Raw genomic sequence first — 69,714 nt, 5'->3', positions numbered from 1 at the left:
GCTAGGCTGAACAAGCCAAGCTCTTCCAGTCTCCTTTCATAAGACAGGCCTTTCATTCCCCTGATCATACTAGTAGCTCAATGTTCTGGAAGGGCACGAGATGCCACTGGACAAATTTAACTCTGCATTAATGCTGTTTTTGTCAGTGAATTTCTAACAGTGTCAATAATGAGCACCATGCAAGATCTACTAAAGAAAAAATAAAGAACACTCTGCATCCCCTTCTTCACAGCTGCTAGGTGAGTATGGGACATGGGGAGACAGTACGCAATGTGATATGCTTATTTTACCAGTTCAGGGCCAGGAGGCCTGGACTAGCTTCCTTATTCCATCAGCCCCACCTGTGGAATAATTAGCACCTTCCCAGCCTAACTGGGGTCAGGTGACAGCCTGATAAAACACCTGGGCCTTTTAAAAGCACAGAGAAAAATCAGATTGAGGGAAGAATAGCAAGGACTGAGCTGGGTTCCTGTGGAAAGCCCTGAAGTAGGGTCTAGAACAAGCAGGAAACTCCAGGGAAGTAGCCAAGTAGTCAGCATTCAATTCCAAAACAAAGAGACTTAAAGGGAACGATGACATTCTGGGGTGTATTCCGTGCCCTATAACCTTAGGTGCCTCACAATGCTTTGCTGGTGTAGCTTCCAGCTTGTATCGCTCTCAAACAGCCTGCCAGCAAGCAGATCGCACCCTGAGCATCTGTGTCTAGCCACAGCCCTGATCCAGCAGCTCTGACCCCAGCAGCCTGTCAGCACACACCGGTCACATTCTGGCTTCCACCAGCCTTGGTTACTACTTATAGAGGGACCCCAACACACTCCTAGCTCTGGATCTTTCCCCCAAAATGTGTGTTTAGCACTGTCCAGTCTAGACCCCAGGTCAGATATATTAGGTCTGTTGGCCCGCAAAGGGAATCAAGATAGAACAACTTGCCATTTTAAATGGAGTTACCCACACAGTTCACAATGCTGAGTTAGTTTTGATTAAAGCATAAAACAAGTTTATTTAACTACAAAGAGAGAGGTTTTAAGTGAGCACAAGTAATGAGGCATTGAAGTCAGAAATGGTTACAAGAAAAACAAAGAAAAGGCTTTCTAAACTTAACAACCTAAACTTGATTCAAGATGAAGTCCCTTACCACATGTTCCAGTAATATTCCTGACCAAGCTCTCAGGCCAGAATCTGTTCCCAATGTCCAACAACTGGTTGTGGTTTTTTTGGTCCCCTAAGGTGAAAGAGAGAGACAAGGAGAGAAAATTTGGGATGTTTTTGCCACTCACTTTTATAGTTCAGTCACCCTTTGAAATGCATTTTCCTAAGAGTGACCCCTAGAAAAAGTTCTCTCCAGCTGAGAGCAAGGAGACATGGAGTCTGGTGGAGAAGAGGTGTTGTATTGTTGTTTGCTAAGATCACATCTCTTTGTTCCTGACCCCTTTCCTTGTCAAAGAATAGCCACTGGATAGACCAGGGATCGGCAACCTTTGGCACATGGCCCACCAGGGAAAGCCGCTGGCGGGCTGGGCCGGGCCGGGCCGGTTTGTTTTCCTGCAGCGTCCTCAGGTTTGGCCGATTGCAGCTCCCACTGGCCGCAGTTTGCCGTCCCCAGCCAGTGGGGGCTGCGGGAAGCAGCGTGGGCCGAGGGATGAGCTGGCCACCCTTCCCACAGCCCCCATTGGCTGGGGACGGCGAACCGCGGCCAGTGGGAGCGGCGATCGGCCGAACCTGCCGACGCTGCAGGTAAACAAACTGGCTCGGCCCACCAGCGGCTTTCCCTGGTGGGCTGCATGCCAAAGGTTGCCAATCCCTGGGATAGACAATGGTCCACCAGCTTTGATAACACCTGACTGGACTTGTCCTTGGTCTTTGAGAAACAGGTTCGCCTACTTCCTAGACCTGTCTGGTAAACACACGTCAGTCATGGTTTCAGCTTATGTTCATAATTTCACATATAATGTTGTTAGATACATTTCACCATGATGTAACTGACCAGCAAGTTATTAGTTTTCAAACGATACCTCCCAAGGCATACTTTGTACAAAGATTATGACAGTAGCATGGTGAATACAGGGGTACATTCCATCATAGGAGCCCAGAAGGTGGGCTGTAGAGGAGCCCAAGTGGGATGAATGAACTCTTTGTGGGGTTACACTTTGTTATTCCAGAGGGAGGGAAGTTTTAATTATTGACCTAGCTGGAAGGCTAAACCACAGGTGGATGTAGCTTCCTGAGTCAATAGGTGCAACGTTAGAGGTCAGGTTAGGACCCAAGAACTGGAACCCAGGTGTACAGAGCTTGGGGCAGCTGATATCCCCACAGTGCTATTAGGAAAGCCCAGGGAGCACTGTGGAGAATAGGTGCCACAGGAAGTACCTGCCAAGAGACCCAGAGTGACAGTATCCTGCAGCCCTCTGATTGGCCAAGTGCCCCTACTTAACCCCAGGGGTTGCCCCAGGAAGTTGTCTGGGCAGCTGCACAGACTTCCCAGCCTGACTTCAACCTCGATTCTAGCCCAGTACCGTCTCTGCTCTTTGACCCCAGCCTGACTCCGACTCTTGTTTGTGGGACCTGGCCTGGCGATTCCTTCTACTCTGGCCCAGTGACTCTTGTCCCCAGTGGGCAGACCTTAGCCTAGCAGTGACTACTAGACAAAACTGCCCTTTCAGTCAGAACAGGCCCAGGCCTGTGGGATTGCTGCCCTCGCTGCAGTGATGAGGGGGATTTGCCCTGTGCACAGCTGGGGGTAGGGCCTGTGCCTGGTGCTGCCTCTCCCTGAGCTCTAGCCCTGCTGCCAATGGAAGGGGTCCCTCTGGTCCCACTCCAACCTACTGGCTCTCAGCCTAGCGGGCCACCAGCTGTGATGATGCCAGCGATGGTGATTGTGGGATCTGGGCCTGGTTCCATTGCTTCCCATGCTATCGATGGTAGGTGCCAAACCTGAGCAGTGCTGTGACCCTGTGCGCGAGGTTCCAGTGCCACTCACTCAAATTTGGCCCAGATGCCCCTCTATCATGACAGAGGGACAACTGGGCCAAACCTGAGATGGGGGCCCTGTGCAAGTGCACACTGGTTAATCGGGGTCTGATTTCGTGGGTGCAATTGTACCCACGGACCTACACTAACAATATCCCTGGCCATGGCATCAGCCCCAGCCTGTGTGCAGAAGGCTGAGGGGACTGAGGTGAGGCATGCCTGCAGTGATGGGTTTCTCCAGCTGGGGGCTGCAAGGCAGGCACGTGCTATGGCAAGGGGAGGCCGGGGAAAGCACAGGGGAGTTAATGGCCCCCAGGGCAGCTCCAGGAGCAGCCTCGAAAGAAGGAGGGATGATTATAGTGACCAGAGGCCTGGGCCAGTGCCACTGACTACAGGGGAACGAAGCAGCACCTCATTGCTAGCGACAAGGAGCAGAGGAGATAAATGACCTATCAATGGAAGCCTCTGGCAGGTGAACAAGCCCACAGCCTTGCACCTTTGCACATTACAAAGGTAACTAGATGCTTCCACACATCTGTGTCCTGCCTTGTCTGCAGAGACCAGGTGTGTCTTGCTGCTGCTGGGCCGGAAGCTAACAGCCTCAGGCAGTAGGCAATATGACAGTCTCAGAGACAGAGAATGGAGCTCAGCAGCTGCCCTTCTCCCCCTGCAAAGAATTCCTCTGCAAATTAATCCCCTTCCTACTTGGCACAGGAAACCGTAAGGCGCGCGCGCGCACACACACACCCACACCCCCACCCCTACCTTGCTGGGCTCTTGTAATTGGCTGGCTGGTCAATGGGGGGCTGTGACATGCCACTGGAAAGTTTCACAAGACTTATTGTGAGGCTCCCCCCCAGCCCAGGTGGAGGGTCCTGTTGTACAAATGACTGTAGTAATAGTGTAACAGCAGAGAGGAGTGGCTGCATTCCACAGTTCAGTGTGCACAGACCTTCTATCCATTCACCTGCAGTGTTCCTCATTCAGCCTTGGCCTGTTTGTCCCCAAACAGCTCTTCCTCCTTGAGCTGTCTCTGATAAATAATGAATGGTGCAGTCATGTTGTAGCAGGGTTGGTCCCAGGATATTAGAGAGACAAGGTGGGGGAGGTGATATCTTCTATTGGACCAAATTCTGTTGGTGAGAGAACACACTTTGGAGCTTACACAGAGCTCTTCTTCCGGTCTGGGAAATGGAGCAGCTCCCGTTTAAGTTTCATTCTAGGTGAGAGTAACCTGAAGACTGAGGGCAGAGCATTGTGAGGTTGTATCTCACATACTGTGGAGGGCTGTTTAACCCCATCCAGGGCAATGGGGGGCCACACTTTAAGCATACGCCATATCCCAGCTCTCATCTTCCTTGTGCCTGAGGGTTGGGCGCGTGCTGCCTGAGCAGAGTTCTTACTTCTACTCCGCAAAGGGTCTTTGTAGCAGTGGCGCTGTGGAACTCGGTGCTTTTCTGGGTCCCCTGTGCTCGGTGTGCGGATGGAGATCTGACAACCAGCCCTGCAAACTCAACTTGGGGTCTGTGGGCCTGATTCACCGTGAGGCCCATGCAGAGCCGGTTACTGAGTCAGCCTGCATATCCCTCACTCTGAGGTTGCTGGGGCCCTGTCACAGTTTGGCTGGGTGCCTGACCCCCTCTCAGCTACCCTGTGACAGCCCCCTTCACTCTAGTCCCAGTTAGGTCAGCCTGGCTGCAGTGGTCATTCCTTGGGGCCCTCACTGGCTTTGTTTTGTAATCCGCTATTCCATGTAGTGTCAAACAGTAGCATCCTCTGCTCTCCTGGTGTTACCCAAATACTGCCCTGGCTGCTTGGTCATCACTGTCCACCTCCCATCCCCAGATTAGAACCAGTTCCCTCATGCAAGATGTAAACACCAGAGCCCATCACAAAGAATAAGCCACCTCTCTTTCAGGCCAGCTGCGGAGACCAACTATGGGAGAGGTTTGGTGGTGCCCGGCTGGGGAAAACCCAGAGTCTGATTTTCAGAGATGCAGCGCCCACAGCTCCTGTTGATGACAGTAGGCACTCAGGTTTCAGAGTAGCAGCCGTGTTAGTCTGTATTCGCAAAAAGAAAAGGAGTATTTGTGGCACCTTAGAGACTAACAAATTTATTTGAGCATAAGCTTTCGTGAGCTACAGCTCACTTCATCCACTGAATGCATCCGATGAAGTGAGCTGTAGCTCATGAAAGCTTATGCTCAAATAAATTTGTTAGTCTCTAAGGTGCCACAAGTGCTCCTTTTCTAGTAGCCACTCAGCATCTCTGAAATCATTGCCCAATATGCAAGCTCATTAGCACTAGCATGTCACAGGGAAAAGCTACTTTCCCCTGAACTATCAAGATTTCAGAGGAAAATCTGCCAATCGGTGGCTGAAAGTTAACCAAGCAATTCTTTAAAGAATGAGGGCTGCTGCTGCTTTGTTAAAAAGAGAGACCAGCTAATTAGTACAGTTTTTTTTTCAGGCCAGAAAGGGAAACCTGCCCATCCCGTGACAGGCACCCTGGCACGACTCCACAGCTGCTGAGCACATGTCACTGCTGCAGAGGAAGCTCGCAGCGCCATGGCTCTGGTGAGCCCATAGAGCAGTGAGGCACGTCTATTACTGCTGTAGATGAAGCTTGCAGCAGAATGGTTTCAGTGCTATCAGAGAGCCACCAACCACTTCTGCAGAGGAAACTTGCAATGCTGTGGTGTATAAAACATACTGTAAAATCTGCCTGTATTTTTAGCAATGACCATTCAAAAGCTTTGGAAGCATCTTATCTAGCCTGTGAAAGCAGGTTTTGCCGACTAATGACATGACGTCAGCAATGTTGGGAGAAAAGGCGACAATAATTTGACCTCCTTACTTTATCAATAATGGGGCTTCTCGCAGAACAAAAGAACATTAGAAAACATCAAACCATTCAAGGCTAGAACAAAATGTAGCCACTTCATCGCTCTGCCGTTAGATGAGTGCAGAATGTTTCTCAGTGGTTGACGTATGTAAGGTGTGAATGTGACAGTGCAGTCGATTTCTTACCGGGGAATCTTTAGCCACTTGAATCTCTGCAGATGTTTACATCTTTGAAAACAGTCTGTTGAGAAGTGTGGTGTTGACTGGGGGCATGCTGTGCTGGAGCCCCTGACAGCCATTGCTTGAGTGCAAGGGATACTCTGCATTGGTTGCCATCAAAACCAAATAAAGATACAGGCCAACCACACCTAAGATTCAAACTGTTGTCAGTCATTTCAACATATCCTCTGCAAAACAGCCTCAAATATTCCATTCAAAAACATGGCAAACTACTACACCACACACCAGGGCCGGCCCACAACATTTTGGCACCTGAGGTGGGGAGTTCAGATGATGCCCCCATACCCCCTCACTTGGGCCAAAACTTTGAAACGCCTGAACAGCAAATGTAACTTTTCTTGTCTGCACAGTAAACACTGGCATTTTTATCTGTTTGAATAATCAAAGTGGTGCTTTCCGTTTCTTTCTTGGTTGGAAAGATTTCAACTGCTTCCTGAAGGTCCACCGGCTGGGCCAGCTCATGTTCTATTAAGATGGTTACAAGGCCGACTAGCCTCTTCTGTGTCATTGTGGTGCGTAGATGTGTTTTTATTAACTTCAGCTTGGAGAAGCTGCGTTCTCCACTGGCAACTGTTACAAGAAGTGTTAGAAGTAGGTGCAGAGCAACAAAAGCATTTTGGAAAGAGGGTGGTCATCTTATTTGAGCACATATATTCTAGAACAGCCTTTGGAGTTGATCCTGCTGAAATGTATCTTGAAAGGGCTTTCAGTTCATCACCTAAATCACTCGCATCAATATCACGCATGTCATCGTGTGTCAACACTGTCTCTAGTGCCCTGCATTGCTGCTGTAGGTCTTCTTCAGGTATAGTGAAGAGTTTTGGAATATCATACAACATCCCAAATATACTGCTGTGTTCCTTGAGCTGCATGAAACGTTCTTCAGCTGACTGTATTGCACAATCTAGCACCTGGTTAAAGAATTCAACTTTGAATTGTTGTTTGGGGTCTCTTATGGGATTATCCCGTGTCTCGTAATCAAAAAGTCTTCTTCTTCGGTGACTCTTGTATTCTTGAATGGGTGGGGAAAATAGCTTCAGTGTGAAGTTCCTCTGCCAACTTCTGTGCACTCTTCAGAACGTTTTGAAATCCCTCATCTGACCGGTAAGACTGTAGCTATGACTTTGCTTTGTCCAGTTACATAGATACTAAGGTCAGAAGGGACCATTCTGATCATCTAGTCTGACCTCCTGCACAATGCCATAGAATCTCACCCACCCACTCCTGCGAAAAACCTCACCTATGTCTGAGCTATTGAAGTCCTCAAATCGTGGTTTAAATAAATACAGTTAAAAACCCACTGGATGATCAGGAGAGGATAAAGTCTCCAAATAAACCACATTTGCACTATCTGATCTTTTATACTTATTTCTTCAGTGCATTGGCATTGAGAGGATCCATTTACAAATTTTTTTTTTTTATCTAAATGCTGAGAGTGGGCTCACCTATCACAGCAGGTGAAAAGAATGTATGGAAAATTGTTCCATTGCTCCAGATATATCAAGGTCAACACCTTGGAGTCTCTTGCTTACAACATTTATTTCAAACAGTATGTCATGCCACAACACTAAGCCACACAGAAATTTGAAGTTAAGTACGTTTCTTGTGATTCCATTTCCCTCTGTCACTGTTCTCCCACAAACAGTTCCTGTCATAGCAGTATCCTCCATAATGGCAACTATGGCATTATTTATCTTCCCAATTTGGTGTTTGATAGGCTTTATCGCCTCCCTTCGACTTTCCCATCGTGTGGCACTCAGTGGTTTCAGTGTCAGAGTGGATGTTCCCAGATGTTGCTTCAAAATTTGCCATCAATGAGTTGATTCAGAGCAAAATACATAGATGCTTTGAATTACATTAAAAAAATTCAGCAGCCTCACTAGAAGCTGATGCTGCATCTCTGATCACCAAGTTCAATGAATGAGAATTGCATGGGACAAAAAAAGCTCGAGGGTTTAATTTTCGGATCCGTGTCTGCACTCCTCTGTTCTTTCCTCTCATGTTGGCACCATTATCGTAGCCCTGACCTCTCACGTCCGCTATTGCAATTCCCGTATCTTCCAGCTTTTTAAGAAGCACATTTGTCATACCAGCTCCTGTAGTATCACCAATGTCAATACATTCTAGAAAATGCTCTCTGACAGTCACCATTGCAGGGACATTTTCACTAGGTTCTTTTGTTGTTACACAACGCACCATTAAAGTAATTTGTTCCATATGGCTGAGGTCAGGCGTGCAGTCCAGAATAACAGAGTAATATCTTGCAGAATTCAGATCTGTCGCAATCTTCTGTTTGACTTTTGCTGCCAGTAACTGTATGATCTCATTTTGAATTGATTTTCCAAGGTAGTGGTGTGTGTACATTTCTTGGGTGGTGATTCTTCTTAGATGCTCCTGGAGCATAGCATCAAACTCAGCCATCAGCTCCACAGTTTTAAGGACATTTCCATGGTTTGGCACATACAGCTGATCTGCAGTGCCACGCAGTGCTAGGTTTTGGGTAGCAAGCATTCTCACAATGACAATGAGCCTTTTCAGAACATTTTGCCAGTAAAGAGACTCTGATGCAAACTTCTCTTGATGCTGATCATCTATGGTGGCCTTTAACCTTAGTCTCATCTCAAGTTCTTTCCACCTATGGAATACTCTCTGGTGATTTGCTGCCTTCTCATGGCACGCCAGATTTCTAGCCAGATTTTTCCAGTTCTTTGTTCCTGTAGAACCCAATGTGGCTGGAACGTTAGACTGGCAGAGTTTGCGACAAAAACAATAGGCAGCATTCTGGGTTTTTGAGTACATAAGCCTCAGCCTCTCCACTTTGTCACCATTGGGGATTTCACACCAGTAATGTGTTGGATGGAAACTTCTATTTTCATTGTCTTTGGGGAACATGAAGTTTTTTCACTTGCTGTGGCCCATGCACTACAAGGAAGTCCCTCAGGCTACTGCTCAAGTGGGTCCACAATCCTGGATCATCTAGACTTAAGAAACTACAGTCAGCAGCAGCTGTTTCTTGTACCTCCACCACACTCTTCTCTGATCTACACTTTTCTTCAGGAATATGCATGGTTACTTCCATTTGAGATGGAGATATGGATGCTGCAGTAGCTGCCAGTTCACTTGCACTCTGACTAACTGGAAGATCAGGCATCTCCTCACGACTCACGTCCTCACTGGGGCCGGAAGGCTCATCGTGAACATTTGTGTCTATGTATCTCGGGAGAGCTCCTTCCTGCTTAGATGAAAGAAAAGCTTCCTTTTCTTTCTTTCTTTTTCTGAATGCTGCCCCAGAAGGGCGTTTTTCTTCTTTCACTCATGACGGCTGTTCTGTGCCAGCTATAGTGGCTTTCAACACTCAGCTGAAAGGGACAAATAAGCAGGCTGGTAGCAGGGCCTGAGTGAGGGAAGATATCAGCATCGTAAGGTCCTAACTGCCTCCTACTACTTCAGCTGACTGCCTGTTCTCCTCAAGTGGGTTCAGGGAATCAGCAGGACACAGGAAGTTCCCTGAGAAGCTGGGGTTAATCAGTCCAGGCTCCTGGGGTTGCTAGAGGGGTACATAAGAGGCTCCTCCTCCTCTCTCCCTGCAGCTCCTGCTGCTTTCTGTTATTCCCTCTCCCCTTTTCTCCTGCCTGCCTGTTCTGTCTCCTGTGCCCTCCTCCCTCCAGCACAGCTCTCCCCCCTCTCTGTGCATCTCGAGCAGAGAGGATGCAGATGCACCAGCAGCAGACCCCATTTTCTACACTCTGGGTCCTAGTGGCACCCCCGCACCGCCCACAGTCTGGCACCTGAGGCAGCCGCCTCAGTTCACCTCATGGTAAGGCCAACCCTGCCACACACAGTTTTCTCCTGTTATTGTTTATCAGCATCACCAGCTATTGTAATCCATGGAGTCATTAATGAGAAGCTGCTGCAAGGCATGGTGTCTGTGACAGGAGTATGCCACTTACTGCTCGGATAGAGCCTCCTCCTGGCCGTTCTGGGGACTAACTCACCAGATTGACTCCCCTTCCCACAGTTGTACGCCATCTCTCTCACTTGGTCTGCAGCCCTCCGTCGGGCCACAAGCTTCTGCTGCCTCAGCCCTCCAGTCAGATCACTACTCAGCGGCTGATGGGGGAACCCAGGCCTGCCCTCTAGGTTTCAGCTTAGGGACCCTCTAACCTGCAGTCAAGGTCTGTTCCCTTCTAGACCTTACCATTTTCTCTGAGCCCTCTCCAGGTTTGCCAGCCTCCTAACTCCCCCTCCCCAGGGCATAACGAAGGAGTACTTGTCCTGTAACCTCCAAACACACCTCCCTTCTCCTAAGGAGTGACTGCAGCCTTTCCCATCAGCCCCCTTCTACCACCCATGTCCTATTCTTATAAACCCAACCCAGCTCATTCCTCTCCAGCTGGGCTGCCTCCTTCAGTCAGGGGATTGCTTAGCCTCCTGATTCCTGTCAGCTGTGGCCTGCTGGGTTAATTACCCCCCACCCTCTCTTATCAATCTGCCTTAACCCTTTCAGGGCAAGTACGGGGTGAACACCCCATCACAGCATCTCTCAGCCATTTCTCGGTAAACTCTTGAACAAACGGGGAAGTCTGTTGAAGCATGTGGAACATCCAAAATGAAAAGAAATGGGAAAAGTGAGCATGTTCAGAGACCCTTTTACATTGGCTTGAGAAGGCAAGAAACAAGGTGTACCCTGGCACCTCCACAGAGGGATGGGAAGATGCTAACTCATGCTAGCAAGTCATCGCTCTTGCACCAAATTGATCACTTTAAGCAGTGACGGCTGTATTTGAAAATCTAAATGCCGCATTATTACCACTTCAGATGTGATTGGTCACAGCATGGTGATGAGCTGTGAGCACATATTAAAATGACACAGTAATAAACAGGTGGTGGTGTCTGCAAACCTTTTCTTTTTCAGAACTGGTCGAGGGGCTCACGGCAGCTGGAGCCGCTGTGTGCAGGGAAGCATCATACATCACGCTGGCAAGAAAGGTCTTCAGCAAAGCCTCTTGCCATTGCTCAGGTTTGATGTATGAAACAATTAAAAAAGTAGAAAAATAGATCCAAATACGTACTTTCCCCGGTGAAGGCGATGCTGCCTGGTCTGAGGTCACGAAGTGTAAGGTCAGGCCGCAGGGACTGACAGTGCGTTTGTAAAAGTGATTCTAGCCACCGAGGTGTGAGTCTTACCTGTGCCCCTGCAGCAGGATCATGGGCACTCGCAACGTGGCACTGCAGTTGGATGGGCTTTTCGTTCCCCCTGACCTCAGCCAGCTGTGGTATGGTTCACGCCTCATTGCACAGGAAGAGGTACTGTGATTCACAGGAAGGGGTACTGTGGGGCAACACTTCCTTTTCCTGAAAACAGTAAACTGGCAGAGAGGTGGCAGCTTCTGTTAAATTTCTGCTGCTCCCCCTGATCAGTGGAGTGAATTGGACCTAATCAAGGAGCAAAGAGAACCCAGGAATTTCCCTGACCAGCATCCCAGCAAAAGAGTGTCATCCACTGTAGGTCTTGTCACACTGCTAAGCTGTCTGGCACATCACAGGAGCAATAACCTCTTTGAAAGGCCAAGGGTAGCAAGCCGGAGGAGAGAGCTGTCCTTTCTTTCTCTCCTCCAAAGGGTCCTGTTCCCAGACACAAGAGGAGATAAAGCACTTTGCGAAGTCAGCAGCTGGCACTCACAAAGACTGCCTGAAAGCTATAGAGACCTGGGTCCTGATTCTCAGCTCCTCTCTCCCGGCACCAAGCTTTAAGCCACCTCTGGGCATGTGCTCCCCATATCCCAGGGGCACTCGGGGTTTAACCTGGATTCAGTGTAAGTTAGAGCAGCCTTAGGGCCACTTAAATTTCTGCCTTGGTCTAGGAGCCTTGGGTAGCTGTGAATATTTGAAGTGCAGTGCACCCTGGCTATGCCCCCTTCCCTCTTCTTCCCCAGCCCCAGATATGCCCTCTATGCTGGGGCCTGGTATGTGGCCTAGCAAGCTAGCAAACAGGAGCAGCTAACGGGAGTTTTGCAAGGGAGTTCAGAGGGAAAGTCTGAGAGGGGGCTATCTGTAAACTTAAAGCCAAAACCACCCGCTGATTAAAAAAAACAACAACAAAGGAATGAGCTTCAGGAGTAAGAAGAGAATGCAGACAGAAGTCCAGCAACAGAGTGGGGGCTTTCCAGTTTATTGCACTGAATGCAGCATGTATGATTACCTGCCCTATGGGTGGGTGGCGTATGTGTGCATTCAGTGCAAGGAGCTTCTGGCCTGCAGAGACCATAGCAGGGGCTTTGGAGACCAGAGTGGCTGAACTGGAGGAGCTAAGGGAGACAGAGAGGTACATAGATGAGACTTTCCAGGACACAGTAGAATGGTTCCACTCCAGGTCTGGCAGCCTCTGTGCTGTTGAGAAGGATTAAAGTCTCAGGGAAGGAGAGCATCCAACTGGAGCAGAGGGAAATGATCCCATAGTTGGGACCCTCCTTCCAGATGATGTTGTGGTATCCTCTCACAATGAGGGTACCTCTCCGGAGGAGGGAACTCCAGTTATTAGGAAGAGACGGGTATTAGTAATGGGCAATTTGATCATTAGAAACATAGATAGCTAGGTTTGTGGTGACTGGGAGAATCACATGGTGACCTGCCTGCCTGGTGTGAAGGTCGTGGCTCTCTCGAGACATCTAGATAGACTTACGTGTAGTACTGGGGAGGAGCCGGTGGTCATGGTACATGTAGGTACCAATGACATACGGAAGGATAGGAGAGAGGTACTGGAAGCCAAATTTAGGCTGCTAGGTAAGAGATTGAAGTCCAGGACCTCCATGGTAGCATTCTCTGAAATGCTTCCAGTTCCACATGCAGGGCCAGTTAGGACAGCCAGAACTGCAGGGTCTCAATGTGTGGGTGAGATGAGTAGGGGTTTAGATTTATTAGGAACTGGGGAAACTTTTGGGAAAGGGGGAGCCTGTATAGGAAGGATGGGCTCCACCTAAACCAAAATGGAACCAGATTGCTGGCACTTAACATTAAAAAGGTCATAGAACAGTTTTTAAACTAAGGGCTGGGGGAAGCCGACAGGTGCGGTGGTGCACGTGGTACGGTCAGAGACATCCCTTAGGGCAGGATCTACTAATGGAGACTCTCTATGTCCTAATAAGCAGGACAGGATGGAAGATAATAAAATTCGGGTAGGATCTGATTGGAAACAGTCAAATGAAAAAAGTCCCATTCAATTACACCATGTAATGGCAGACAGCTAAAAAGTGACAAGTTTTTAAAGTGTTTATATACCAGTGCTAGAAGTCTAAATAATATGATGGGTGACCTACAGTGCCTCGTATTGAATGAGGAGATTGATATAATAGGCATCTCAGAAACTTGGTGGAATGAGAATAATCAATGGGACACAGTAATATCAGGGTACAAAATATATCGGAAGGACAGAACAGGTTGTGCTGGTGGGTGAGTGGCACTATATGTGAAAGAAAGCGTAGAATCAAATAAAGTAAAACTCTTAAGTGAACCAAACTGTACCACAGAATCTCTATGGTTAGTAATTTCATGCTCTAATAATAGGGAGTAGGGATATACTACCGACCACCTGACCAGGATGATAATGGTGACTGTGAAATGCTCTGAGAGATTAGAGAGGTTATTAAAATAAAAAACTCAATAATAATGCGGGATTTCAACTATCCCCATACTGACTGGGTACATGTCACCTCAGGATGGGATGCAGAGATAAAGTTTCTTGACACCTTAAATGACTGCTTCTTGGAGCAGCTAGTCATGGAACCCACAAGAGGAGAGGCAATTCTTGATTTAGTCCTATGTGGAGCACTGGATCTGGTTCAAGAGGTGAATATAGCTGGACCGCTTGATAATAGTGACCACAATATAATTAAATTTAACATCCCTGTGGTGGGGAAAACACCACAGTAGCCCAACACTGTAGCATTTCATTTCAGAAAGGGGAACTATACAAAAATGAGGAAGTTAGTTAAACAGAAATTAAAAGGTACAGCACAAAAAGTGAAATCCCTGCAAGCTGCAGGGAAACTTTTTAAAGACCCAATAATAGAAGCACAACTTAAATATATACCCCCATATTAAAAAACATAGTAAGGGAACCAAAAAAATGCCACTGTAGCTAAACAACAAAGTAAAAGAAGCAGTGAGAGGCAAAAAGTCATCCTTTAAAAAGTGGAAGTTAAATCCTAGTGAGGAAAATAGAAAGGAGCATAAATTCTGGCAAATGAAGTGTAAAAAATATAATTAGGAAGGCCAAAAAATAATTTGAAGAACAGCTAGCCGAAAACTCAAAAAGTAAGAGCAAAACATTTTTTTTAAGTCCATCAGAAGCAGGAAGCTGCTAAACAACCAGTGGGGCCACTGGACGATCGAGGTGCTAAAGGAGCACTCAAGGCCAATAAGTCCATGGCTGAGAAACTACTTGAATTCTTTGCATCAGCCTTCATGGCTGAGGATGTGAGGGAGGTTCCCAAACCTGAGCCATTCTTTTTAGGTGACAAATCTGAGGAACTGTCCCAAATTGAGGTGTCATTAGAAGAGGTTTTGGAACAAATTGATAAACTAAACAGTGATAAGGCACCAGGACGATGGAATTCACCCAAGAGTTCTGAAGGAATCATAGAATATCAGGGTTGGAAGAGGTCATCTAGTCCAACTCCCCGCTCAAAGTGGGATAATCCCCCACTTTTTGCCCCAGATCACTAAATGGCCCCCTCAAGGATTGAACTCACAACCCTGGAGTTAGCTGGGGGGTTCGGGGGCAGGTGGGAGGTTGGGGGGGTTGAGGAGCTGGGCCCGGGGGGGTAGAGGGGTGAAGCTGGTGGGGTCGGGGGCAGGTGGGGGCTGGGGGGTAGAGGGGGAGGGGTGAAGCTGGGGGGTTGGGGGGGTTAAGGAGCTGGGCCAAGGGGGTAGAGGAGTGAAGCTGGGGGGTTCGGGGGCAGGTGGGGGGTTGGGGGGCTGAGGAGCTGGGCCCGGGGGGTAGAGGGGTGAAGCTGGGGGGTTCGGGGGCAGGTGGGGGGTGGGGGGTAGAGGGGGAGGGGTGAAGCTGGGGGGTTCGGGGGCAGGTGGGGGGTTGGGGGGGTTGAGGAGCTGGGGCCCAGGGGGTAGAGGGGTGAAGCTGGGGGGTTCGGGGGCAGGTGGGGGGTTGGGGGGCTGAGGAGCTGGGCCCGGGGGGGTAGAGGGGTGAAGCTGGAGGGTCGGGGGCAGGTGGGGGGTTGGAGGGGTAGAGGGGGAGGGGTGAAGCTGGGGGGCTGGGGGGGTAGAGGGGGAGGAGTGAAGCTGGGGGGGTCGGGGGCAGGTGGGGGGTTGGGGGGGTTGAGGAGCTGGGGCCGGGGGGGAGGGGTGGAGCTGGGGGGTCGGGGACAGGTGGGGGGCTGGGGGGAGAGGGGGAGGGGTGAAGCTGGGGGGGGTCGGGAGCCGGGGGGAGCTGGGGGTTAGAGGGGGAGGGGTGGAGCTGGGGGTCGGGGGCAGGTGGGGGGCTGGGGGGAGAGGGGGAGGGGTGAAGCTGGGGGGGTCGGGAGCCGGGGGGAGCTGGGGGTTAGAGGGGGAGGGGTGGAGCTGGGGGGTCGGGGGCAGGTGGGGGGCTGGGGGGAGAGGGGGAGGGGTGAAGCTGGGGGGGTGGGGGGCTGGGGGGAGCTGGGGGTTAGAGGGGGAGGAGTGAAGCTGGGGGGGTCGGGAGCCGGGGGCGTCCCCGCCCCACGTGCCCGTGACGTCCCCTCCCGCTCTCTCTCCGGGGCCGGCCGGGGCCGGGGCAGCCGCAGCCCGGCGAGCGGAGCGGAGCGGAGCGGAGCCGGAGCCGGAGCCGGAGCGGGGCGGGCCGGAGCGATGCAGCCCCCCACGGGCCCCGCGCTGGCCTCTGCCCCCGAGAGCTCGGCGGGGGCGGCCCCGGGCTCGCAGCTGCTCCGCTGGCAGTGGCGGGAGGTGCAGGCGCCCTGCCTGGTGGCGGGCTGGATCCTGGTGGCCAGCCTGGCCAAGATCGGTGAGTCCCCCCGGGACCGGCGCGGGGTGCATGGCCCTGCCCCCGATCCCGGCCGCTTCTCGCCCGCGGCCTCGCCCCGGCCACCCCCTTGCACCGTCCCGGGGGCCGCCCCCCGGAGAGCCCGGGTCCGCGCCTGGCCGCCCCAGGACCCAGGAGTCCCGGGGAAGGGGGCACCGGGCGGCTGCGGGGCGCGCAGCGGGGGGGAGGTGACCCGCAGCGGGCTCGGCTCTCGGGGTGCGGCCACCCCTGTACCCCGCGCCGAGCCCAGTGCGGAGCCCGGAGCGGGTCGGCCCCCACCCGGCACTGCCGGCGCCTCTCCCCGCCCAGAGCCGGCGGAGCTCGGCAGGCACCCCGGGGACACCTGAGCTCCTCTCGGGGGCTGGCCACTGGGCAGGGTGCCGACAGGGAAACGCATGAAGAGGGGATGGAGCTGGGCTTCCAACACGGGGATGGCAGGGGGTTGCAAGCCCATTATGGGGAGAGGGCAGGACCCCCCACTGTTTTCTCCTGTAACATGGGCCCTGGGATTGGAAAAGGAGGAGCTGGAGAATAATCCTGTTTAGATCATAATGCCAGGATACAGGCTGTGCCCTGTCCCCTCTCCCCTTGCTCAGTGTGTGCTCAGACTGCAAGCTGGTCAGGCCGGGGTTGGGTCTTCCTGTCAGGGCCAAGCGCATTGTGGGTGCTCCCGAGCACAACCGGTAACCTCCAACAATTCTGGTCCTCTGGCCTCAGAAAGCGTACCGCGGACTAGAAGGGCCCAGAGAAGGGCAGTAAACCTGATTAGTAGAGCCCAGCGCGGTTACAAAATCTGTATCTGCATCCGATCCTCATACATGGTCCGCAAATATCTGCAGATTTTCAGGGCTTTAGTGATTAGTGGCATATGAAGATTTCTGCCAGAAGGGAGATTAAATAGATTAGGGCAATACAGTTTAGGTGACAGATGAATAAAAGGGTTTGTGACTGGTCTATACACAGAGGCATGGATAACCTAGAGGAGGTCTCTCAGGTGCTCCTGTTCACCCTTTCTCATCATCCTAGAACAAATCACCCAATGAAATTCAAAGGCACCAAATTAAAGCTGTTAACATTTTTACACCGTTCCCAGCTGTGGAACCCATTGCCACAAGATGTCATTGACGCCAAGAACATCGTGGGATTCAAAGAGGGTTAATGAGAACATACTGGCTCAAACTGGATTCTCCAGAGGCAAACGGACAAAGAAAGGATTTTTGGATCAATAGCCCGAGTTTAAACTGACTCAGGACCTGCTTCTGATCCAGCAACCGGACGGGACCTTCTGTCCAAGGGGGTCCCAATCCTTCCTGGGAAGGGTTGGAAGGCCCTGACTTACTAGGACCCCACAAGACTGCAGGGTGACCTCTGCTAAGCTTTTAGCATGCTTGCAGGTTCATTTATTATTTGTATGTGGTTTCTCTGTAATGCTTTCACCTTAAGAGTAGATGTGTTTGCTGAGAAGCGGCTGCACGGTGACTTGTGATTGCTCGCAATATGCTGCTTGTAGTCCTCCGAGAGACAGCAAAGCGTCTGTTCGAGCAGTCTGGCTTGCTGGGAATATCGCAGTGTAACGTAGGGAGCTGTGCAGTCTTAAAACCCCTGCGGGTCTCTGCCCAAGAGAGGGGGCAGCTGGGGGCTGGAAACCTTAAGTGGCTGCCCTCAAGGGACCCCAGATGGGGAATACAGATGTAGCTGCTCTGCAATTGTGACACGAGACTCCACTGAGTTTTCCCTGTCCCTGGTCCGAGTCCTATTTCCGCATGACTGAGGTAGAATGAGAGGAGAGAAGCTAGAAGGGGCCTGAGTGTCTCTGGATCAGAGCAGCTAGTGCTCCCTGTTGGGGGCAACTGCCTCTGGAGGGGGGTTGGTGCTGCCTGCATGTGCTAGCACAGTGGTCCCCAACCTTTCTTGTGGGAATAGCATATTGCTGTTCCCAGAAAACTGGCGGATGCCAGACACCCTGCCGCCGAGAAGCAGCAGCGGCAATAAGCGCTGCCACTGAAATGCCGCTGAGAAATGGCAACTCTTCTCGGTGGCATTTTGGCGGTGGGGTGTCCTGCGGGCGCACAAAAATGCCCCAGCAGGCACCGCATTGGGGAGCTCTGTGCTAGCAGCTCTTGTCAGCAGGGTGAATACAATTGTGGTCTATGTGGTGGCTCTTAGCTCCGCTAGCAGGGAGGCCTTCCTGATGCTCAAGAGGAGTGGCTGCAGGGCCCTGAAGGGCAGCACTGGAGTCATGACAAACACTCTTACCCGCCTGCTGGCTCTTGCGTGCCCCGCGGAATTGGAGCTCTGCTAACCAGGGAGAGAACTGGATCCCCTGGCTGCGTGTTTGTCAGGCACGTGTCTGGGGCTTAAATCTGCTAAGGGGGGCCCTGCGTGAGAAGTGTGAGCAAACAGCCAACTAGTTCTTCTGCTCTTCCCTTGGGGTGGGGGGGGGGATTCTGAGCTGACAGAAGTTGTTGCTGAGTTCCCCCCAGCTGATGATGTCAAGTTAGCTACGCAAGGGTTCAACTTCCACCATGGCTGGTGGAGAGGGAGAGTCCTGTTTTCAAAAGTACTCAACTCGAGAAGCTGTAAAGGGACCCCCCCCCCTTGCCTGGTGTGTGTTAGCTGGAGTGCTACTGACAGCAAGAGGTCTTCTCCCCACACAGTTAGTTATTGCAGTGTGTAAAGCCCACACAGATCCCTGCTCCTCTAGCCGCAGGTCCGTTTCACAAGCACCAGAATACGCTGAAAGGCAGTCTCTTGTATACTGACGTCTAGCCACAGAACCTGCCTGTGTGGAGAAGTCTTATTACTTCTTGGTCTATAAGCTAGCTCCTCGCTGGTGACCCCTTGGGAAATTTCTGAGGTCCATTCAGGGACCAGCAGGACCTCTTCTCATTGCCATTCTCCTGGGATGCTTAAAATTGTAGAGGTAAAAAAACAGACCAAAATCTGTGAGGAGAAGGGTCATCCTTGTTGGGACAACGAGCCTTGTGTCCAGTGGAGAATTTTCATCCTGTTCCAACACTTCGTTGGAGGTGCCAGAGCTCAGGCTGAAGCCAGTGCTCCATTTGGAGACTTTTAAGTTGCAGGAGCTCCTTGTCCGAAGTTTTCTGGGAGTGATGCAGAATTGTCATGTCTGTCCACAGTGGAGGATTGCAATTATTTCTATGGCAAGGTCGCACAAAATCAAAAGGTTTTTCACAACGAATAAACATTCTCCTGGTTGTCCTGTCCTTCATCTCTGAAGGCCAGCTTTCTGTGCAAGGGCAAGCAGTCACACACGAGCATTTGAGCATGTCGCTGATTAAGTTGGCACTTACTATTTCCTTGGTGTAGGAGTTTTTCAGAGGTTTTTCTGTGGTTTCATATCGGCAATGGTCTTTTTTAACTACCAGTGTATCAGAGAAGTGTTTGCCTTAGAGCTCTCATAGCAACTGCAAATCGGCCTCGCTGCATGGTATTTTGGATGCTGTCTATGGTGGTTAGGCACTGAAGTTAATTCACAGGTGGCCAAGTTACAGTTGCTGTGGGAACCTTAATGCTCAGATTCCTGCTTTATGTGTGTAAAATTAGAGCTCTCCGCCCTCCCCTGATCGCTGCACCATGACTACAAAGGAGTTTGCATTTCTGCATTGGTTTGTACAGGTTGTGGGTGTTTTTGTGGCACTCGTGGAGGGAGTATCCAACCACATGGCACACAGCGTGTGTTAAGGCAACAACCATTCACGTGCTTGAGAAGCTGGTACCCAGTTGCTCCCGCACTGAGGAGAGCGACAAAGAGGGAATGGTCAGCCCCCACAGCTAGTCTCAATTCCTGCAGCCTACTCCATGGGATGGCGAGCATACATGTTCGGGCTTTGTAGGTAGTAGCCAGCACCTAGGAGCTCCCTGGCAGTGCAGAGTGCAGGCCTACCATGCCCTTGCCAGCTAGCCCAACTCGGGAAGTGGGCACCACAGTCTGCATAAGCGGAAGCTGTTGTGAGGCCCCCAGTTAGTGCCAGGGAGAGCCCACGACCGCTGTGTGCCATTATGGGCAGCCACAGAAGGAAGGGCTGTCTCCTGGCCAAAGCTGTCCTCTGGGGAGCCGGATGCAGAAATGTATTTCCCATGAGCCCAGGGCAGAGAGGGGCCAGTGCCCTTGGCTGCAGAAAACTCTCACGTTCTTCCACTTTATGCTGGTAGCTTTTTTGCTTGGCCTTTTCCAACTCTCTTGCCTTGCTGTGGCCTTCTCCGGGCTTGTCTAGACGAACTTGTATCTGCACTGCAACTCCCCCTGTCCAGAGACAACCTGCTCTAGCCCTAGCCCGTGGCTCCCTTTGGTCCTGACTTGTGTGACTGCAAAGCCCCTGGGCTCTAGAAGTTGGGGAGAGCCTCACTTGGTGGCTGGTTTCATCCATGTCCCCTCACTGAGTGCTCTGCGCGGGCTGATGGGGCGTGGCTGGTGCTTTGTCCATGCTGGAGGTGAGTAATGGCATATTATCCTCTCTTGAACTTGGCTAGCACGTTTGCTCCACGCCCTACATCAGCGGGCAGTCCGGGGCACAGAGCCAAGCCAGTGCTGGGTTTGTGCCAGGGAGTGCCTGGACCTTCTGGGGACACTGACCCTGGCCCGGGGAAATGGAGGAGGGGAGAAGGCAGAGGAGGGGCTCAGGATTGGAAGGGAAGGAGACCAGATGGAGAGAGGGCTGAGAAGGAAATGCAGCAAAGGCAGGGAACCCTGTGTGCAGGAGAGAGAGAACGGCAGTCATGGAGACAAGGGCCATAGCAGGGGCAGGAGAAAGGGGCAAAAACGCAAGACAAGGCCGGTGGTGGGTTTGGTCATGTTCCAACCAGCTTGATCCCCAAATAACTGGTGCGCTCACTGCCTGTCACGTTGCTGCTGCAGCCCCCATGCAGCTCCCCGGGAACTGCTCCTCCCGGTTGTGTGGGTGGCCTTTGCTCTCAGTCCTTGGCTGCTCTGAGCTATTCTCAGCTAGAGAGAATGAGCCAGCGCCTCTCGGATGTGTCCAGGATGCATCGCTCCTCTGCCACCTCCTCCCCTGCAGCCTTCCTGATGCCCCCCTCGTTCCCTCCTGGCCATGCCGAGCACAGCGCTTGCCCCTTGACCTGACTGTGTCACTGCCCCTGGTCTTCATCAGAGCAGTGGCGGATTACCGCATGGGGCCTGTGCCAAGGGGCCCTGGCCAATTTGGGCCCCGGGGCTGGAGGAACTCTCGCTTTCTGCCGCGGCCCCGGGGCCATGGTGGGGGCATAGAGTTTCTCTGGTCTCGGGGCTGCAGCAGTGACGGGGGGTGGTGGTGGAAAGAAGCAAGTGGAGGGCAGAGCTGCAGAGAAAGGAGCGGAACTGGGCGGGGGCGGGGCCACGGGGGAAGGGGTGGAACGGGGAGCGGGGCCACGGGGGAAGGGGTGGAACGGGGAGCGGGGCCACGGGGGAAGGGGTGGAACGGGGCGGGGGCCACGGGGGAAGGGGTGGAACGGGGGCGGGGCCACGGGGGGAAGGGGTGGAATGGGGGCAGGCTGCAGGCAGAAGGGGTGGGGCAGGGCCATGGTTCCGGCACTGGGAACCCCGGGAGACCATAATCTGCCTCTGATTCAGGGTCAAGCTTTTCATCCTCCCCTTGTGGGCCCTGCCCATCTCTGCTCCTCTCTGCTTATCCCCTTTGTCTCTTATCACGTGGTCCGGGATCTCTCCAGTAATACTAGCCCCGGACGCCAATTTGTTCACCTCTCCCACAAGTGTCTTTGCTCGTTCCTTCACACCCCCTCCCCCCGGTCAGGCCATTCCCTCTCTGAGCTAGTCCACGGCACCCAGGTCTCTCCTCCATCCCAGCCCCCCTCAGCCCCACACCCTCCCTGGCGCCTCCAAGAAATCAGCAGACGGCTGCTGGCGAGAGCGGCTCAGACTGTCCCCTTGCTCCCCTGCCCTTTCCTTAGCCATCCCGACTGTGCCAGGCGGCTTTAGCCGCTGTGCCGCCTTACCCAGCGCCCCCACCGTGAGCAAGCGCCCCTGTTTCTAAGACCCTGTGACGAGAAACGACAGCTTGGGGAGCGTTACACTGAAGGATGCGGGGATCTCGCAAAGGTGAGGGATTGCGCTTCTGGGAGGATGGGGCGTGACCGGGAAGAGGGCCAGAGGAACTGCAGGAGGAGGAGAGGCTGGAGAGAAAGGCCCTGCAGGGTTGGGCTGTACAAGCTAAATGAGGCTAGCCCAGGTCGGTAATTGCGTGGGAGCCCGAAGGAAGGCCCCGGAGTTGCTTTCACCCTACGTAGCAGCTGGCACCTCAGAGAAGGCTGGGCGGCGGGGGGTGAAGGTGAAGTGTCTTTATAGTTTGGAATCAGCTGATAAAGCTGGATGAAAGAGGGAGGAGTGTGGCCCCTCTAGAGTACCGTCCTGGGCCTCGGGAGACCTCAGTTCTGTTCCCGGTTCTGCCACTAGCCTAGGGTGACCAGATAGCAAGCATGAAAAATCGGGACAAGGGTGGGGGGTAATAGGCACCTTTATAAAACAAAGCCTCGAATATCAGGACGGTCCCTATAAAATCGGGACATCGGGTCACCCTACACCGACCTGTGAGTGACTGTGGGCAAATAGCTTCACCTGTCCATGCCTCAGTTTTCCCCATCTGTAAAATGAGGGTAATCAGCCTCACCTCCTTTGTGAAGTGCTTGGAGACCTATGGATAAGTGACTGTGGCAGAGTTAGATCTTCACCGTCACCATTATGTGTTTCTTACAAGGCTGAGCACGTGGCTGAGGCTCACCACATAGTAAAGAAGGAACGAGAGTGGGATGTGTGAGGCAACTCTCAACTTTTTGGGTGAGCAAGCGGGAAGGGGATAAAAACATCCGTGAATGGATGTGCAACGTGTAGCTGTGTGACGGTGCGTGGCACAGGGCAGCCTACAACCCACTACGAATACGCTAGCACTTTGAGAGTTTTTTACAGCTCGATTCTCCCTCAGCACCATGGCTAGTTTGCTGCAGGCACTTTACACGTTGGTAAACTGAGGCACAGATGTGCGCTAGCCAGCTCCTTGCGCCTTCATCAAGCCCAAAGCACATGGGAAAGTGCAGACAAATCAGAACCGTGCACAGGACTGGGAAAATGCCTGGCATGGCAGGAGGTAATGGAGTCTCCCTCGCCTCCAAAGGGAGCTACAGGACTGTCCACTGTTGTTAATCAGAGTGCTCCCCTCAGCCGGGTGGGGATGAGCTGTGCTGATCAGCTTGTGTGGCCTGGCGAGCTCACCTCAGCCGAGGGGGCTCAGCCTCCGGGCCCCTTGCAGCATCCCCAAGCCTTGGAACATGCTTGCCCTGCTCTCCTGAGCCAGCTGCAACACCTGTCCCCAGGGAGCGAATGGAGGCTCCGGGGCATGCAGTGTGTCTGGTTCAGGGCCACTGCACCTGTGTTCCCCATCCCTGGGCCCTCGAGGGCACCCATTCTAGGCTCCTGGCTCCTCAGCTGCCACCTCGGGGTCTAGCTGACCACCATACTGGGGTCAGGAAGGAATTTCCTTCCTCCTTCAGATTGGCAGTGTCCTGGGGAGGTTTCACCTTCCCCTGCGGCGTTGGGTGCGGGTCGCTTGCCAGGATCATCTGGGACATCTCACTTCATCATTTCCATGCATCTCGGTCCCCCTATTCGGTGCCTGAGGCACATTACATGACACCAGGATAAAGGGGACAGGGAGGGCATGGGCTGGCATGGAATGAACCCTAAACAGAGCAGAGCTCTCTACTAAGGTTGGTGTCTGCCCCGGGAGGGGAAGCCATGTCCTGTTAGCAGCAGCGCTTCCTGCTACCTCATGCGCAGGCAGGATGGGACTCCTGGCATTGCTGTGAGGACTGGGGGTGGGGACGGGTGTAGGTCTTCAGGGGGAGCTGGGAGGAGCTGGATTTCCCACAGCTCTGATCCCCAGCCTGAGGGTGGAACCCCTAAGCTCCTCAGGGATGCGCCACAGAGTTCTCTTCCTATGGGAAGCGGATTCTGTCTCCTGCAGTGAGCTGAGTACGGTGCCTTACCGGGGCTGCACACGCACATGGGGCTCTTTGGCCCGTCTGGGTGTTGGAGCTAGTGGAAGCGACCTGCAGACATGGGGCTGCCGGGCCTCAGAATGGCCCTTTCACCTGGTGAGACTTGTAGGGCTGTGGCTCAGCCTGAGGGCTGCTCTCAGGGCACGACCACTGCTGCGGGGAGGAGCGTTCGGATTCAGCAGTGAAATCCCTCTCCGCTCTCAAACTGCGCTGCAGACTGTCAGACCGGCCCAGCTCCTCACCATGCAAACAGCTAGCCTGTTGTCAGCCTCGGGATCTGGGGGCACAAGTAGGGTTGGAGGAGGAGGAGGGTGCACATGAAAAAAATGGAAAATGCAGGTTGTGTTCCCCTTTGGAATGTGGCTCTTTGCATGGGGTTTGTGCCCTGGGTGCAAAGGGCACTAGATACTGATCCTGCGGGTGTTCAGTGGAAGGGCTGGCTGGGGCCTTCATCTTTCTCCTTCCTCCTCTTCTCAGAGCTTGTGCTGGTAACTTCGGGACTGGGCCACATGCATCTCGTGTCTCTCCCTGAGGCATTTGCGGTCACTGGCTGCTCCCAGGGCCCAGCTGCAGGGTGTGCACTGAGCCAGAGGCCCGGGCGTGACCAGCCTGGCACACCCTTTCCTCCACAGCTGCTTTGGTTTGCGTTCCTCTTTCTGAGATGTCTATGGCCAGCCTTCCTGTCATGCTTGCTGTGGGGGAACAAGCTGCAGCCCTCCATGGAACTGCTGTGGAGTTGCCTACCTGGCGTTCAGAGTTGGCAGGAAACGGCCTTCAAGCCCTCATGCTGGGGTCAGTTTTTCCTCCTGGCTCTGTCGGCGGCTCCATGGTGCCCCGCAGAAGGGTCAGTCCCATGTTCTAAGTCCTGGCACCGCACCCAGCAAGGCGAATGGGGCTTCAGGCATGTTTACCTGAGCAGGGAGAGGAGAGCCGTGTGCAGAATACCTGCTGGTGAGGTCAGTGCCCCGTTAACTCTCGCTCACCATTCACAGCCCTTCGTATTTCCCAGTGCCAGGACCTGACAATACAGTCAGAGAGCAGGTCACCCCCACACCCCCAAAAGCACCCAAGGGCGTTTCAGACGTGCTGCCCTGAGGGGGCACTGGCCCAATGCAGAGAGAGGTAGTGAGAGCAGGGCCGGAGACACCGCAGGGAGATCACATGGCCCCTCAGCCAGGCCAGCACACAGCATCATTCTCTGGGTATAAATACATGTCTGACTCACTCCTTGTGGGTGTTGCTGCAGCGGAGGGTTTCTGGGAGCAATGCAGGTGCAGGGAGGGTGATGGCCGGGTATGCCAGCTGTGTGAGAGACAACGTGAGGGGCACACCCAGCATTGGGAGGGGGAGGCGATGGGCCAGCGTTAGTCAGGGCCTTGAAGGTGAGGACGAGAAGTTGATGGTTGATTTGGTGACGTAGGGGAAACCATTCAGAGGAGGATGGGGTGAGGTTGACAAGCCAGGAGGATCTGAGCACCTGGATTTGGGGCAGATTGTCATGGGCTGGGGGTGAGAGTTGGTTCTTAGATGCATTGTGGAGGAAGAAGTGTAAAGATCTTGACCTGCCCTAGACGTGTGGGGCGAGGGAGAGGGAGGAGTCAGCTGCTGGTGAGACCTCCATGGGGAGATGTGGGACTGCATGGAAGGAGAAAGGTCACGAATGGAAAAGTAGATGTGTGTGCCACCAGCATGGACATGGTAGCTGAAGCTGGATGAAGGGGTGAGACCCCCTAGAGAAAAGGTGTGAGGGGAGAAAAGGAGGGAGCCCTGCAGGGACCCCAGAGAAAGCCCTTATGGGGACAAGAGTCACCCAATGAAACCAAGAGGAAACGTATTTAAAACTGATGAAAGGAAGTAACTTTTTCACATAACACACATTCAACCTGTGGAACTCAGTGCCACAAGATGTCAGCGAGGTCACAAGCTTAGTGGGATTCTCAAGCAGCTTGGATGTTTGTATGGATAATCAGAATCAGGTCTGGTGACTAGCAGCTGCCTTCATGCCCTCGGGACCCAGCTTGGATGCTGAGCTGCTTGGCAGCACTTACGGTTCAGAGGTGTCTTTCCCAGGCGCCCCCGCACTGACAGGCCCTGGTTGCTGTCTGGGGCATAAGCTGAGTCTTTGCTGAAGCATCTCTTGCTGTGATTAATTCAGTGAAGACGACTATGGCCTCTAATGAAAGCTGCAGGGAGAAGTTGGGGAGGGATAACCTTGGGGTTCCAGCAGGGGCTGCAGGGGGCCCTGGGGAGGGGGAAGAGGCCATGTGTCCTGAGCCCATCTGAGAGAGAAAGTCGCGCAGCCTGGGGGCAGGGGATTGGATCAGTGCTGGGAACATTTGGTTTCCCATGCCGCAGCGTGTTTCTCCATGAGTTCTCGTGGTCTCATAGGGGTAGGCACAGGCTTGTGTGCCTGCATTTTGGGGTGGCACCAGCGATCAACCTGCAGCCAGGAGACGGTTGCCCAGCAGTGATTGGTAATGGGGAGACCACTGTGTTAGCGTGTGTGTGTGTGTGTGTGTGTGCAGGGAGGTGCCATGTTACCAGAGACGCCCCTGCCAGAGGCAGCAAATCCCATCCCACCCGCAGGGCCCAAGGTAGCTGAGACTGACTGAGTCCCAATGGCCTTTGCTGGCTCCCTGTGCTCACTGAGGATGGCTCTGTTCACTCACTGATCCTGTTACTACCGACTGCTACAAGCCCTTCTCCAGAGCCCAGCCAGGGCCAGAGCTGGGGGCTAGGGATCCTCATGCCAGTGTGAGCAGCCAGCAGGGCCTGCTGCAGACAGACCAAAGGCATGGAGCTCAAAGGCTTTGGGAGCTACCCGGGAGCTGTGGACAAAGCTCAGTGATCCCTCCTCAGCATCATGCCAAGCCTGGGACGTGCTGGGCATCTTGCTGAGCCAAACAGTGAACGTCTGCTGCAAGGTTTTCAAGTGTTGATCAGTAACGTGCTCCCAGGCCGGGGAGGGGATCGTACGTAGCCACGGCTCCAGGCCTTCCTGTTTTTAAACTCAAAGAAAACGCCTAAAAGCTCCCAACACCCAAACAACGTGGGCTCCGTAGCGCCCCAGACGGAGGCCTCTAGTACACTTACTATCAGGCTGGGTACCGATCCTCTGGGCAGAAGTCACTGTCTGTGCCGGTTGGCTTGGGGGCTTCTTGGGGAAGATCATGACTGGTCTTCGGTACGTTGGCCAGGAGGGCCCTGTGCTGCATTGTCGTTTCCTGGGGAGGCCGCCTTGGGTGGCAGAGGGTGAGACAAGGTCAGCAGCATGCAGCAGCGTCATGTGCTGCAGGAGTCCGGGTTTGGGGTCTGACAGTGGCAGAGGGGTAGGCAGGTCCCTGAGGGGCCTGCTAGAAAGGGGACGCCAAGGAGACCCTTCTGTCCTGCCTGGCGTTGCTGCGTGCACGCTCTTTGCCTTTGTCACGCAGCTGACGGATTGGTGTGGCAGTATGAGCCGTTTGCCCAAATGGAATAAATCACTTTAAAAAACCCTCTCAATCCAGTGCCATGCTGGCACCTTTTTGCATGTTGCACTTTTTGCAGATAAGTCACTATGCGGGAAAGCTGCGCTCCTCTGTCTGGGGATTCGATCGTGTGTGTTCTGCAGCAATTGGTCTGACTCTGTCCTCTCTGCTGGCTGTTGCTGCTTGGAGAGCCATTCCGTTCTCTGCGAAGGGGGCGTTAGTCCCTCTGATTGTTCCTCAGGGAAGTGTCTGGGCTGCAGGACTGGGGCGAACAGGGGGCTGCCTGCAGGAAAACAAGAAAAACTGATCAATTGATTCTTCAGTTTCTATACAATACTAAAGGTAACAATTTAGAAGAAAATAACAGAAAAGGAATTTCTCTGTGTTAACAGGAAATTGATCGAACCTAGAAGTCAGATAATAAACACACCACTGACTTTCAGCACGACAGACAAGGGCCTGAAAGAACCAAGGGACTTGAACGTCTCTGCTTCTTTAGAGCCTGAACTAGGAGTACCTTATAGCCAGCTGCATAGAGTGCCAGGACACCTGTGTGCAGCTGGGCCATGGGGCAGCTGGGATGTCCTGGGACACCAATGCCCGGCTGGGCCGTGTGTACATGGCCATGGGGCAGGCTGGGATGTCCTGGGACACCGGTGCCCGGCTGGGCCATGTGTACATGGCCATGGGGCAGGCTGGGATCTTCCCTCACTCCCCTGGACCCCATGTACTCCTTTGAGGAAGCCCTATTGCAGTGTCAGTGCATTGGGGATGGTGGCACACTCCCAGAGTGTTGTAAGCTGCGGCTTGGGGCCTTCTGCGAGGCTGCAGGCCCGCAGTGATGCCCTGTTCCCTGTCTACACTGCAGTGTTCCAGCTGTCCAGGAAGGTGACGTCCGTGGTCCCAGAGAGCTGCCTCCTCATCCTGCTGGGGCTGGGCCTCGGGGGCATTGTTCTGGCCATCGCTAAGAGAGCTGAGTACCAGCTGGAGCCCAGCCTGTTCTTCCTCTTCCTCCTTCCCCCCATCGTCCTGGACTCGGGCTATTTCATGCCTAGCCGGCTGTTCTTTGACAATCTCGGGGCAATCCTGACCTACGCGGTGATTGGCACGCTGTGGAATTCCTTCACCACCGGAGCTGCCCTCTGGGGCGTGAAGCAAGCAGGGCTGATGGGTAAGTGAGCTGGGCCCCGGGGACATCTGCCCCTCTCGCAACATGTGGGGCCGGTGGCAGGGCAGCCTGAGTTGGATGGTAACTGAACTGGACATCTCTCCCACTCATCCCAGGGAGGCCTGGAATGATCTGGGGGTTCATTAAACAACACGCCGGGGAATGACAAAGGAATTTAAAAAACCCATGAGTGAGTCTGTGGTGAACTGCACATGCACCTACACTGCGTTCTTGACCCCCGGTGCTTCCCCAGCATGCCTCACAATCCCTATATTCGTAATACTGGCCATTATGAGGGACCCTCTCACTAAGGATCCCTTTCTAAGGATCAGCCTTTCATTAAAGTCTGAGTTCTCTTGCGCCTTGCCAGTTTCTCGTCTGTCCGTTGATGAGAAATGGCCAGTCGGTTGGGAAATGCCAGAGTCTGCAGCTACTGTCAATGCTTTGGAGCTTTTTGGGATTACTCTTAGATCCCTTCCATTATGTCAATATGCGTCCCCTTGGTCTGTCTGGTCTATGCAGTGATAAGCTGCCAAAATCTTAACAACGGGTTCCCTCCTCACCCCGCGAGGGGGTCATTGCCCACCCCTGTCCCCCGGGACTCCTGCCCCATCCACCCCCCCCGTCCCCTGACTGCCCCCAGAACCAGGCAGGAGGGTTTTGTGGGCCACCGTAGTGAGTGCCCACCCCACCCCTAAGAGCCAGAGGCACCTGCTGGGGGGTGAGGTGGGGATTCCCAGCAGTGCTTACCTGGCTCCTCGGGGCAGGGGAGCATAGCTTGGGGGGAACACGGGGAGCAGCCGCTCCCCCACTGATCACATCAAAAGTGGTGCCTTAGGCGCCAACTCCCTGGGTGCTCCGGGGCTGGAGCCCCCACGGGGAAAATTGGTGGGTGCAGAGCCCCCACCGGCAGCTCCCCACCCCGTGCCTGGCCCCAGCTCACCTCCGCCCCTGAACGCGCCGCCCCCCTCTGCTTCTCCGCCCCCCCGCCCCTTGCTGGCTTCCTGCAAATCAGCTGTTCGGTGGGAAGCCGGGGAGGGCTGAGAAGCAGGCAGCGGCTTCCTGCTCAGGCGAGGGTGGCGGAGGTGAGCTGGGGCGGGGAGCGGTTCCCCTGTGCCCCCCACCCCCCGGGTTACCTGCTGCAGCGCGGGTTTCCCACGCCAACAGCTGATTCACGGGAAGCCTGCGGGGGGGGCGGAGAAGCGGGGGGGCGCGTTCAGGGGAGGAGGTGGAGGCGCAGCGGAGGTGAGGTGAGCTGGGGACAGGAGTGGGGCGGAGAGCTGCCGGTGGGTGCTCTGCACCCACCAAATTTTCCCCTTGGGTGCTCCAGGGCTGGAGCACCTGTGGAGTCATCACCTAAGGTGCCACTTTTGATGATGGGTGAGGTTTTTCATAGGAGTGGGTGGGTGAGATTCTGTGGCCTGCATTGTGCAGGAGGTCGGACTAGATGATCAGAATGGTCCCTTCTGACCTTAGTATCTATGAATCTATGATCGGTTAAATTTAGAAGCCCTTTTGGAACTGGTTCTCCCTCGCGGAACAACCGGTTCTAAAAGGGCTTCTAAATTTAACAACCGGTTCTAGCGAACCGGTGTGAATCAGCTTCAGCTCACCACTGGGTCTACGTAAGACCTTGGATGTAGCTGTCCCTTTGGCCCCATGTAATAGAGGTGTGATTCCTCAGGCACGCCCTGTTTCCTGGGTTAAGAGATGGGAGATTGTGGGCCCTTTGGTCACAATAATATTTCTGCTGTCTCTTCTGATTTTCTTTTATCTTCTGTGTGGTTTATTCTCATGAGATTTCAGCACATTATCAGTGATTGATAAATTAGATCTGATCCTCATTCCCATTAGCTGGAGAAGAGCCATTCTGCAGGGGTGCATTCCGTAAACCAGTAACGCTTTATGCAAATCACCCCCACTGCCAAAAGTCTGTCATAAAGTTCCTTACCGTCCGTAGAGATCTTTCCACAAATTCATTCAATTGGAGTAATTTGGACTTGATGTTTTGTGATGAAAATCCCAATCTAGGGGAAATTGCCTAAAATCTGCCCTGGAAAATTGCAGGCCATTATCACTAAAGACTCCACCTGGAATTCCACGTCTGGAGAAGATTCCCTTCATGCCACCTATCACTGACTTACTACTACTATTACTGTAGTGCAAATTTCTGGATACAGCGAATAATAATATTTGACTATTAAATAATCCTTTGTTTGCCAGGTAAATCGGTCAGTGCCTAACTTCTCCTAAGGCCTCTGGGGAACTGGATGAGGTCTCAGTGGCTTTGCCTGATGGCATGGCTTGTATTTCAAGCATGAAAAGCAGTTTCCTACTACGGTAGTGATGTGATTGATCTGAGGTCAACATAGCACCTCTCATGCTCATTGTCTGCACTTCTCAGTGACCCTCATGGATCTTCTGTAGCATTTCTTTCCAGAGCCTCATTGGAATTACAACCTTGCTGCCCTTGAAAATCACCCCATCTATCACAGTAAGCATATGTCTCCAGTTCCAATAGTCTCTTATACTTGGAAGGAACTGCTTATTTCTTTAGGCCACTCTTTAATGATCACTTCTTTAAGGGTCCCCAATGATTCATCTTTCTCCGTTTCCCCTCTTATTTGTTGCAGGTTTTTGTTAGCTCTGGGAATTTACTTTATGCCACTGGTTGCCAACGTATTTTTGTAAAAACAATGCACCTCACCCAGATTGTGAAACATCTGCTGAAATTTCAATAGGCCTGCTTGGTGTGTAGCACTTCAGCACTGGTTCTTGTATCAGTTGTTTCAAATCTTCCCATGATTCCTCCTGTTCTGTACCCCAGTATTGTTCATTTTTATTTTCTGGGAGTTTCATCAAAGCCGCTGCTTTTGTAGCTAGATAGATTATGAATTAGCCATTCCTAGGAATGTTTGGACGTCTTTCTTTGACTGGAAATGTGGCATCATTTCAGTGGCTGAAATCTTCCTCTTATCAGGTTTTACACATTCATTGGAAATGATCTCTCCAACCAATGTCAGTTCTGTAACTCCTAAAAGACATTTCTCCCCATTTAATTTCAAGTTTGCAGCTCTAGTGGAAGCCAAGACTTCCCAAAGTCTACAATCACACTCCTCTTGTTTGTGCCCCAGATGATGATGATATCCATTGAGGTGTTGACACCATTAATATGTTCATGAATCAGATGTATGGTTTTGTGGTCCACTTCTGGTGCTGAAGCTATGCTGATGGGTAGGCATAAGAATCTGTATCTTCCAAATGGGGTATTCGATATACCTAGTTTTGATCTTTCTTCAGTTCATTTTAGCTGCCAAAATCTTGAGGAGGCATCCAATGTGCTGAAATATTTAGCATTTGCCATAATCTCTTCTTTGGTTGGCGGTTTGAAATGTTCTTCTCCCCCCACCCCCGCCCTTGTTGAAGTCTTGCTGATCTAAGCGTATGTGTAGTTGGCTGCTACTTTTCTCCACAATGAGTAGGGAGCTCACACATTCTGCTGGCTCCTCCATTTTTTGTATTACTTGCATTGCTCTCATCCTTGTGACCTCAGCCTTGAGTTTATCACAGGCAAATGGCACCTTTCTACATGGATGGATAACTGGAAGGACCTGCTTGTTTATCCAGATTGTACGTTCACCCTGCAACAATCCAACCCTTGGAACGGATCATGATATTTCCAAAAGAGTGCCTTGTAGCCAGGTTCAGTATGATGTTGTAGTGAGAGCACCTGTTTTACCAGATTGAGTTTTTCAGAGGCAGCCAGGCCTAAAATAGATGTCACCTCCTTTGGCACTACAATGAACGGGAGCCTGTACATGTTGGTTTTTATAGTTGATTCTAGCAATGCACCTCCCCTTTACTGGTATATTTGTTCCAGAATACTTTGTTTTGTTTCCAAATTACTTTTTTGTTTCCAGTTACTTTGTTTGGTGGTCCCAGTTTGGTCTTTATCTTCAGTCTCTCATAATCCTGTTCAGACAGAATAGTCTGTGTCCAGTTTCAGTGGAATAATTGTTTCATTCGTTGTCATGGGCAGCATCCAGTCCCTCTCATCAGGCTTGCTAGATCCCAGCACGTCTGTGTAAAAGTCCTCAACCAGGCTGTCTTCAACTTAACGCACTTCACTTTTCTGCTTTTGGGATCTGCAGCATTTTGCAAAATGATTATTTTCCCCACATTTATGACATTTTCCCAAAGGCAACACACTGTTTGGGGCCATGCTGTGAATCACAACTTTCCACGTAGCTGTCTATACCCAGTCTCCCCCCAGCAGTGGTTTTCATAACAAGTGGGTCCACGCTTTTGTAACCCTTCTGCCTGTCAGAGTTGGCAGCAACAAGGGCCAGGTTCGGTATCTAGGTGTTCCATTCCAATAACACAATGCAAAACCAGCTCGAGCCCCCACCCAGTGACCTGCCACAAATATATACCACCCCCGCTGGGTGCCTCTCAGAGGCAATACTTCCCCTCTCGCAAGCACAGACTCTGAGTGTAGCAAAAGCCTTTTAATAACAGAAAGAAACAATGTGGCATTATTTTGGGGAAACACCACCAACAGGATTCATAATAGAATCCATGAGCAAAAACCCACCCCAAGCAAATTTGGGCCTTTGGTTCTTGAGTCCAGCAACCCCAAAGTCCCAAAAGTCCAACAACCCAAAAGTCTCTGTTCCTGGTCAGTGCAGCCCCAGAGTTCAAAAGTTTATCTGCAGAGTTTTACCTCCCAACCTGGGTGGAAATAGGGGGGTTAAGGGGCACCTTACATGGTCCAAAGCCAATTGCCCACCTCTGCGTGGGGCTCTGCTCTGCTCCACCAGCCATCGCTCTGCTTTGGCAGCCACTTCGTTCACCAACCATCCAGTGAACTGCTCCGCAATATAGCTTCAGGCCCCCCACTACTTAACACAACACTCAGTGATTTCAGCTCTTAGTAATTTTAGCTCTTTAGTGATTTCAGCTTGTAGTAGGGGAGCCTCAGTGCTGGGGCACCATTGGCTCAAAGTGATTTCAGCTTAGTAGCCTATAATTAGACTCCTATGGGAATCAAAACTAGCTCTGATATTCCACAGTGGAGAGAGGAGAAGGTGCAATTGGCATGTAGGACCCTCACCAGGGAGGTCCATACCACCAGGCATTAATACCTGTCCCCAGCTTCTCTCCATTCACTGGGTTTTGGAACCCATGACTCTTGCCTAGTGAGTGCTGCTTAGTTGTTGGTGAGTCCCTCCATCATAACAAAAGGCCAAGTACAGTTCCACTGTCCTTGATTCACATAATCAGGATAATAACAGTTTATTCCTGCCCCAATAACAGAGAAACTGGGGCTCCTACAGCAGCCAAAGTGACCATCTAGGCGGGGTGGATGTGCCTATGCAAATGAGATCAGGCCCTGAAGTTCTTTTCCACAACCCACCACGACTCGCCACCGGATGTCAGGGTAGCGCTCGTCCTGACTCTGCTTACACTTTGATTTGACCTTTTCTGGCTATATTCTTTTGTACTTACTACACCGATAACCCCTTCTGGTGAATTCAGCTCTTTGGCTTGTGCTTTCACAGTTTCTGCTGTCCTGCCTATCTGGAGAGCTTTTTCTAAAGTTAAATCTTCACAGAGCAGTCTCTCTCTTAACCCATTGTCTGTAATGCCACAAATTATTCTATCTCTGACCAGAGAATCTGTCAGCTCACCAAAGTCACAGGTTTTAGTGATGCTCCTTAATTCTGTGACATATTGCTCTCCAGTGTTATCAGTTTTGCATGCATGTATAAAATTTGTCTGTCTCAGAGGTCTCATTCCTCTTTGGCATGCAATATATGACAGGATCCCCGGGGTGCAACCTGGGACCATGGAACCACCTTGACTCTCCAGCCTGGTCTGTCTCTCACAATGCTTTGCTAGTGACAAGCCAGCAAACCCTTCTAGGCGCTGTTATCACTCAGCATAACCGGATGTGAAGCCCTACACCCAGCTAGATTGCATGAATGCTCCCAGAGCCACTCATGAATCACACAGAGAAAGGCACCAGCCAATTCCCCCCAGCTTGCACCCTCCAGTTGTACCGTCTTGCACTGCTCAAGACGAGCAGTGGAAGTTTATTAATTGGTTCACCACTTCATCAATGGAAAGTGGATATACCTGAGTAGATTTTCCAAACACTTCAGGCAACTCACTGGTAAAAATAAACAATAAAACAGATTTATTGACTACAAAAGATACATTTTAAGTGATAGGCAAAACGTCAGTGTGGTTACCAAAAGAAAAGAAAATATAAGCAAACAGTCTAAACTCTCAGCCCTATTAGACTGTGCAACATCTAGATTAAGCTGTTTTTCTCACCCCACTGGATATTGCATTTCATACCTGAAACCTGGGCCAGTGTCCTCTGTTGGAGTCTTCAGTCTTTTTAGTGTCCTTGTTGCTTGCAGCATAGGTTGGGGGAGGGAGGGGAGAGAAGAAAAGGAGAAGTGTGAGGCCACTGTGTTCTGTCTTATACCCTGAGACCATGTGCTTGGAGAACACAAGTCCTGGCATGTCTGGGGGGTATTGCTGAATCCCCAGGCAAGGTTGAGCGATTCCCCTGGTGTGGCCTCATGCAGGTGAGTCATTGCATTGTAGCTCCCTTGCTGGACAGTGGCTGTTGATGGTTGTTTGACACCCGCCCGGTGTTGGTTACTTTCCTTCCTGTTATCTCTGGGGAGCTAATATCTGCCCAATTCCCCAACTTGCAGCATGTTTTAGTGACAACCATACAACACAATCTCATAACTTTATATGCACTAATGATGCACACATTTAGATAGAACAATGACTTTCAGCAGATCATAAACTTTCCCCTGATACCTCACATGGCATACAATTATATATAAATGAGGAATATGGGAATTACAGGATGCTCCCCCAAGTATAGAATATCACACAATGCTCCTCAAATAGTGAGTATTTTACTTCATGCTTTCATCTTCCTCAAATGTAAAGTTGTTATAAATATCCAATGCTGCCTCCCCAACAACATGCAAAAAAATTGATGATTTCACTTTATCATTTTTCTCCTCTTCCCCTATGGCTGCTAAATACAATTCAAACCTCTGTTGGAATTTTTTCTTGTTGTCTGCAATGTTGCCTGGCAAGTCATGGAGCTTGCAAGTCATCCATGTTTGGCTTTTTCCCCTTCTGCAAAGATCTTTGCTCTGTTTGCTGATTCATGTGCTCCCCTTGCCTCTGCTTTTCATTTCAAGCTCAGGAGTTAACCTCAAACTGACTGCAGGTTCCTTCTCGCTCAGCACCTCTGACACTGTGAAGTGATCTGGGGGTTCATTGAACAATAAACCAGGGAATGAGAAAGGAATAAAACTGGGCAAGGGCAGAGATGCTGCATAGTCCCGGCATGGTCCTGCAGCCGGAGGCTCCATGAGGTCCGGTGAGGGTTCACACTCACCATTGGGGAGCTCAGGCATTTTAGTGAAGAAGTTCCTCTTATCCGACCCCTCATCCCCATGTGCCTCTGAGCCCCTGGATGGCCACTGTCTGTGCTTTGCCCGTTACAGCCCCGGCAGCTGCAGCACGTCCCAACGTGGCTGATGCATTGGCTGGCAGTCAGTGCTCAGACTGAGCCATCGCCATCCCAGAGCTAGTCCTCCCCACTCCCTGCTACTCACCCCTTTCCCCAAGGAGCTACTCGGCGACTCTTAGAGGCTGCTGCTCCCTCAGGACAAGCCAGTGCCACACCCTGGCCCCCAGGGCAAGGTTTTCACACATACATTCTCCCTCTTTCAGCCCACAACCTCCTCACGACCCCCTCCTTGGGTATCCTCCCCAGGCTGGGGGGAAAGAAATGATCCCCAGCCCTGGCCCTCCTGCAGGGTGCTGGTGGGGTCCCAGCACTGCTAGCAGAACTCCATCTAGACTCCAGCATCTCAGCAAGTGTGGGTGGGCAGACAAGGGGGGTGGTGATGTGGAAGAGAGGGAGCCCCACAGTCAAGGGTAGGTCCTAGCAGCTCTGCCAGGGTGTTACCCTGAAATTTAGGCTCTGGGGTGCCCCTAAAATAACCTCCTCAATTTGCTCTTCCTGGGGTCTGCGTCTCCAGAGTTGTTAAGGAAACACTTGAAGGACATGGCTCTAACCTTCTGATAGAGTGATTGACATAGGAGTATTCTTGTAACTAATAATCCCTAATATAATATAATCTAAAGTCCTAAATAAGACACAAATCCTTTTTTGCTAGTTAAAAGAGCATCCAGACCACAACAGCGTACAGTTTAAATGATTGTAAGCAAAGCACTTTTCTACAAATGTCCAGTCTGTAACCAACCACTGACAGCCGTTCTTCAATTATATTTTAGATTTTACACAAGTAAATTTCAATTAATATCAATATTTTATGCATTCTTATTAGTGTGCGTGAACACACTCTCGTACGAAATACTACCCTATGCTGTAGTTATTACAAAACTAACTTATTTTATAAATCCTTTAGCATCTTTCTTTAGTTGCTGCTGAAGCAGCTTCTCCCAACAGGGTTCTCCTCAGGATTTTAAGATGTCACTCGCTCTTCAGGTATTAGAGGGGTAGCCGTGTTCGTCTATATGCCACTGGACTCCTCATTGACTCTCTCTTCACACCTGTGTAGCGGCTGTTATTCTCCCTCAGCTCCGTTTCGCCCTTCGCGGTTGTTGCCGCTTGGTTCGCTCGGTCTCGGCGGCTTCTCTCTCTCTGCTACAAAATTTCTTCAGCGGCTCCTTTGCCTGCTCTCCACTCTCTCTTTCCCAGCAGCTGCTCTTCTAACTCCTTTCTAGCAGTTCTTCTTGCTGGCTCCCCACTCTTAGTCCATCTTCTCCCGACTGCTCTCTTCGCCAGCTCCTGACTCACTGGCTGCCTGTCCGCACAGTGCTGCGGACCTGTGGGATCAGTCGATGGTATGCACGGCTCATGTGGCGCCTCATGGTTTTGGACACCATCCGATGGTCCAGGGACATCTACATCGAACACGTCACTGGCCACCGACAGTACCAGGAGGTATGAGCCGGTACGACATAGTGCATCAACTATGGGAAAGGGACTGAGAGACTTTTTCCATTGGACCATATGAACTGGAACCATAAACTCACTGAACATTAAATCCCACCAAATGAGGGTAAATCCATCCTCATCATCATATCCACTCATTATACTCCACACCTGAATATAGCCATTATATGGACAACATACCCCCATATCTCAGTGTCTGTGCTTTGACCCATTAACCTTTTACCCTCAATCGGGGAGATTGCAGATTATGTATTCCTTACACCACCCGTTCCTAAACCAAATTTTGCACCCCTGGATAATCTGTACCTTATTCCCTAATAACCAGAAACTTCTATGCTTAAACTCTGTACAGTTTTCTTTTTACTTCAACATTATCTTAATAAAATTTATACTTTTCTAACCCACATCACCTCATCTTCAGCTACCGGAAGAAGCAGCCTCAAACCGGCCCATGTCAGTTCAGGCTGAGGCTGGTTGACCTTTCTGTCCCCCATTTCATTCTGCACAGGCTCACTGTTGCTGTTGACTTCAGAGTTATGATTCTGCCGATCCTCTCACTTCCTGGGCCTTTTGCCAGGGCACCATCTTAGCACTCTTGGGCAGTCTGCCAATTAACTGCACTTTTCACCCTATTTTAGTATTGAGTGTACTCAAGATCTGCAGATTTCCTCTTGGAGTGGCCTAGGTCCTGCTTATTCAGAATAGAGACCAAGCAGACTAAATGTAGGCTGGAGAATTTTTCTAGGAACAGGGTGGTCCCTTCTGAGCCCTCTGGCAGAGCTGCTGCTGACAGCAGGGGCCCCGCATTGTGCCCTGGCTTCCGTGACATGCACGTGGTGTCTCCTGCCCACTCCATGGTCACCACGGAGAAGACACGAGGCTGGATGTTTATCAGGGACTGCCAGGCTGGCCTTGCTCTGTGTGCGGTGGTAGCAGCCTCCCCAGTGCAGGCACTTGCCCCAGCTCTGTACAGCGCCAGGTGGGCTCCCTCCTTCGCCTCTCTCACTCCCTGGTGTGTCTGGCTGAGCCCTTAGGGCGTGGAGCCTGGTCCGCTTCCCCTTGGCAGTGTGAGGCGGGTGCTGCTGGAGATACAGGAGTCTGAGGTCCAGTCCACGCCCCCTCCCGCGGTGTGCTGAGTGGTGTGTTTCTGTCCTGGCAGACAAGGGCGTGGAGGCTGGCCTGATGGACTTCCTGCTCTTCGGCAGCCTCATCTCAGCTGTGGACCCTGTGGCGGTGCTGGCCGTCTTTGAGGAAGTCCACATCAACGAGACCCTCTTCATCATTGTGTTCGGGGAGTCCCTGCTGAACGACGCTGTCACCGTGGTGAGCACCGCCCAGGGCTCTGTGCTTGGGGGGGAAGGGGGTCTTGCTCTCTCTGGCTGGAGGCCTGAGACATCTGTGCTGCAGCTGGCAGCTAGCGGGAGCTTCTCCTCTAGTCCTAGAGCTGCTGGTTGGTGCGGAAAGTCCCTGGCCCCAAGGCCCAGACAGGACATGCTCCCCGACTCTCAGGTCTCTGCCGTCTGTGTGTCCCAAGCCCACTCCTCTGAGGGACTTCCTGTCTTCCCGGGCATAGGACTGCACCCAGTTGGGGGGTTTGCCATCTCCCTGATAGACCTGCCTTGCTGTGGGGACGGAGCAAGGGAGCCTCCAAAGTGCCTGGAGATAGGATACAGTAGGAGCAGGGTGGTTAACAGGCCAGCCAGCCACCCGAACAACGTGGCTTCATAGCTGGGTCAAGAGAAAAGCTAAAGGCATTTGCACACCCCACGCCACCCCCTGGTACTTCACAGTGTGTGCTCAGGAGAGCCCGGCACAGGACTAGCTGGGCAGTCTCCCCTGGCAGATCCAGAGCAGGTGGAGACAGGAGACTTATACTCCCACTCTGGCCTTTCACCCGGGAAGCCCGGCACTTGGAGAGCATAGTGTCTGCAGCCTCACTGCTTCTCACTGGCCCAAGAGGCGGGGTCTGCAGGGCCAGGTATCCCATTCCCAAAAGGAGAAACACCTCCTCCCATTGCCCAGGATAGCGCAGGCTAATGTCAAGAAGGGGCTATTGGTCCATCGGGCCCAGGCATTGGACTAACCCCGTTGCTTTGTCTTGCAGGTGCTGTACAAAGTGTTTAACTCCTTTGTGGAGATGGGCCCTGTGCATGTCCAGGCCACAGACTACCTGAAGGGTGTCGGTGAGTGTGTCTCCAGCCCCTCTCTCTGTTAGCCATGCTGTCCCCGGGCCTGCTCTTTCTCTGCTGGAAGGTGTGTAGAGCGGGCATGGCTGCCAGCTTCCCCTGCTGGGGAGACGAGACTGGCAGGCAAGTGCCCTCCGTACAGCCCTGGGCCAGTGACAGGAGAGCAGCTGCTTTGACAGCATGCGTCACGTCCCTGTGTGTGCATGGTGGACCATACAGGCCGACGTCCCCTCCAGGGCATTGTAAAGACTCACTCACCTGCCCTGCCCCTCTACAACTCATGGTGGCAACTCACTGGAGCGAGGGCCGAGCCTTGGGGGAGGAGCAGGGGCAGGAAGAGGCAGAGCGAGGGAGGGGCCTTGGGGGAGGGGGCAGAGCAGGGGCGGGAGAGGGCGGAGCGAGGGCAGGGACCTCGGGGTGGGCTGGGGATGGAGCCCCCCTGGGAAAAACTAAACTTGTAGCCCCTGTGCCTCCGACTCTCTCCCGCTCGGAGCCGTGTGCGCACCGCGGAGTGCCGGCCCGGCACAGATAGGGAAAGCCGGTGCACGCAGCTTAGTGAAATGGGGAGCAGCCCGCTCTTAGGCCAGAGAACGAGGCGTGGGCCTCCTCAAGGGACACAGTCCTGAGGCGCGGCAGTGTCTGATGAGGAGGCCTCCAGCCAAGACAAAGGAGCCCCTCTGGGAACGTCTCGGCACTGCTGGGCATGGCAGAGTGGGAGATACTGGACAGTCCACTGGGAGTGAGGAGTTCACCTCCCTGATTCAAAACGCCACCGCCTCTGCACACCGGGGTGGGGGGCAAAGGGGAGCTGCGGCCCCTCCCCAGGATCAAAGGCAGCCGCCAGACCCCGGGGAACAAAAAGCAAAACCTTCTCCTGTGCTTTTCCTGGGGGCCACCCACTGCAGCCTCCACCCCCACTCCATCCCCTGGCGGCCAAACTTCCCACTTGCCCCCCAGGCAGCTACACAGACAGCACACGGGGCAAACTGAACATTTAGGGACAGCAAAAATCAATGGAATTGAATCTATAAATAAATTCCTCAAGAATTACAGGATGGTCAGGGGATTGGTGCGGACCAGGGGGGTCGCTGCTGCATAGGGTCACACACCCAGATATATCCCAAGGTGCTAAGCTATTAATTGTTTAACAAACTGTAAAAGGCAGCCAGAGACTGATTGGGGTGCCTTTTATTAGCGTTTGTAAATATCCAACTCTGACCCGTTTCACTCCATATTCTTTATGAAAATACACTTATGATATGAATATGACATAACTGAGATGTACTTTATGCAAGATGGGTCTTGTAAGATATCATTGGAAAGGTTATGACTTACTGAATGTGATTATCCAATGTGCACGCCTGTATCATTTCTGTATCTGAAGTTAGGAATATTGACTATGTATCTGTACCCCGCCCCCTCTCCCAAGGCCCCCTCCCTTGCTCCGCCTCTTCCTGCCCCTGCTCCTCCCCCAAGGCTCAGCCCTTGCTCTGCCCCACCCCCTCTCTCAAGGTCCCCTCCCTTGCTCTGCCTCTTCCTGTCCCGCCCCCTCTCCCATGGCCCTGCCCCTGTTCCGCCTCTTCCTGCCCCTGCTACTCCCCCAAGGCTCCGCCCTCGCTCTGTCTCTTCCTGCCTCTGCCCCGCCCCCTCTCCCAAGGCCCTGCCCTCGCTCCGCCTCTTCCTGCCTCTGCCCCGCCCCTCTCCCAAGGCCCTGCCCCTGCTCCGCCTCTTCTGCCTCTGCCCCGCCCCTCTCCCAAGGCCCTGCCCCTGTTCCGCCTCTTCCTGCCCCTGCTCCTCCCCCAAGGCTCCGCCCTCGCTCCGCCTCTTCCTGCCTCTGCCCCGCCCCCTCTCCCAAGGCCCTGCCCTCGCTCCGCCTCTGCCCCACCCCTCTCCCAAGGCCCTGCCCCTGCTCCGCTTCTTCCCGCCCCTGCTCCTCCCCCAAGGCTCCGCCCTCGCTCCGCCTCTTCCTGCCTCTGCCCCGCCCCTCTCCCAAGGCCCTGCCCCTGCTCCGCCTCTTCCTGCCTCTGCCCCGCCCCTCTCCCAAGGCCCTGCCCCTGCTCCGCCTCTTCCCGCCCCTGCTCCTCCCCCAAGGCTCCGCCCTCACTCCGCCTCCGTCACTGCATTTTTAACGGGATTTCCTCCGAAGGGCGTTTATCTGTCAGTAAGGAAGAAAGAGCAGCCCCCTGTGCCGCGCGTCCCACCTGCGGAGTGAGCCGGGTTGGCCGCTTTTGGGGCGCAGCCGCCCCCAGCCGAGGTCTCTGCAAAGGCAGGCTCAGTGGACAGGTCTCCAGCAAAAGGAGAGAGGCTCCCTCTGGTGGTAGATACAAGCTGCCTTCTGCAGGGCTCACGGCTGCCAAGCAAACTGCCGCCTAGAGCCCAGGCTGCAGCCAGCAAGACTCGCTCCGTGGGGATCTGCTCTTGTGCCCCCCAGCTTCCTTCTTCGTGGTGAGCCTCGGGGGTGCCGCCGTGGGGCTGCTCTTCGCCTTCCTGCTGGCGCTGATCACCAGGTTCACCAAGCGCGTGCGCATCATCGAGCCGCTCTTCGTCTTCCTGCTGGCGTACATGGCGTACCTCGCCGCCGAGATGGTCTCGCTCTCCTCCATCCTCGCGTGAGTACCCCACACTTCGCACATCCAGCCCTGGCAGGGCTCTTCCCTGGGTGAGGGCAGGCCCCCCCGGCTGGTGTGGGAGGGATGCTGGGCCCTGTGTGATTGGCGTGGGGCATCCTTGTGGGAGCAGGTTCCCCGCAGCCCCCCGCCCTCCTATTCACACTGCTCCTCGATCCCGACCCGCAGCCCCCTGCCCTCCTATTCACACTGCTCCTCGATCCCGACCCGCAGCCCCCGCCCTCTTGTTCACACTGCTCCTCGATCCCCACCCGCGGCCCCCTCCCCTTCATGGTATTTCTCAGCTCTGACTCCTGGCCCCCTCCAAACCTTGGTGCACCTGAATCCCAGCACTAAACCTCATTCTGGTCACACTGCCCCTAGGTCCCAACTTGCAGGCACAGTTGTGCCAGTTGTTGCACAGACCCTCGCGGAGCCCCTTCCAGAGCCAGGTAGAGGAGCATGCCAGCAGCTGTGGTGGGCTGGAGGAGCCCCAGCGCCATGGGGGGTGGAGGGGGTCTCTGCGCACTGGGGTGGGATGGAGATTTTCACAGGGGCAGAGTCAGTCCAGGGGCCCCATACAGATGAGATCCTTCGCTGGAAGGAGGGGAGAGGTTTTTGCAGTTTTATTTTAACACCATTGACAGACAAAGCTTGAGCCTCCTCTGCCCCCCACCCCACTGCTGCCCTGGCCCAGACCCCAGTGATCCTTCCTCCCCCGCCATGACCTGCAGCCTCTGAGCTCTCAGTCTAAGGTCTCCTGTGAAGAGCGGGGCAGATGTCTGTATGAGTGCTATGAATATCCTGCATTTCTGTTGATTATTGGAGTGTGCCCAGCTCTCTGGAGCACCAAGGGTTAATTCCGTCCTGTGCGACCTGCTCAGCCAGGCCAGACAATGGCTCCAATCCCGTCACCCAATAGATGGGTTAATTGCTTGTAAGGGATCTCCAGGGGTCGCACCCCACCAAGGTTCTTCACTCATTCCAGGAGCTGATCTCCACCACGCTCTAGTTTTTCCTTCCGAGGTGCTGACTCTCCCGGCTCTGGCTGCTCTGCTACCTGAGCTCTCCTGGGGGGAGACCCTGCCTATAGCCATAGCCCTGAAAACCTTGAGCTCAGCTCGCTGTAGTTCTGACACACCAACCAGTGGGAGAGAAGAAACTTCAGCCCCATCCCATCACCCCCGTCCCATCACCACAAAACCTCCCGGCTCCCACCAGTGAAGCCCCTGAGATTGTAAATGGACCAGTCAGTGGCTAGGAAATATTCACCCTGGTCGAATTCCAGGTGGCACCTCTCTCCACACCCCAGCATGTGCGGAAAGGGGCAGCAACAACTGCTCTGCATGGATCCCCCACCCCGTAGGGGGCTGGAGTTCAGTCCTTGCTGTCGGCCTGGCCTGAGACAGCGACACCCTGAATCCAGAGGAGATGCTGGGGCTCCCAGGCTCCCTTTGCATTCAGTGTCTCCACCTCTCTTCCCCCTATGCTCCGTCTGAGACACCCTGGCCGCAGGCGAGTCGTTGGGGTGAGCTGGGAAGTCAGGCCCTTTCCTAGGAACTGAGTTGGGGGTGGAACCAGAACCCGGTGCCCCAGGAGCTGCTGTTACCCATGGGCTGCAAAGCTGGTGGCCTGGAGCCGGGCGTTGGATCGCATACATTATTACTGTGATCTCCTGGTCACTGCGTTCTGAGGCCAGACTGGTTTGATTTTGTACGTTCCGCCACTAGATTCCCGTCAGTCGGGAAAGGGCCTTTCCCAGGGACTCTCTGTCCCGGGGACTTGGCTGAAGGAGCAGAAATGGCAGCATTGGGACAGAGCTTCCCCCCGTAGTGGCAGGCTCCCTGCTCCCACTCTGGGAGCCTCTCGGCGCCCCCCTCAGCGGGAAAGAGGAGAGGCTGCGGGGGATGGACGCCAGGACAAGGGCAGACAACTGGGGCCAGCCTGGAGCTACTTAGAGGTGCTGACACGGTTCCTGTCTCCTGGTAAATTGCCCCGAGTGCTGCCCAAGGAGAGCTCCGTCCCTTGGCGGATCGACCCACCGGCGGTGTTTCGATGAGCAGCCAAAGGCGGTAACAGTTGCAGCACAGAGATAACTGGCATCAGGTCTTGCTCGGAGACGTTGTTCTGCGCCCGGATTGACCAGCTCCGACCAAACGGAACTGCCCTGGACCCAGAGACTTGCCTGTCGGAGGCACTGCCCAGGGGTGCTGCTGTCCACGAGGGGTCCGTGTACGGTGGTCTCTTGCCCCCTTCTGCCATGGCTTGTTGCCCCAGCCCATGTCAGGGAACATCCCGGAGCCAAGTGCACCAGGGGACTGAGCCGGACACTTCCCTCTCGTTTTGTTCAGTCGCTGGCCGTGAGCAGTAACTCCAGGGCCAGGCCATGCGTAGGAAGAACCACGTAAGGGCCGTGGTGGGTGTAGCAGCCTCAGCCCAGAGAAAGCTGCGACTGAAGGAGGAAGAGCCGTTTGTGGCTGCCACTGATGTGCTGCTCTAAGCAAGAGTGCTGGCCCTTCCGGGGCTAGGAGGGGCTCTCCCCATGGCAGGACAGGGGAAGGCAGGCAGTGCTCCTAGGGAAACGGGGGCTTTAGGAAGAAGCCAGTTCTGCCCAGCCTGGCTTTAGGGCCTGAGACTGGAGGTCCAGCAGCTAGGGGCAGGCAGAGGGTGGTGTCGGGTGAGGCTGACCCTGTCCGTTCTCAGAGCCCAGAGAGCAGAGCTGCTGTGGTAGCTGCCGCTCCTGGCACATGGCATGTGGAGAACTACGGGTAGTTTGCGAACCCAGGCGTGCTGGTGGGCTCTTGCTGTCCTTCTCTGTGGGCGTGAGCCTCTGAGCTCTGCACCGGGCGCCTGGCCAGTCGCTGACGCTGTCTGTGACACACTGCAGATGCTGTATGCCCTGTCTCTAGATCCCATGGCCGGGCCTGTATCTGCCAGGGCACGGAGGCAGCCACACGATGCCAGACGGCAGCACCTTGGAGCTGGATATGAGACGGGTGTGACTATCGCATGGCACAGGGCGCTGTGGGCCGCCACGTGGGGCAGGAGCACCGCCCGAGTAATGGCTGGGGCCGCCCAGTGGGGAAAGGCTGGTCCCCGTGCTGCACATGCAGACTCGGCCCCTCTAGTCAGCTGAGTGAGAGCAGCAGGTGGGGGACCCGGGAGAGGTGGGTCCCACTGTGGTGAGCGTACAGGGCCCCTGGCACTCGCCTGCCAGTGCAAAGGGAGTGGGGTGGCCCTGTCTGTGTCTATCCCGAGCTCTTGCCGCCCTCCAGGGTCACCTTCTGTGGGATCTGCTGTAAGAAATATGTGGAAGCCAACATCTCCCGGAAGTCCCGCACCACTGTCAAGTACACCATGAAAACGCTGGCCAGCAGTTCCGAGACCGTCATCTTCATGTTCCTGGGCATCTCCGCCGTGGACACCTCCAAGTGGGCATGGGACACAGCGCTGGTGCTGGGCACCCTGCTCTTCATCCTGCTCTTCCGGGCCGTGGGTCAGTCACTCTCCTGTCCTGTGCTGTCTGCAGCTCTCAGCCACTCGCTGGGGGCTGTCAGCTCCCTGGGATGCCCAGAGCCCCCTCCTGGCTCGTGAGGCAATGTGCCGAGTGGGACTGGTGGGGGCTTGCAGCAGGTTTGGAAGAGTCCTGCCTTCGGCTGCATCCTGCAGAGCACGCACCCAGGCCAGGCCACTTTTCCTGCTGCCACCCCTCATCTGCATCTCTCTCCTAGGTGTCATCCTCCAGACCTGGGTGCTCAATTGCTTCCGCCTCACCCCGCTGGACCGCATCGACCAGGTGGTGATGTCGTACGGGGGCCTGCGAGGGGCCGTCGCCTTTGCCCTGGTCATCCTGCTGGACGGAGCAAAGGTCCGAGCCAAGGACTACTTCGTGGCAACGACCATCGTGGTGGTCTTCTTCACCGTCCTTGTGCAGGTCAGCATGGCAGGGCCTGGCCGTCCTCAGACCTCCAGGCTGGCTCTGTGCTGTAGAGCGGGGCTAGCTGTGGTGCTCCTGCCCGGCAGCAGGGGGCTGGCGTTGGAGGCAGCTCATGGGGAGGTACAAGGCCTGGGGCAGAGGAGGCTGGAGGTAGCGCTCCAGGACTCCAATCCTCTGGGGCAGCAGGACTGGAGCAGGGGGGTGCTGGGATATGGGGCAGACAGCCCAGCCCCCTCGGGGGCATCGCGGGGCCATAGCGATTCTCTGGGTGGGGCAGCTGCTTCTCCCTCTTAGACAAAACATGCCTTAGAGAGAGGGGCTGGGAGATCCCCTCTTGCCTGCTCTGCTTGGCACCTGCCAGCTCACCCCGCTGGTCCCGGCATGCAGGCTGGGCACACGCACCAGCCCTGGCGTGCAGAGCCGGGGGCAACAGGAGAGGGAGCAAAGGGCATTCAGCTGCTAAAGGGGAGCCGCCTGGCTGTGCCTGCCCCCCTCCTCCCTGTGTTCCCCCCCCCCGCTCTACTCCTGATGCCTGTCGCTTCCACTGAGTTCAGCCTAAGGAGAAGCTGCTCCAAGGTTGCTAGGTAGGGTCACCAACCCAGTATTATAATCATCAGGAATAAGAAGCAGGACTCGCCTACCTTCGCCAGGGGTATTTTTTGTTGCTGGGGATGTTAGCAGAGACTCTGCGACCGGGGAGGCTACCCCCTGGAAGTGCTGACCCCTCTGCCAGAAAGAGCCCCTTGCTGCCCCTGCCCCTTCAGCGCAGCTCCAGGCCACACGGCCCCGTCCGCTTGCCCTGCCAGACAGAGCCTGCACAGGTGGGGCCCCCCTCGAGAGCCAGCGTCAGGAGGGGAGTGGAAAGATGCACCTGTGAGTACTGGCCCCCTGCTGGCCAGGGCCCCCTGCTGACTCCAGCCCCCTCTGCTTTCCCAGCGCAGGCTCTGGCCCCCTGCCCAGTGTCAGTGCAGCCCAGGGTGAGTCTGCGGGGCCCTGCCACCCACCCGGACGGCCGCTGGGCAGCAGTGCTCACAGGGTGACTGCCGTGTCTCCCCTTGTGCTGCTCGCATGTGGCCCTCATTCTCCGGCTGTTCAGGCCTGCGCCTAGGAGTTGGTGTCAGACCCTGCAGCACGGGCAGGGCCGCTGGCACACGCGTGTGACTTAGCCTGGGTTAGTTGTGAGCAGGCCAGACTGGAGCCTGTCGACCGGCACGTGCAGGCAGCAGGTACATGGACCCTGTGCTTCTTCCGAGCACGGTCCCCAGGGTGAGACTCAGGCATGGCCATGAGGTGGCACTGTGACCTCGCTAAAATGCTGGCAAGGCAAAGCCCTGTGGAAGTCCCTGGGCAGACCAGGTGTGCCCTGCCCTGTGCTGCTTTCTGCCCACCCCACCCCACCCCAGCCATGCCAGGCTGGGCGTGCCCTGCCCTGTGCTGCTCTCTGCCCGGCCCACCCCACCCCAGCCATGCCAGGCCGGGTGTGCCCTGCAGCCTCCTGAAGGCCGTAGAGGGGCAGCCTGCCTGTTAGCCTCGCTCCAAAACCAGCAACTGAGCCTGGCTGGCAAGACATGTGTTGTTTATAAACCCGTGCTGCTCACTGCCCATGGTTCTGTGATTCCTGAGGAGACCGGTCCTGATCACATTGAAGTCAGTGGGTCAAGTCCACCCTGGTGTGACTCTGCTGTCTTTGCTGGAATTGCCCCAGGGATGGATTTAGCTCCAGCAAGTTTTGTGATTCATGTTTGTTCCATCCCGTCTCGCCATGCAGGGGGGAATTGCTTGGGTTTCCGCTTTGCTTTGCTATGTGCCCTGCACTCCGCTTCCTCTGCAGTTGTCCGTAATTTTATTTTTTGAATGACGGGGTGGTTCACTGCTCCGGCTGGTAGCTAACCACCTGGCTGGGGGCTGCCGGTCCCAAGTATTCCCTCCCCTGCTCGGCACCAGCAGCCACTTTAACAAGGGCTTCTTCCCTGCCCCAGAAACCAGGCATCTGTCAGCTTTGCTTGTAGCAGGCAGCTTCTGAAGGAGCTCAGCGCATCAGCTCGTACTGAGGTCCCAATTTTAACACCTCCCTGTCCCACCGTACGGCCCGATTCTCTTCTCCCTGCCCCCAGTGTCCCTTGGATGGCACCGGAGCCACTTCTGATTGACACCAGCGTGCGAGAGGCATCGAGGCCCTGGTACGCTGCAGGCACATATCCCCTGGTGCCAAGGCCCCTGGGGCAGCACCTCCTTGCTCCTGCTGTATCTTGGCCCAGCAGTCCTGTCTGCCTGTGTACTGGGGTAGATGGCTTGGCAGGCTCCCCCAGGCAAGCGCTCAGAAGAGGGGAGAGCAGAGTGGCAAAGGCCCAGGGTAAATGCCACCCAGGCTGGGGCAGACTCCCCTCGCTGGGGGGAGTTGGGGCTGGGGACGCTCCCCCACTGACAGCCCTGCTCTGCCGTTTCAGGGTCTGACCATCAAGCCGCTGGTCAAGTGGCTGAAGGTGAAGCGGAGTGACCATCACAAGCCGACACTGAACGAGGAACTGCACGAGCACGTAGGTAGTGGCCAAGCCGGGATGGCCAGCGTCTCCCCGGCCCTGCGTGCCACAGGCCCTGCCCCAGGCTCTCCTTTTGACGGGGCAGTTTCCAGCAGGGATGGGGCACCAGTTCGGTGCCCACTCACTGTGTTTTCTCTTTCCAAGGCCTTTGACCACATTCTGGCAGCAGTGGAGGACGTGGTTGGTCACCACGGTTACCGTTACTGGCGAGACAAGTGAGTGCCCACGTGTGCTGGAGCCCCCCCCTGCACCCTTGCCCACTCCTGGCCCCCCGCTATGCCTGGCTCTCCCCCTGGTGGGAGTCTGCCTCCCCTCATTGCGCCCTGGCCCTGTGTGTTTCCCTGGGGCCTGTGCACAGAGCAAATGTGCCAGCTGTGGGGCACTGAGTGGGGACCCCAGTGCCCTACAGGGGCTTGGAAGGGGGCCCCTCGCTCTGGGCAGGCTTGAGAGGAGCAACGTGAGGCTGGTGTGTGGCAGGCAGGCCCAGTGCTGCTCTCTGCCCCAGGGACCTGCCACAGGCCCTGCTCCCTCGGACTGAGGTGCATCCCAGTGGGTCTCAGGCCTTCCGGTCCCCGTGATCACATCCTGAGAGAGAATGGCGCCTGCCAGGGGGGGGCTCGCCCTCACCCACCTCAGCCCCCTCCCATCTCATGTCAACCAACCCCCTCATCTCCCCATCCGCTCTGAACCTGACCCCAAACTGCTCGCCTCTGCCCACCCCACCCTAGCTCTGACCTCCTCATCTCCCCACACAACCCCTCATCTCCCCGCCCATCCCCACCCCTTACATCCTCATCTCCCTGCCCATCCCCCCCAGCCCCCGACACCCTCAATATCCCCATCCATCCCCACCCCAACTTCATCTCTCCACGCACCCTGACCCCAGCCTCAACCCTGACTGCCTCATCTCCCTGCCCACCCAGCCCCCAACCCTGACACTCGCCCTGACCTCCCAGCTTCTTGGACTGTGACTATGGGGCCGGGAAGGTGCAAGATGAGATTGCTCAGCACGCCTTTAAATCTGTGGTGTCCTCCTTTCTCAGCGCCAGGCCAGGCCGGTGGGAAGGGCCAGTTGTGATGGGTTCGGTCACAGAGACCCCCTTGGGACTGTCACCTGACGTGCTGAAATTGCCTCTGAGCCTGTTTTCCCTGCCAGCTTGGGACTCCAGAACCCTGCCCTGTTGAGCCAGACATGCTAGCCACCTGCAAACACAGACCCAGGTCTGGTCCACGTCCCCAAAGCTGCAGACTTTAACTAAAAACAGCTTAGCAGGTCACCTATCTCCAGATACCCAGTTCCCAATGGGATCCAAATCCCAAATAAATCCGTTTTACTCTGTATAAAGCTTATACAGGGTAAACTCATAAATTGTCCACTCTCTATAATACTGATACAGAGAGATGCACAGCTGTTTGCTCCCCCAGGTATTAATCACTTACTCTGGGTTTACTAATAAACAAAAGTAATTTTATTAAGTATAAAAAGTAGGATTTAAGTGGTTCCAAGTAATAACAGACTGAACAAAGTAAGATACCAAGCAAAATAAAACAAAACATACAAGTCTAAGCCTAATACATTTAAGAAACTGAATATAGGTAAATCTCACCCTTACAGATGTTCCAAGAAGCTTCTTTCACAAACTAGACTCCTTCCTAGTCTGGGCCCAATCCTTTCCCCGGTACAGCCCTTGTTAGTTCCAGCAGGCATCTTAGGTGGTAAGCAGGGGCTTTCTCATGACTGGGACCCACTTTGTCCTGCTCCACCCCCTTTTATAGCTTTGGCACAAGGCGGGAATCCTTTGTCTCTTTGGGACCCACCCCTCCTTCTAAATAAAAAAGCACCAGATTTAAGATGGATTCCAGTATCAGGTGACATGGTCACATGTCACTGTAAGATCCCATTCTTCATTACCCACAGGCTGGCCCACACTACACAGGCAGGCTTGCAGGTAAACAGAGCCATTTACAGTCAATTGTCCTGGTCAATGGGAGCCATCAGGATTCTAAACCACCATTAACGGCCCACACTTTGCATAGTTACAACAGGACCTCAGAGGTATACTTCATATTTCTAGTTTCAGATACAAAAATGATACATTCATACTAATAGGATGACCACACTCAGTAGATTATAAGCTTTGTAATGATGCCTTGCAAGAGACCTTTTACATAATGCGTATTCCAGTTACGTCATATTCACACTTTGAACCATATTTTCAGAAAGGATATGGAGTGCAACGTCACGCCAGTCGTGGGCCTCTGCCGTGCTCTGTGAGAGTCCACGAGGTGCCGTGGCAGCTTGGCTGCGGGAGAGACCGCAGGGCTCCATAGGGGATGGAGCCCAGCCAGGCACAAGCCCCCGGGATGACGTGGGGCACGAGGGCTCTGGAGCTACAGCTCCCATGAGGCACCACATCCCTGAGCCCATTTCCTGATGGGGAGGGGTTCCAGGCAGGGAGTGCCTGCCCAGTCCCTGCAGGGTCCCCTCCTGCCGCCCGCCCCCTCCCACAGGACTCTCTCCCTGCCCTCCCGCCCCTCACCGGCTCAGCCCAGGCCCCCGGCACCCTCCCCATCGCCCGCCATATGGAGCCATGGTGCTCTCAGCATGGGGGTCCTCTCCCCCAGTTCCCAGCCAGCATCGTGCTCTAGCGGCCAGATCTGCCTCCCCCAGTGGCTGCACAGCTGTTTCCTCGTACCAGTGACTGCCGGGGCTGAGTAGGGGCTGCTCCCTTCCCCACCCCATCCCCTCACTGCCCCTGAATGAGCATTGCCCCCACCCCCATGGAATAGTCTCATCCCTCCCTCCCCCCACCCCCAGCTCGATTGCTGCTTTACCTGTGTCCTGGGCACATGGCTGAACGGTAGAGGAGACGCCTTGTTATCCTGCCCCTTCAGCTGGAATCCCAGCTGCGCTGGGGTGAGGGGGCTGACCTGAGATCCCTGCCATCCCATGCACGGGAGCTCACACCACCCCTTCCTCCCTCTTGTGCCAGATGGGAGCAGTTTGACAAGAGGTACCTGAGCCAGCTCCTGATGCGGAAATCGGCCTATCGGCTCAAAGACGAAATCTGGGACGTTTACTGCAAGCTGAATATCCGCGATGCCATCAGCTTTGTGGATCAGGTACTGGAGCAGCCCTCAGCAGCTACCGCAGGCCCTGCCCGGGGGCAGCTAGATCGCAGCTCCGCTGGGGAAAGGCGGGGCTGACTCCTGCAGCTCTCCTGAATGAACTGACCCTGCTGGGGGCACTTCCCCGCCAGGCACAGGGAGCAGCTCTACCCCGGCTACCAGTCCTCCCGGGCTGGCAGCCCACCCCCAGCCAGAGCCCTGGCAGTCGCAGCTTGTCAGGCCAGAGCAGTTCCCCTAGGGACAGCTGTCAGCCTGTTAAACCCTGGGGCCAGGGGTAGAAAGCAGTGCCAGTGGGACTCCCCATGTACTGCCCCCCCTGTTCAGGCCCCCCCCGGGCATGCTTCCCCCCTGGCTGGGGCCCCCGGGCGCTGTCCCTGAGTGGCCCATCAATAGTAAAGAACACAAACATCTTTGAGGGCACCAAGCAATTGCTCCTGGCAGACAGCTCCGTCCAGCCCCCAGGTGGGGTCAGTGGGGGGCTAATCCCCCTGGCAAACAGCTCTGCCAAGCCCTCAGGTGGGGGGCTAATCCCCCTGGCAGACAGCTCCGCCCAGTCCCCAGGTGGGGTCAGTGGGGGGCTAATCCCCCTGGCAAACAGCTCCGCCAAGCCCTCAGGTGGGGGGCTAATCCCCCTGGCAGACAGCTTCGCCCAGTCCCCAGGTGGGGTCAGTGGGGGGCTAATCCCCCTGGCAAACAGCTCCACCAAGCCCTCAGGTGGGGGGCTAATCCCCCTGTCAGACAGCTCCGTCCAGCCCCCAGGTGGGGTCAGTGGGGGGCTAATCCCCCTGGCAAACAGCTCCACCAAGCCCTCAGGTCGGGGGCTAATCCCCCTGGCAGACAGCTCCGCCCAGTCCCCAGGTGGGGTCAGTGGGGGGCTAATCCCTCTGGCAGACAGTTCCCCCCTGCCCCCAGGTCACGTAGAGGGTCAGGCGGTGCCAGCAGAGGATAGCTGGCGGCCCGGTGGCCGGCGAGGGACACAATGTGCTAGCAGAATCCTGGCACCTCCTATCTCGGCTCTGCGGGGGGACCTGCCTGAGCGCAGGCGAGGGCTTTGACGCTGCTCTGGTCTCTTGCTCCCCTTAGGGTGGCCACGTGCTCTCTGCCTCGAGGCTCACGCTGCCCTCCATGCCCCGCAGGACCTCTCTGTCGGAGTCGTCGGTCACAAACCTCCTGTGAGTGTGCTGGCGATGGGGCTGCTGTCCTGTCCCGGGAGCTCCCGCTCCTCCCGCCCCTGGCTCTGCAGAGGGGTGGCTGCTGGGAGCAATGGCGCCCTCCTTGACCTGCCGTCCCAGGGCCTCCTGTGCATGTGCAAACAGTCCAGGCTGCGGCTGACGTGTCCTGCCCCAGGCCGGCAGATCTGCTGCCATCTCTGGGGTGTTGAGTGCTGCGGTGACTGCAGGCAATGCGCTATGATCTGTAGTTATCTTCACACGGCTTCGCTCCATCGCTTGCTGCTGGGCCCCACTTACTGCTCTGACGCCTCCCCTGTGCTCACGCACACTCTGGCTGCTCTGCTCCACCACTAGCTAGCTCCATCCCGCACCCCACCTGCCTCCAGCCACCAGCCAGGCTGAGGCCGACACATCGTTAGCGGTATAGGGAGAAGGGGAGGCTGGAGTTCTGGTTGGGTTTCTCCTGCACTTGTGGGCAATTGCCGTGTCCCTTGTCCGTTGCCATACGTTGGAAGCGAGTGAGTATATTTGGGGGTCAGGCCCATGAGCCGAGGTTGTTACGGGTGAAGCTGCCTTAACTGGTGACTTCCTGGTGGTTTAGTGCTCTGCAAGGGTAGGAAATGGGAGCGTCTCTAAGCTAACGAAGTTTTTTGGCGTGTGAATTCCCAAGGTGTTTTGAGGAAATGCAGACAGTGCGTTTACGCTGTCAGCCAGCGCTGATCTCTGCTACACCTCCCTGGCCCCCTACGCAGCCCCACTCCTCCCCCATGCTCTCCCGCACAGCCCCACTCCATTCCCGGCTCCTCTCCACTCCTTGGTGTTGATGGATATTTCCCTGGAAGAGGGGTTGGGGGAGGTGTGTTCAGTGGGGCAATGGGAGGGGTGTGGGGCAGGGGGATGAGGGGCGACTGGGGAGGTAAGGGGAGCATGGGAGACGCAGGGCAAGAATCAGGGTTGGGCTCTGACAAGGTTCATCAGAGCAGTGTTGCTCTCAGGCCCCACATCTGCCCCTAGAGGCTGAGTGGGGGGAGGAGGAGAGGGGTGGGGCAGGCAGGAGTGGAGCTGGGGGGACAGCGGAGGGGACTGCTCCCTGCACTGCGAGGGACGGGGCAGGCTGGGTGGTATCAGAGAGGCCAGGAGCTGGCGCATGGGGACAGTTATCGGCTGGCCTAGGCAGAGCTGAGTTAGGTACCCGTGAGTCAAGGAATTGCTTCTCTCTGCGGTGAGTGGCCAGTCTGAGGAGCCCTGGCCCTGAGTGTGTAGGAGCCGTGGACGTGCCCCCTGGCCGTGCGCACAAGCACCCACCACACGCCCGCGTGCACTCTGCACACACCCGCACACCTGCTTCCTCCCTGCAGAGGGGCCGAGCCTAACTCTGAGCACTGGCCAGCGTGCGCTGTGCTGGCTCCGGCCCGGAGACGCCCAGAACCACCCACTGCCTCAGCGCTGGCAGACTGACCACGCCCCGTCCGCGCTCTGGCTCTGCCCCGCCTGCCCCAGTGGGTGGCGCTGAGCACTCTGCCCGTGTCTCCCTTGCAGGAGGGAAAGCGGCAGCGGTGCGTGTCTGGATCTGCAGGTCATCGACACCGTGAGGAGCAGGAGGGATAAGGAAGATGCCGTGATGCACCACATGTTATGCGGGAGCCTCTACAAACCACGCAGGAGGGTGAGCGTCCCTGGGCCCCGTCACCTCCAAGCTGCAGCATCAACAGGAGCTGTAATGAGTCATAAGAAACACTGGGGGGACATAGCAACCAGCCCTACCCACTCCTGGTATCCTCTGCTCCCATGGGACTTCCCAACAGAGCATGGCGCTGGCCCAGTGCTGGGCGAGCACTCGCTGTATGCACCAGCCTGGCCCCTGTACGTGTCCTTCCCAGGGCCGTGGTGAGCAGCCCTATTCAGAATCGCCTGGCCCCAGAGCCCCGGGAGTTTGCTGAGCACTGAGATGGACAGGGCTTCACGCCCACAGCTCATGTCTTTGTGCCCAGGACGACGGTACGGCACTGCGTTAAACAGGCAAGGGAGGCTGAGTAACCATTAGGCCGGTATCCCTGGGACAAGGGAAATAGAGCAAAACAATAAACCAGGGAGAGGCCCTGGGTAGTGCCCGGAGCAGCCGCATCAGCCTGGGACATGCTAGCAGGGGACATGGGGAGGGATTGGGACCGACGCAGGAGAAGCCTGGCCATAGCCATAGCTGGCCCCATCCTAAGCACAAGAGGTTGCATCAGTTCCACCTGCTGGTCGTTCTTAAGGGCTCCAAACCCACTACAAGTCACTAGGCCCCTGGTTAGATTGTCCAGGGGCTTCCTCCCAAACAGCATCTCCCAAACCTCTCTGAACTGTGGGCCTCTCCTTGTCCAGGGAGCAGCTTGCTGCTACAAACAGGGGTGTGGGGAGAGGGGTGGGCGGGGAGCGGTCTGTTGGGGCTGCCCCTTCCCCAGGGGCCTATGCTAGCCGCGTGTCTGGGGCCGTGCGGAGCCAGTGGTTTCCAAAGTTACAGCCAGCATTTGGCCTCTTTGGCGGTGGAGAAAGGCCCCGCTCCCCCCACATTCCCCTCTGCTGTGTTAGCCGGGGGCCGCTGTGCTGTCAGGCGTTGGCAGAGGTCGGTACGTTGGGGTGGCAGCCCACTCCCAGCTGTGGGGCCATGGCTCCAAGGAGCCATCTGGTCCCATCAAATTCCCACTTTTGGCACTACAGATTCTGGCTCTGACTAGAAATCCGCCCCAGGGGCACCGCTGTCCTGTCTGCACACTGCCCTGCCCCAAGGGTGGTGAGCACAGGTTCCGGCTGGTGCTCCGACCCGAGCCACAACATGGTGGGCTAGCTCGTGTGAGTGTGTGTACCCCGGCTGTGGGCTCGTCCCCACTGCAGTGTCATGCCGCGTCGACAGATGCCCCCAGTCACCATGCTCTGGAGGGAGGAATGCCCCAGCGCAGCTAGCCCTTAGGAATTGCAGAGTATGGCAGGCAATGCCACACCATGACTGGACATGGGGCTAAAGCGCATGCACAGACAGACTGACGCAAACACCCCCACACCGCACTGTCCGCAGGCTATGGTGCCCGCATGCACTGCAGGCTACGGCGCATGCCCCTGCTGTCACTGCCCGTCACCTCCCAGCTTGCATCATGGACACAAAACCAGTGTGGTGCATCTCGGGGGGCCCTGCCCGCTCTCAGCAACGCAAGCTCTCTCTGGGCTGCTGGGTCTAGGCCCCTCTGCAGCCAAGGTGCATTAACTTTGCCCCAACTTTAAGAACGTGCCTGAGTTCTGAAGGCGTCAACAGCTGAGAGTTTCAAAGCTGCCAAGGGGGTTTAGGCACACAGCTCCCATTGCAACCGGTGGGGGTGGTTTCTCTTTGCCCATCTCGTCCCGTGGGGCGTGAGCACTCGCTGAGCCAGGCAGCCTGAAGAGCTTGTTGTGCCTTTGCCACCCCGTCCTCTCCTCTTCTCCGTCACTGGGATGGTGCCATGTGGCCAGGTGGAAGCCATGGGCCGGGCTTGAGGAGCATATGGTGCTAGGCCTGTGGAGAAGCCAGCCACAGTGGGCAGACCCTCTGAGGGGGTAGGGAGGGACAAGCAGTGAACGGCCCCAGAATGAATGACTCACCCTACCTCCCCAGAGCGGGGTCCATCCATGTTTCTTTGCCTCCTCCCTCGGCTAGTACAAGGCGAGCTACAGCCGCCACTTCATCTCCCCAAGTACACAAGAGCGGCAGGACAAGGAGATATTCCAGCAGAACATGAAGAGACGGCTGGAAACCTTCAAGTCCACGAAGCACAACGTCTGCTCTGCGAAGAGCAAGGCCAGGCTGAAGAAAGATGGCAGGAAAAAGGTGAGTTCTCCATGGGTAGCGCTGCCCCACCTGCCCTTTGTGTCTTGAGTGGGCCAACCTCCCTCTGCTAGGTGGAGCCCCACCAGCCACTGTCCCCTGGCTGGCAGCAAGAGTGGAAACCAGCCTTGTGTTAGCCAGAGCACACGGGACACAGGCAACCTGTCGACATGGCAGACAGGCCCTGGGGACAGCCCCACATGGCGGGGGATCCGGGCTCTGGTGCTTTGAGCCTGCTGCTCTGGGCTGGCCCATCTGCCAAGCCAGACATTTAAACAGGGTACCAGGTGGAGCGGCTCCATTCGTGAATCTGGCCTTTGACGAGGAGAGTTATATATCACATGGTTTCCTATGGTTCTAGTGACCTTGTGGGACCCCTTCTTCAAATGTCCAGCGCCCCTAGTCCCAGCAAATCTCTTCCGATGCACCAGGAAGCGGATGGTGCATCTGTGGCAATGAGATCCATGCACAAAGCCAGCCAGTGCACTCACCCTGTGTCCTCTCCTGGAAAGACATCCTCATGGTGTGTACTGCCCCATTCCTGTCCCTCCTGTAAGGCTCCAAGTCTGTTTCACATCCCCTCAGCGGAAACAGCCCTGGAAGTGACAAAAATAAGCTTCTGCCTTCTACTCTTCGCCAACTCCAGCATGGCATCATCTTCCTCTCGGCCTCAAGGCTGCCTGGAGGAGTGAGAGGCATAGTCCAAGCAGGGTTCTCTTCTCCAGGGTTTGTATTACATGCTGTTACTGTCAGAAACCATGATGGAGATGGTCCGGCCTAGTGGTCAGAGCCAGAGGGTCAAAGCCAGAATCAGGAGTCCCGAGCAGGGATGGAGTAAGGCTGGAGAAGGACTAGGAACAGGGATGGGGCAGGGGTTGGAGCAGGCTATGGCTTGTGGTGTCTATATCACTGTCAGGCAGGGGAGAGTTCCAAGCCATGAAATGAAGTGGATCAGACTGAGCTGCTGTGTCTCGGGCTCATATATGTGCCCTGAGAGTCACCAGACTAGCTCTGGGGTGATGGATTGGCTGGAGCCTAGCTCAAGAATGACTCATCAATGCACAGGGTGTAATCAGGCTCTAGTTCTGGGATGACGCATGACCTTACAGTCGCATATAACCAGGGAGGCTGGAACAATGTGTATAGTGGATGTGCTGAGAGCCATTGAACCAAACTGTAAACCCTGAATATGATGAAAACCACTTCAAGCCAGGGGGTGCGGCAGTGCCCCCAGCACTCTTAGTTCCAGCACCTGTGCATGTGATTCTCCAGTAGTAGCAGCTCTCAGTCCTTTAACCAAACCCGCATCAGGTGGAAGCAGTGCCACAGTCGCTGGGTGTGATTCATAGATATTATGGTCAGAAGGGACCATTATGATCATCTAGTCTGACCTCCTGCACAATGCAGGCCACAGAATCTCACCCACCCACTCCTGCAATAAACCTCTCACCTATGTCTGAGCTTTGAAGTCCTCAAATCATGGTTTAAAGACTTCAAGGTGAGGAGAAGCCTTCAGCAAGTGACCCGTGCCCCATGCTCAGAGGAAGGCCCAAAACCCCCAGGGAGGAAAATTCCTTCCCGACCCCAAATATGGCAATCAGCTGAACCCTGAGCATGTGGGCAAGATTCACCAGCCAGATACCCAGGAAAGAATTCTCTGTAGTAACTCAGATCCCACCCCATCCAACATCCCATCACAGGCCATTGGGCCTATTTTTACCATGAATAGTTAACGACGTTGGCAATTAATTGATCTTTATCAGTTGTCACATCTTTATCACCTGCAATTTGCTTCAGTGACTCCTAAATGGCTTTGAATTTTGCAATGATTCTCAGTTCAGAGTGGCACACAGAGCCTACTTTGCCTTCCACAGAAGCTTTTAACTTTTAGAAACGGGGCGGGGGGAGACCCTCAGGAGGCCAGTGTGACATGCTGGGATACAATCCCAACCAGTGGGGGGTTTGTGTCCCCCCTGCCTTGTAGCCTGGGGTGCCTTGCAATGCTTTACTGTCATAGCTCCCAACCTGGGCTGCTCAGAAGCAGCCTGCCAGCATTCAGGTCACTCCCAGATGTGTCGGTGTGTAACTGCAGCCTGCCAGTCACACCCTGTCTCTCGCCAGCCTTGGTTCTGCTGCAGGGTGATGTTAGCTCACTCCCAGTCCTGGACTTCCCTCCAGAAATGTACATTCTGTACTGCCCAGCCCTCTCCTGGACAGTCCAGATATGTCAATTCCAGTATTTCCTAAAGGAACTAATATACCAGTTATTTTACTAATATACCAGTTTATTATCTTAAATGGAGTTACTCAGATACTTCAATTTAACCTCACTGGTTTAGATAAGACAATAAAACAAGTGCATTAACTAGAAAGAGAGAGATTCTAAGTGAGTACAAGCAATGAGACATAAAAGTCAGAAATGGTTACAAGAAAAAATAGATAAAACTCTTCCTAGAGCCTAACTTAACTACATTAGATTCAAGGAAAGTTTCTCACCACGTGTTTCCAACAGCATAACTGACTAAACTCTTTGAGTCAGGACCTATGCCCCAAAGTCCAACAGGCTGCTCCCTTTGTCTTCTCAGGGACAGTGAATGAGATGGGCAGGAAGAGAGAGAGGGGTGCCTTGGGTGTTTGCCCCTCCTTTTAACAGTTTTTTTTAGTCCCTCTTTGAAAAGCATTTCCAGCTGAGAACCAGGAGACAAAGAGTCTATGTGAAAGGATGTTCCCTGCTGGTTGTTGTCACCTGTTTTAGCTTCCTTTGTCTTCCCTTTCTGCTTGATGACTCTGTTTACGTCTTAAATTCAAATTAAGGCACACACACTTCCTTTGTTTTGGACAGATCTGTTTGCCGACTTCTGCCTGGGCAGGGCTGTGGGATTTGAAACATGTGCTAATAACATCATACAGGGGGATCTTACCCCTTTACATACAGTGTCGCCACACACCTTTTATCAGGACAATGCTGATCAGCAAATTATGAGTTTTCAGATGATATTTTATGATTGTTACAACAGCACGTAGGGTGTGAATATAGGGGTGTATTTCATCATAGCCAATTAAACTGCCCTTCCAGCCTGTTCACATCACCAGAGCATGGCAAAGGGGCTAGAGTGGTGCTGAGAATCTGACCCCTAAGGGCTAAACGTGTGCATGTGTTTGCGCACTAGTACGTGAGCGCTGTCTGTGTGCACGTGCATACACATGAGTGTTGTAGTGTGGGGGGAGTGCATGAGCATTGTGCATATGCTCTAGAGCCGACTCTGTGCGGTTTGGGAGTGGTGCCCCTGGCGAGTTGCTGAGCACCGTGTGGGCAGCATGGCTCTGCAGTGACTCAGGGAATGGGGGGCTCAGCCCAGGCTCCCGAGCAGGGATCTGACCCAATACCTTTTCTCATCATTAACAGAAGAAGAGTGTGGCAAATACTGAGCTGCCCAATGGAAAGCCACCCAGAAGCGTTACCTGGCAGCAGAAAGGTAAGGCCTGGGGCAGCAGGGGGGCATGGGAGAGCCAGGCATGGGGAGGACAGTGGGCTTTTTGTGCCCTGGAACGTGGTGCCTGTGGTTTTCGGCAGGAGGAAGGGCCTTAAGGGACCAGTAAGAATAGGAGCCTACAGGAAAGCAACATGCCCCCTTCCCTGCTATCCCTGCAGCCTCCTGCCCACACGCCCAGCCTCCTGCCAGCTTTCTTCTCTGGAGAGCAGGGGTCAATGTGCCTGAGCAGCCTGGCACAGCACAAGCTGGGAGGGAGCAGTGGGCAGGAGCCCCACCTGGAGGGTGGGGCTCATCAGCAGGGACAGTTTTAGAAGCTGGTCCGGGGACAGTTGCCTCACTGGGCATTTCCAGTGGCTGGCGGTGGCGCCGTCACATCCCGTCTAGGGCAGGGTGGAGTTGTAAGCCCCCAAAATCCGAGCCAGAAAGTGCCAGGGGGTGTGAAGTCAGGTTTGGCCCTGGCACCTGGGCACTGTGCTGCAATTGACCAGGCGGTGGCTACAGCAGACTCTGCCCCTTCAACCCCAGAGGGTGGCAGCTTCACAGGGAGGAGCTTCAGGAAGCCCAGGATTTGGGGGGAAGGTTGGGAGAGGCCATGGAGAAGCTGGAAATGGTCCCTGGGCTGGTGCTGGCTTCTCCCTGGGCTGGGCTTGGGCTGGCAGGGCTGAGCCAGGCCAGCACTGGCCTCCCCTGTGGTGGGCTGGACTGGTGCTGGTTTTCCCCTGGAGGCTGCAGCAGCGGGCCTGGTGTGTAGATGCACTGAGCATGTAGGAAGGCTGAGGCCTGCACCCACCGCGCTTCCCCGTCTTCTCTCACAGCAGCTGCCGTTCTAGTGGCAGTCGACTCCGACAATGAGGAGAGTGACAGCTCAGAGACAGAGAAGGAGGATGATGAGGGTATCATCTTCATCGCTCGAGCAGCAGATGAGATCCTGCAGGGCAAGAAGGCATCCGGTAGGGGACACTCTCCCAGCAGTTGCAACGGGGCTAGTGCTGCAGGGCTGGCATGGAGAGCTGGGCCAGTGAAGGGTGATTGCCTGGCTCACGGCGAGCCCTGAGCTGAGTGCCACGGGGCAGCTGGTGGGCTGACTGACAGCAGGGTAATGGCCAGTGGTGCTGCCGCAGGGCGCTGTGCCAGGACAGACGGACGGCATAGGAACTGTCCTGCCTCGAGCCAGCAGCCAGGCTGTACCGGGGCATCCATCACTGCTCGCTGCACGGTTCGTTACCCAGGTTTTCGGAATCCAACGCAGTGATAACTTCACTGGTTTGTTTTTCAGGTGGCATCAGGAATAAATCACTGGGGACGCAGCTCCTCCGTCTGGTAAAGGATTGGTACAAACGAGAGCTCTTTTACCTAGAACTACTTTGTGTTAGGCCCAGAGAGCTCGTCTGACCCTCCCGCCTAGCCCTGGCAGCCTGGGAGGGAGCTCTGGGTTGAACACGCCACAGCTGTGCTTACTGCTGCTTGGATTCAAACCTCAGGCTTCCTAGGGCATTGATGTTGTTCAGAGAGCGGAGCCGGATGGGGAGCTCAGTTCTCATGGGGGAGCTCTGTGGATTAACCCCTGGGTTAGAGGCTGCTCTCCCTGCCTTTGTTTGCCCATGAGACAAGGAGAAGAGAAGACCCCCACTCCTTCCCAGTCTGAGCCTGGCGTCTCCGGCCTCAGCAGGAATGCTCCCACTTGAGTGACTGGGGTGGCCATGGGGCTGAGTGGGAGGGTGAGCCATCTTGTTAATAGGAAGTGGTCAGTGAAGAATAAAGTCCATGCGGGGGGGAGGGGGAAGACTGCTTTCAGTCCAGCACTGGTTTGCATTAACACAGTGGTTCTCAAACTTGTTTGATTGCCCCCTTCCTCCACCGCACAACTCTCACTAATGAATAAAAACAGCCAACGGTCCATTTAGTAAGGGCAAAAGCAAACCTGCGCTGGTGGTGGGTGCTCATAATTAGATGTTCACATGGCATCGTAGCACATGGATTAATGTACAGATGGCAACGACTTTGTATAGTGCTGTGCAAGTGTAACATTGACAGACCCCGGTCGGCGGCGGGGGCAGGCTTGAACTTGGGATCTCTGGAGCTAAGTGCAGGAGCCTCTACTGCATGAGCTAAAAGCCCCGTGACCCTTAGCTAAGGCTGTCAAGCAGACTCATTAATCTGTCTGAGTGGTCTTGGTGGCACTAGATGGGACAACACCACACCCAGGTGCGTGGGTTACCGGAGCTGGACAGAAATCCGTCCAAATGCACAGCACCATCTGAGGACCTGATGTGTCTGCTCAGCTTTGCTAGTTACCCGGCGCTGTGGGTAAAACGCGCGCAGTGAGGTTTATTTCCCTAAAGCGTCTCACACCCCAAATACATTCTGTGCCCCCCCAAGGCCCCCCCCTCCCAGTTTGAGAACCTCTGCATTACCAGCTCTTAGTGGCAAAGCCACTTTCCTGCGTCACTCCTGTACTTCTCCATCACTGTTCAGTCACTAGCAGGGCGGATACGAGCTGGGCATTTCCCCTTTCCATACCAGGGCTGTGTTGCTGTTTCCCGTCTTATGCAGCACACGGCTTCTGGCCCCACATGGGCCCTTTTCCTCCTGCTTGGGGCTCTCCAGGGGAGAGCAGCTGCCGACCGTCAGGATGCGCTGGGCAGAGCCCAGGAAGGGGTTGCCCGAGCAGCGGGTTGTTTCACTCTCCTTTGCCTGTGTCCCCACAGGCAGCCTGGACATCTGCCCAAGCCCACGCATCATCCCCCCTTCGCCCACCTCAGCCGAGAAGGACCTGCCCTGGAAGGGTGACCGGGGCGACCTCGCTGTTTACATCTCCTCAGAAACCACCAAAATTGTGCCAGTCGACATGCAAACCGCGTGGAAGCAAAGCATCTCCTCGCTGGAGAGTGTCGCCTCACCCCCCGGGGCTGAGCCAGGCCCACGTGCCAAGACGTTGGCTGGCCCAGCGCCGGAGGAAGGGCTCAAGCCGGAGAGACAGATGATGCCAGAGCAGCGCACCTGCTTTCAGTTCCCCAACCCTCTCTTGAGGAGCAGCAGGCCTCAGAGCGACAGCAGCCTGGAAAGGACGGAGCAGCCGGAGCTGCAGCCTTTGATGGCTCTGGACGAGCACGGCAGGATGAGTACGTCTGCCGGACCTAGCAACAGCAGGTGGCTAATTCAGTTCAACAGACCCGCCAGATTTTCAGATGGATAGCGTGCTCAGCTGTCGCTGCAGAGCGGCCGCTCATCTGGAGCTAGCCACCTGGGGTCAAACCTCGCGGGGTCTGGCTTGGTAAATCAAAGGACTGGCAGGTGTGGTCAGAGAGCTTGGGGCGGGGAGGCCTTTCAGAGCTTGGGTTTGCACTGGGCCAGCAGCGGGCATCAGCCGATGGAGCTAGCTATTCAAAACTCCAAGCAGGTGGGCTGGCTGCATGCTGTAATAGCGTCAGTGCCTGTCCCAAGCCCCTCCGCACGGCTGGAATAACCAGATCCTAAACCCAGCCCTTCCAAACCCTAAAGCAAAAGGGGCCCTTTTCTCCCAGCCTGGCTGTTTAGTGGCTCGGTCCGTGGCCTGGCTGCCCCATGACGGGGGTCTGGTGGCCTTGGCTGACCAAGTGGGTTGTGACAGGCAATTTCTCACCCCGTGTCTGCAGCATGAGACCTCCCAGGAGGGGGTGGGGTGTTGCTCTGCAGTCCCCGCTGCCCATTCCCCAGCTGGCAGCAGGAGTGAGGAAGGGCTCCCAAGCAACAGCACCTCGGCTGGTGCCCCCAGCCTCAGCATTTCTTGGAGCGAGCCGTCCCGTGTCCAGCTTTGTTGTGTCAGGCGAGTGGCATCGTAGAGGGGCTGGGGCGTGCCCTGCCTGCAGGGCAGCACAGAGACACATCAGCCTAGCACTGGGAGTTTGTTGCAACAACAGTGACCAGCCAAGCTCCGAGCTGCGTAAGGAGCTGAAAATAAAATGCAGGGGAGTGTCCCCCAATCAGCAGTAAAGGCAAACACCAGCCAGGAGATGAGAGCTCAGGACACTTCCATTGCATCTTCCCAGCGATTGCTGGAGCTCTGTGCGTTTAGATCACCAGTGTAAATGCCTCTCATCTGGGCACTGGCCTACACTAATCGAAGAAACTCCCAACAGTGGCCTCCACTCTTGTCTACTCAGTGCTTAGTACTTGGACCCAGGACGTCTTTGAGCAGCTTCTGTCGGGTCCTGTCTACACACACAGTTAATCTGGAATAGCTACTGCACTTTAAACTCATCCCTCCCTTAATCCAAATTAACTTTTAAGTGTAGACAAACCTGATTGGGGACGGGGTTGGTGCGGGAGGGACTTTTCACTAGGCACTGCAGGTGGCTGTATGTTCCCATCTCCACCACACTGACGCTATCCTGTCTCCTGTCCCCTGGAGCCTCGCTCGGGCTCCACCAGTCACTGGGGTCAAATGGGCGGGGGGAAAGCAGTGATACGCTCTGCAGCTCTGCCCGCGTGAGACAGCATGCACGCACTCCCACCAGATGGGGTAGCGTATCGCTCATGTGGGCTCCGCCAGCCCCTGGCTCCCTCTCGCAGGGCTTGGATGCCTTGCTGGCCCCTGTGAGACAACTTGCGCTTTTGCTTCTTTTCCTTCTCGCTTAGGAAATGCAGAAACTCCCAAGCCCAGCTCTGCGCACTGGTGGCACAGAATTGAGCTGTCACTCCTGCTAGATTGTGCCGAGCTTCATTAGACGGTCACCTGTCTCCTTCTGTACATGCTTTGATGAGCAGTGAAAGAGTTAACAAAGTTGGCAGTTAAATCATCCCCAGTGGGGACTGGAGTTAACCCCCACTGAGGTGAACAGGGCAGCTCCCACCTCCCAGAGCTGTTGTGTCAGGCTCTCGGCAAACGCAGGCTGACAGTGCATCGTTTACACTTGGCTCCTATTTGGAAGGTTGGGGAGGAGTCCTTGCACACCAGTGTCTGCTCAGGCCCTCCCTTTGGGGCACAGGCTCTTCTTCAAGCCAAAAACTCAAAAGTGACGTCAGAACGAAGCTGTGTCCCTGACCAAAGCCACAGACCTTTCCCCTGGCATCTCTCTACTGCCCCTTGCCACAAGCCCACTTCCCACAGCTCCCTCTTCCACCAGAGCTTGCTCAGCTCTTTACAGAATCACCTGCCGCCTTCCCTGCAGGGTCTGATCATCCCGTCCCTGTTCTTAAAGGGGCTCTAGCTGAAGAGGGCAGGCTGGCCCCAGGCCCCTTGGCCCTTAAAGGGGCAGAGCACCCTGTTGCAGGGGCATTTGGTTACTTGAGCTTTCATTCCGGAGCACAGGCTGGAGCGGTTTGGGAGGTGTGCTTACTCTATACGCTCACAGATGTCCCCGGCTCAAGCCCTCACCCCTGACACCGGAGAGGTAAGCCTTACCTCGGACACATCCAGCACCACGGTCCATGGTTCTAACCACTAGACCCCACTGCCTTCTTCCGGGAGTTGGGGGTGAGTAGGGAGAGCAGCAGCACTGTCACAGCCCCGAGAATCTCCCCCTCGGCTTTCCGTCATGCCTCCAGCCCCATGTCTTGGTCTCCAGCCCCTGCACTAGTCAGGGCTTCTTTTAGAGCCCACTGGTGCCACCTTCGAAGGCGTCTGGCCCTGCACTTGGCAACGCCCTGTAATCACGGGCCAGCCCCCAGTGGCTGAGGCACAAATGTACTGGCTAAGCGGAAAGGTCTCTGTTACAGCTGCAGCTTATTTGCCTCGCTGTGGGCCCCAGGCAGAGCCTGTGTGACAAGCGTGGCACGCCCCATGCCGCCAGCGGGAGCTGAGCCCAGAAATGCAGGCCTCTGTCCCTCGAGCTGAAAGCGGGACGCTGCCAGTGGGAGTTAGTAGCAGGCCAGCATCACAGCTGGGCCGGGGGCTCAGTCACAGGTGCCACCCCAGGGGAGGCAGCACCCTCCTCTGGGACCCTGGCTGTCCTCTCCCCTGGGAACGGGAGGGGTTCAGAATGGAGGGGATGCTCTCCCCTGGCCCCATCCTGCACAAAGCACTGCCTGGGGGCAGTAATCCACACGGCAGGCTGGGAAGGTGAGTGGGTTTGGTGCCGTTTCTCAAGGCTGAGAGTTGTGATCTGGGTGCTCTAGTGAGTTAGGTAACAGCCCAGTCATAACCTGGCACTGCTGAGGGGACAGGCCCCTGAAACCGCTCTAAGCCAGATGGTGAGCGACCAAGCAGAACCAGAGCAGGTTTCATTCCTTTCTAGTCACAACACTGGCGGCCCCATAGCATTGCTCTCTGGAGCCCTTGTGTATCCTCTGTTTGCTTTCATGGTGTCTGCAGTGAAGGTGCGCTGCCCTTACCTGGCTTACAGTGTGGGGAGGGAGGGGTTTGCATTACTCGTACTCTACATTTGGGGCTTTGATGATTTCTGAGATTTTGCCATAATGAAACTTTTAGCTCTGTCATGTTTTCTGTACTCACGGGTGCAGCAAATGATGAAAGGGTGACTCTATTAATTGCAATGATTTTTGTTTTATCATGAAAATACATGCAAAGTATTTTGTAGCTTGCATTGGAAACAATAAACTGGACTCCGCAGCCAGCGCTTCCCCTTCTTGCTCTCGTGGGAGCACTGCAGGGCTTTGTTGTACGCTGGCCCTCAAATGCCCGCTCCCAGACAACGCTGTCCTACCAGAGCTTCAAGGCACAATACAGGAGCGTGGTACTTCACACAAACGGGTGTGAACCTGGAAATTCAGAGGTCAGGTTACCCTGGGAAGAAATCGGCAGATGATACGGCAGAAAACGGCAGTTGTGGCATAAGCAGCGTTGAACTTGCCCAGCTGTGACTCAGAAATAACCAGACACTGGCATGGGCACTGCATATAAGAGGCTGGGGAGGTTAAACCTCCCCCAAAAGGCCGGCCATGCAGGGAGGAAATGACATGGGTGCAGCAAAAGTGACCCCTCCGGACACCCACTGGCCCACTGCTGCCTTTGGAGCACTGGAAACGAAGCTCCATAGACATAGAGGGACCACCAGCACCTGGACGGTGGACCCACTTGCGCTCCACCCTGCCCCCACTCTGCCTCTTCCCCCAAGGCCCCGCCTCTTCCCACCCTTGCTCCGCCTCTTCTGAGGCTCCGCCTCTTCCCCCGAGGCCTCCCACCACTCACGCCTCTCTGCCCCCTCATCCCCCCTGTTGCTCGCCTAAGGCAGGGAAAAGTGATGGGGCCGTGGCCCACTCCATTCCGGGAAGGGGATGGAGAGGAGTGAGAGGCAGGTGGGGGCCTTGGGAAAAGGCTGAGTGGGGACAGGGCCTCAGGGGCAGGACCATGGTCAGGGCACTGATGCCCCCCCCCCTTCCATGTTGCTTCTGGCACTCGCGTGTGAGCTTCCCCACGTGGAGGACTCACGCGCTGCCTGTGGACGCTGGCGGTAGCAGCAGTGCAGTGGCCGTGTCACAGGTTAGATTAAACAGCTTTGGAAAGACATTCAGTACCTCCCCCCGCTTCCACTCAGCCCTCACTGGATCCTCACACAGCCAGGCTGCTGCTTCCTACAGACCAGCTCTAAAACCCGCCTGGCCTCTCCATCCCCACTCATCCAGGCCACCCTCTGCTCCCGCCCCATCTCCACTTTGTCCTGGACGAAGCCCCACCCAGCAAGCTGCTGCATCGTTCTCCTGGCTTCTTGCTTTGACCAGGTCACCTCTCTGCCCGTCCTTCCACCAGCTCTCCCTTCTCCATCATGTCAGCAAAGAACTCGTCTTCGCTGCCAAGGCCCTCCATGGTCTAGCACTACCCGCCTGTCGTCTCTCCTGGGCTCTCAGGACATTGGCCCCTGCTAACGATGCCAGCCTTGATTGCCTTAAATATTCAAATGAGCACCTTGTGGTCTGATTCACTTAGGTGCTTAGCTGCCCCTTTCAGTGCTTAAGTCCAACAAGTCCCCAGAGATGGGAGTGCTGCGAGCCTGTTCCACAAACACCTGGATAATGATCACTATTGTCAGTGGAAAAAACAAGAGCTCCCCAAAGCCCAGCAGTGGCTAGGGATGAGTCTCCTCCCAAGAGGCTGCTTTATGTGGTTTGCCCAGAAAACTGTAGCAGGGCCAGGGATCAAAGCCAGTTCTCCTGGGTTCTAGGCCATGACTTTAACTAGCTTTGCCCTTCCTGCAGTGCCCTGGCTCAGACATGCCACAGAAATGTCATTCCAGGCAATGGTTTGCTAGGCAGATTAATCAGTCTCCCTATGCTTTGCTGAGATGGGCATGCGGGAATCCGGCATAGAGCTAACGTCACAAAGCACATGGAGTCGGCCAGTCTTTCGGTGAGGTGGCTGGGTGCTGGCTCGGCTATATGAGGAAGCAGAGTTTGAGTCAAGCCTGGGCTAGAAAGGACTTCTTGGAACCACTGACCTGCCGGGGTTTGATAGATTTTTAGAGAAGATGCAAGATTCAGTTTTCAGCAAAAACTTACCTGCAACCTAACTCCACCTCAACAGCAATTCCAGCCTGTGTATTGCTAACGCTCCAGCAGGACTTTCCGAGCCAGCGCTGCCCCTGCTTGAGCTCACATGCTTTGCTGCTGGGTTGCATTGCTGTTTCCTAGACAGCAGCAGACCCCTGGGAGCCGGGATGCTGGAGAGAGCCTTAAGGCTGCAATGACTTGATTGAGGGCCACCAAGTCATCAAGGGAGAGAGCCTCAGCACCGCTGCCAGCCCCCATTAACACCAAGCAGAGCACTGGGCTCCAGACTAGGAGCAGTCCCCAAATCTTCCCTTTGATGGTGCCGGACACTAGTTCACACTGAAGTCAGCACAGTCACGTCGGTCCGAGGTGGATCCTGCCCCTGCTGTTTCCCTGTCTGATCCAAAATGTTAGGGTACGTTTCCAATGTTCAAGCCAGGTAACTGCGGAGGAGTCGGTATCGCAGGCACCCTGAGAGCAGATTAGCTCAAATTTGCACTCCAAAAATCTGTTTTGCTACCAGAGCTGGCATAGCAGGTCTCAGGCTGGTTAGATTGTTGATGTGGATATCTGAGAATAGGCAAAAATCAGCTTTACGCAGAAACCACACTGCAGCCTTAACTCTGGTGCA

At 54.9% G+C, this 69,714-nt stretch overlaps 1 protein-coding gene across 6 annotated transcripts; it reads left to right on the top strand.

Annotated features, from left to right (window-relative positions):
• The first annotated feature begins 15,836 nt into the window (after nt 1-15,836).
• On the top strand, nt 15,837-67,213 carry SLC9A5 (solute carrier family 9 member A5). 6 transcript variants are annotated; one of them, XM_038368066.2, is made up of 17 exons: nt 15,837-16,048; nt 28,430-28,732; nt 38,917-39,080; nt 39,862-39,940; nt 42,375-42,552; nt 45,825-46,045; nt 46,281-46,483; nt 48,934-49,023; nt 49,171-49,241; nt 52,020-52,149; nt 53,239-53,327; nt 54,867-54,993; nt 56,998-57,168; nt 60,569-60,641; nt 61,475-61,609; nt 61,936-61,979; nt 63,368-63,782. In XM_038368066.2, exons 1-17 carry the CDS (start codon nt 15,895-15,897, stop codon nt 63,641-63,643), a joined length of 2,508 nt encoding a protein of 835 aa, XP_038223994.1. In that variant the 5' UTR covers nt 15,837-15,894; the 3' UTR covers nt 63,644-63,782. The 6 variants fall into 6 exon arrangements, with proteins under 6 accessions (XP_038223994.1, XP_038223992.1, XP_043350730.1 ...); XM_038368064.2 differs by lacking the exon at nt 61,936-61,979 and having other exon boundaries at nt 60,572-60,641; nt 61,478-61,609; nt 63,368-67,213; XM_043494795.1 differs by lacking the exon at nt 61,936-61,979 and having other exon boundaries at nt 60,572-60,641; nt 63,368-67,213.
• The last annotated feature ends 2,501 nt before the right edge of the window (nt 67,214-69,714 follow it).

This window comes from Dermochelys coriacea, chromosome 12 (genome assembly GCF_009764565.3).
Source record: "Dermochelys coriacea isolate rDerCor1 chromosome 12, rDerCor1.pri.v4, whole genome shotgun sequence".
NCBI lineage: Eukaryota > Metazoa > Chordata > Testudines > Dermochelyidae > Dermochelys > Dermochelys coriacea.
Note: the sequence above shows the minus strand (reverse complement) of the source record. Positions and strands in the feature narration are given on the sequence as shown.

What these genes read in the sequence shown, in the direction of transcription:
- SLC9A5 (XM_038368063.2), top strand. Translation starts at nt 15,895, where the DNA reads ATGCAGCCCCCCACGGGCCCCGCGCTGGCCTCTGCCCCCGAGAGCTCG. An exon ending in CCATCAGCTTTGTGGATCAG is followed by an intron (nt 52,150 to 53,238) that starts GTACTGGAGCAG and finishes TGCTCCCCTTAG; the next exon opens with GGTGGCCACGTGCTCTCTGC. An exon ending in CGTTACCTGGCAGCAGAAAG is followed by an intron (nt 60,642 to 61,474) that starts GTAAGGCCTGGG and finishes CTTCTCTCACAG; the next exon opens with CAGCTGCCGTTCTAGTGGCA.